The 71,210-nt window shown below is 43.8% G+C and overlaps 3 protein-coding genes across 3 annotated transcripts; 2 read left to right on the top strand and 1 right to left on the bottom strand.

The window, feature by feature from the left end:
* Window positions 1-9,816: 9,816 nt before the first annotated feature.
* On the bottom strand, window positions 9,817-20,898 carry TMEM114 (transmembrane protein 114; the record flags this gene model as incomplete). Its single annotated transcript, XM_079542679.1, has 4 exons — window positions 9,817-10,049; window positions 10,387-10,524; window positions 20,155-20,235; window positions 20,715-20,898. 4 exons carry the CDS (start codon window positions 20,896-20,898, stop codon window positions 9,817-9,819), a joined length of 636 nt encoding a protein of 211 aa, XP_079398805.1.
* A 5,305-nt stretch (window positions 20,899-26,203) lies between these two features.
* On the top strand, window positions 26,204-35,202 carry LOC306952450 (methyltransferase-like protein 22; the record flags this gene model as incomplete). The annotated part of the gene is made up of 10 exons (XM_079543162.1): window positions 26,204-26,333; window positions 28,918-29,262; window positions 29,637-29,677; window positions 29,761-29,905; window positions 30,493-30,564; window positions 31,103-31,156; window positions 31,730-31,810; window positions 32,623-32,725; window positions 33,542-33,710; window positions 35,167-35,202. 10 exons carry the CDS (start codon window positions 26,204-26,206, stop codon window positions 35,200-35,202), a joined length of 1,176 nt encoding a protein of 391 aa, XP_079399288.1.
* Window positions 35,203-47,826: 12,624 nt separating this feature from the next.
* LOC306952234 (methyltransferase-like protein 22) lies at window positions 47,827-56,825 on the top strand (the record flags this gene model as incomplete). Its single annotated transcript, XM_079542903.1, has 10 exons — window positions 47,827-47,956; window positions 50,541-50,885; window positions 51,260-51,300; window positions 51,384-51,528; window positions 52,116-52,187; window positions 52,726-52,779; window positions 53,353-53,433; window positions 54,246-54,348; window positions 55,165-55,333; window positions 56,790-56,825. 10 exons carry the CDS (start codon window positions 47,827-47,829, stop codon window positions 56,823-56,825), a joined length of 1,176 nt encoding a protein of 391 aa, XP_079399029.1.
* Between the last annotated feature and the right edge of the window lie 14,385 nt (window positions 56,826-71,210).

Here is a 71,210-nt window from a genome sequence, read left to right on the forward strand (position 1 = left end):
GCAGGCAGGCAGGCAGGCCTGGGGGCCGGCAGCACCAGGACATTCTGCAGCAGCTGTCCCAGCACCACACTGTCTCTGCCAAGGCTTCTGCTTGGGAGGAGAATCTGGCCCAGCATTTCAGATAGGTGTTTTTCATCTGTTATTTGCAGGAGAGGAAACAGCTGTGGGTCGGTGTACTTCGGGCAGTACAGCAGCAGGGATCATCTTGACCGACGCGTGCTACCAGGAGGAAGAGACGCAGGCATCTGAAGCGACACGTCCCTTAGCAGCACTGGGGTAACACACAAACTGCAGAACAGAAGTTGCAGGCAAAGGTAACGTCATTTTCTCACAGAGTCTGAAGAAGGACAGATATTTTCAGTCCTCTGCCTTCAGTTCTGGACTTTCATTCACTTTTGTGTCCCTTCACTTCTTCGCTCAGCTCAGCAATCTTGAGGCAACTGTTTTGATCACCAAGCTGTGTATGTTTTCTCTTTTATAAATCATCCCTGTCTCAGTAGGATGCAGTGTTACAGCCCAGTCGTTTGCTTCAGGAAAGGGTTTCCTTCCCTCTGGCAGTATGATCTCCTCTCCTCTCATGTTTGTGGATCTGGGCTTATGAAATAAACATTGGTTTAGCAACCTCAGAAACAAAACCTCCTTGTTCTTGTGCTGCATGAAGAATTCTGCCCTGATTTTAGGTCTCTCGAAGGATTAAGATCATGGCTGGAGGCCGCAGGATAATTTTTTTTTTGGAAGTTTCTTCCTTTTCATGACAGAGGACATCCAGCAGCATTCAGATCCAGTGTGCAATGGTGTCACCTACAGCTGGAGTGTAGCTTCTTCATGATCCCAGACACGGCCATTGCCACTGTTTTTTACATGAATTTATGTGCCAGTGGCAACCAAGTTGGGCTGCAGCAGTAGATTTTGGCAAGTACAGCCATTCCTGGTGGGCTGCAAGCATGGCATGGTGTGAAAGCCTACAAAGAGGGAAGTGTTGATTTTACTGTGTTCTGTGCTACAGAGGGTCCCCCAAGGGCCCTACTTACTTGTTTTCTGTTAAGTTTATGTGTCTCTTCTAATGTTAATTCCCCTCAAAGTCTCTCATGTTTTGTTTTATTCTCAGTTTTATCCTTTTCCTTTCTGCATTCTACAGGAATTATCCTTGTTGGCAGCTTCATTTCTCATCCAAATGGTTTTGTATGAAGCTATACTGAAAAGGGAGTTGAGATTTCCCATCGCAACCAGACAACATAGCAATTGCAAAAAACTTGAAAAAAAGTCATCTGAGGAACTGGGAATATTTTTAATGGCTAGGAATGGAAGTGCAGTGCTGGTCTGTGTTTGTGACTTGACAGAAGTGTTCACAAAGCTGCCTCAGGAACATCAGGCTTCTAGGACATCATTCAGACCTCTGCTTGTAGCTGCCTTTTTTAGACTTAAAAATCATACCAAGTTCTCAAGCTCTGTATTTCTGCAACTGCTGTGTGACTCTCCAAAACTTCACTTTGACTTAAATGAAAGAAACACCCCAAATCTAAGTGGGTACACATCATATTGCTCTACGGAGACACCTGAGTGTCTCCTAAGTACCAGGAGGTTCCACAATTTGTCACAATTCATGGGGCTTGTGGAGGGCAGGATCTTTGTGTCCCTCCTTAATGGTAATCTTACACCTCCAAGGAGGTGGAGAAAGTCCTTTTGCACATGCAGATGAAAACACAAAGGAGCAATAGCTATGGCCTCCTTTCAGTCCTGAGGAAAGAAAATTGTCCTGACTTCACTCAGCTCCATCTCATGGTTTATAGGACATTTTCTTCCCTTGATTGAAAATGCAAAGATTCCCTGAGTCCTGCTCGCTTTAGCGAATCTTTTCAGTCTTCTGTATGGAACAACAGTGACGTGCAGTGGCTGCTCAGGCAAAGCACAGCAATGTAGGAGCTATCCTGGTAAAATGGCATTTCTGTGACCGGTTAGATGGGTGGCCAGAACGTGACAACAGTTCAGAAATGAATTTGGTGACATTCCAAGTTACGATTGTGTGCATCACAAAACTCTTTTCAAGCATGAATTTGTACTGTATCTTCATTTCTCATGTAACAATGCTATTTAGAGGGTAATCCCATCTTAACCTGATTGCCAAGTTAGTAAAAAATATTTGTATTGACTTGCGCTAGTTGTACAGGTTGCAGCTGACAATGCAGGCTGAAATCTCTGCATATAAAGAAAGAAAATCTGATGAAAATTATTTGATCTCTAAATGAGATCTTGGAGAGGTTTCGTAAAATCGTTTGTTCAGCTGGATGCAGTCGGGTGGGAGCACTGCCATTAGATATGCTGCAATACAGAAAGGGCTGTCAGGCAGCCAGAGGTCACGGAATTAATTTGTGGCTGAGCAAGATTTTGGGGGATGCAGTTGTCATTTCGGAGGTACGTGCTGCTTTCTAAGAGCCTCCAGAGTTTCGTTTCTGGTCGTGTTCTCTACATTCCAAAGGGATTAGGGGCTACAAGGGGATTTGCTGTGTGAGTGGCTCACTCTCTGTGGGAACATTTTCTGAACTCCTTTGGCCAGCCATTCGTACAGGCAAACCCAAGGCAGGGGGGTTAGTCAGAAGGTTAGCTGGTCTCTGGAAACCTGAGGCTCATCTGTGCCAAATTCAGCTCTCTTCCCAGCGGGCGAGTGTGCGGTTCTTCAGGCTTTTTGGAAATAAAATGGCAGAGAGGCAGCTTTAGAAAGAGTGGCTGTGGGAGTTACTGCACCAATGAAATATTGCTCAGGGAAGGATTGATGAGCTCTAGGCTGTGTAGGAAGAGGCCCTTGAAGTTGGAGAGGGCAGTTTGAATTATAGGACAGCTACCCAGTTGTTATGGTGACAGAGCTTTGCCTGGGATCTGCTACGCGGCTGTTGCTGCCAGAAAGGAGAAAAGGACTTCTGGCAAAGAGATGAGCATGCAAGTGAGCCCAAGGCAGACTCTGAAGGGCAGATTGGTGCCCTGGAGGGGCTTGGGAGCAGGTGCTCCGTTTTTCTGATGGCTACGTGTCCTGGAAATAGGTTTCTTTTCTCACACTGTTAGCCTCCTGGCTAACCATTGCTGAGGGCAATAACAAATCCCACTTCTAAGAAGCAGTAGCATCATTACACTCGTGTGACAAGCGTTCCCTGTAGTAAGACAGTGAAGACATTGTGCAGTGCCTGTTTTTGTTGGTCAGCCCATTCAAAAAACCTGTTACTATTCAGCTGGGTTATTAACATCTCTTAATAACTATTGGGTTCATCTGTAGCAAGCCACAGAAATCACACGCAACAGTGTCATATACAATAAGGTTTTGGTGGTCCTTCCACTGGTTATATCATCAACGCCTGCAGGTCAGTGGCAGACAGTCCAGCTCCCTCTTGTTGCTGGGTGCCTCCAGACTGACATGCATACATGATCGGGGGCTGAATGCTGCAAATAGAGCTTCTCTTTTTAAAATTGCAGTTAATTCAGCAAAATGGAGCTCCTGATTATAAGTCCTGTCTCGGATTTTTGCATGAATTCCAGTAGCAGCCTAAGCAGTGAGTAGCTGAGCATGAGGTGATCCTGTAGGTGAAGTCTTTTCTGAAAGAAAGGCTTGTGAACATTTTGATTTCTACTGACTGAGAGACAACTGTTTCTTTCTTCTTTTGTTTTCATGAAATAATGCACTATTCCTGAGTTTTAAGAGGGAAAATTTTTATGCTGCATGTTGTATTAAAGTAATTTTGGTTTCTTTGCTGACTGAGATAGGCCTGGACCTCTCAGTTCCTTCTTATGCAGAAATGTACCATTTTCTCAGAGGTACCCTGGCCCAAATCAAGGTCCTATTGCATGGGGTGTTTGCCACGGGCAGGAAGGAGTTAGAGCATTGCAGTTAGATGGCTGCAGTTGTTGCCATGCCTGTAATGTGCTGTGATTCCTAAATGGAAAGGCAGGTAGTTGTTATTGCAAGTCCTCCAAAGTTTGTTGCTTCTGTGGATTTTTGCCTGAGAGTTATAAAATTATTTTTATGTGTTTCTTGCATAATTAAATGCTTCACTGTATAATACTAGTCAAGTGGGAGCTGTGGCGATAAAAGGTTTATGATGCCACAGGGTTTTCACGGTGCTGATGCAGCCAGCTCCGAAAGGCTGTAGAAGAGACTCCTCCACAGTGCAATTCAATTCAGTCTCTCTGTATGCTGCAGGCATTACAGACAACATTAACTTATGAATATTTGAGGAGGCCAGGTTGGATGGAGAAATATGCTAGCTGCTCCAGCAGCCAGATGTGTTGTCCAGAAGCATAAGCCAACAGTGAATGCTGCTCGGCTATTGGTAGACAAATACACTTCAGCACCTAGGGAGCAATACAGCGGGAGTGTCCCAGCCTTCCATGACAAGTATTTGCCTTATCCTTGGCAAAAATGAAAGCAGTAAAACAACGAGCCAAAAGCTCTTCAGAGAACTGCCTGTTATCCCTCCAAACCCATGCACAGAGTCCTCCAGCTTGCTTTGCAGTGAGCAGTATAGGCAGACTGTCAAAAGAACTACGACTCTATTTCTTGACTCTTCGCTGGTTATTGACTCTGGATTTAATCCATTAATATAAACCACCATGGGTGTAGGACCAGGCTGCAGTGGAGGTGTGCTGAAGGAATGCGTTTTGATACTCAGGAGTGTTAAGAGATGACTTGAGAGTATAAGTACACACAGTTGTGACAACTTGGCGGATGAACAGGATCTCATTAACTGATGATAATTCTGTTATGAGTTTTACACATAGTAATTTCAATGCCTTGTCCTCAATGGCAATGGAACCTGAAAGGTTCCTCTAAGACCACATACATGTTTTTCCTTAGATGATAGCTTGAGAAACTAGGTCACAAATCACCAGAAATTTCAATCTGTCAGTGCTGCTTTCGTTACAGTAGACATGCATGACATTGCATTGCACTTCCCTTCCCTTGAACACCTGATTCCACCTATCTGCAGACTGTTAACCAACTGCTGTTCATGGAGGAACTAGCCCAAAATGGCATTCATCCAACATAAAAGTCTATAAAGTTGACCCTGCACCACAGCTAATATCTAAGACCAGTACTGCTGCATCTAAACAAAATCTATCTGGGGAGCAGCTGTAACATCTTTCATCTAGGAGTAAAAACCATTCATATGTTTAGAGAATTTTTATTTTTTTTAACCAAAGTGTTAACAGTGCATTTCCTATCATTGGCTGACATTTTAACTTCAGATGGCCATCAGCTGGGAGGTGCATCCTAAGGCAGCGAGCTGCTGGCTTGGGTGCAGCAGTTTCTAGGTGAAATTCAGTGGGCTGTGTAGTACAGGAGGTACGGCCGGCTGAGCATGGTAGTCCCCTCTGCTCTTCAAACTATACAAGGAGTAGTCTGTATGGAAATCCATTATTTCCAAATTCAGTCAACTGCTCAGTGTTGTCACAAGATGTCAGCAGAGACCACTGTTCTGAAATACAGAAAGTCTTCAGTCAGAGCATTCAAGCTCTGTGGAGCTTGCATTTGCTGAGCTGCAAAGCTGCAGCCACTGGGCAGACCGGGAGTGCTGAGGCAAAGGGGACACTGCTGAGCATGGCTGTACTAATTCTAGGGAGGGTTTGATTCTCCAGCACAAAGCCAGAGTGCTCAGTCTGACCTTTTTGGTCCTGAGCTGGGCCAGTATAGGCTGTTAATATGGAAATGACAGATAGGACTAAAAAATCTTGGCAAACTGGTTCACTCTGAGAAGTTTACAAACTGAATCAAAGAAAAGGAAATTAGATTTCTGAGGTAGGCTCCTATGTCTTCAATGAGTTCAGTTTTAATAAGTTGAGATCATTGGTTTTCATTTGCAGAACAGTGCAAAAGAAGGTCATTTGGAGGCCAGGATTACTTGAGACCCCAAGATGCCAATCAAGCTTTGGACAGTCTATGTCTTCAGGATTTCATGGTCCAGTTTTCCTTAACAACTTCAGTCAACCCTGACAGAAAGTAGGAATAAATGTACTTTGCAGCCACCAGAAAGCAATCTGAGTCCAGGGTCTAAGGAAGTGGGCAGACACTGCGAGCCTTGCTGTGGACACCTCAGGGAGGGCTTCTGGGCAGACTGGCTTTGCTGACCAGGAGGGCATGGACAGAGCTTGTCCTGCTAGGTCAGCCTGCCATGGCTCATGATTTAGAAAAAGATGATGAATTATTTGTGTGATGTAACTGTATGGGAACTATTGAGTCACGGCCTGAACCACTGATGGAGCACCTGGGAAAGGAGCCAGTCAGCTGTGGGAGCACAGGTGAAGGCAATTCAGCTGTGTGACTGGAAGGAGTGGAGCCTGGCTGCACCTCTCTTAGACATCATTTAAGGGCTGACTGGGCCCTCCTATAATTTTCTGATATAGGTGAGCAATCTTCTTCCTTTTCTTTATAGCACCTTTCTGTCGTGCCAGTCCTTCTGTCATCACACCTTTGTTGTAATGCCTTTCCCATCATGTTGATCTGTCCAGTTGCTACAATAACAAAGTCAGTTGGAACTGTAGGCTTTGGATCAGTGATCAACAGATGGAGCTATCTGAACTGAAGCTGTGTCTCAGCTGATATTCTCCCTCTGGAAGTCATGGAAGCAGGCACAGAGACATCCAAGATGCTCTGCAGCATCCAGCTCAGTAACAGACCCAGGCTGTGGTTGCAGGTCCTGTATTAGTTTCACCAGCATCTTCTCTGAAGCTCTTGACTATGTGACATTTTCCTACCTCCAAGAATTTCTGTCACTTCCCCTCTTCTTCTCTACCATCCCTTGAGCTAGCCTTCAAATCAGAAGCCAGTATTGGCCAGTAGCTGTGTACACTCTACTGCTTCAAACTACTGCTCTGCTTTGCTCAGTGTGTTTATTTTTCTTCACTTTAAATATGTCCAAATACCTGTGAGTTCGCAGTACTGGAAGCAGTCAGTCTCCTCATCTCAGCAATGAATTCTGGGAAAATAAGTGAAGAACTGTGTGCCAAACATCAGTTTCATTCTAAGTAGAAGCTTGATGAGATCACTTGTATTGAATTACATGCAGTCCTTTCCAAAATGTTTTATCTTTTGAGCATAATTAAATTTGTTTAAGGCTTATTTGACTATTCAAAACAATACTTTTATTTCTATTCAGATGGAATTTCTGAGAAATTCAGGGACTGAAGAAAAATTCGGGAGCAGAAAATACTCTTTATTGCCATTATGCTAGATATTGTAGGAAGGCAGAATGTGAAATCTAGGAATGTCATGGAAATGAGAATTGCTTTAATTCAATAACATATACGTTGGCTTTCTAATTAGGTTGAATTGTGTATTGTAGCTGCATAAGTATCTTATAAATATCTACCACATGCAACACAGGTACGTCAAAAGCATCTTGTGAACTGTCAAATAGATCTGCAGAAGGAGTTAAAAATTATTTCTTAGTTCTTCCACATCTTTTCAAATATTTCCTAGCTCAGAGATGTCATTTTATTTAGTTTTACACAATCCAAAAGCACTGTAAAACAACCTTTGTGATAAACATTCACCAATAACTGGGATGATAGGTTACTATTACAGCTTACAGTAATGTCTGACTGACGTTACACGGGTCATATTACATTAAATAACTTCACCAGCACCAAAACATTGAAGAATTACATCTTACATAATTCATTTAAGCATGTGGAATATTTACTATGAAGGATTTTTCTTTAATCTTCTTATAGAGCTGATTTAGTCAGCTTTAACTTGTAAAATGACTCCATTACACAGTGCCAGCACAAGGCGTCATGGAAAATCAGTGTGGGAGAAATGGGGAAGTAGAAGTGGTACTGGCTATTAGCAGAGCTTCTGCTGCGCAGCCTGGTTGGGATTTCTAACCTTGTTTCATTCTGATAATAAGAAAAAATCTGCCAACCAAGGTTTTAGATTGGGAATCAGAACCTCTGGTTTCATTGGACCTTGGCAGTTTTTCTGCCTCAGTTCTCCATTCAGAGCACTGTAGTAACGCTTCCCTTTATATTCAAAGACTGCAAGCTGGAAGCTCTCTGCCATCGTTTTCCATAAGAAACTTGGTACTGTGGAACTAGGATCGGAGCACAGATGCCCAATTTTTAGCAAAAGGCAGCGATAACATTGTGCCAGTGTTGAACAGAAGTAAGTGATGCCCTTTCTCTCCTGAAGGAAGCACAAGGAACTTGCTCACTGAAAGTGTGCCCATCTGGTGCAGTTCCTGAGTCACAGTCTTGAACCGTAAGATGCAGAAGTTGACCATGATCTGGATCTGTAGTGGAGCTGAGAGTACATTCAGCTCTTTACCCCGGGCCACAGCAGTCAGGAAAAACTTCTTCACTAACTGCAGTGGGCACTGGAGTAAATTTTCTGTTCAATGTTATTACCAACATTTGAATGAAAAAAATAATAAAGAAAATCTAGATTGCTTAGTTCTTAAGATGAAGTTCAGGCATCCCGTGTGCTTGGTTTTACTCAGCAGCTTCCAGCACAAATTAAACACATTCTAGCACAAACGTGTTATTGCTTTTATGAAATTAAAGCGTCAGGTTTGCTAAGTATAAACTGGGAAATGTATCAGTTGCATCTTCTGCATTACAGAATTGAAGAAAAAGCTGATAAAAAGCTGGAAGAGATGGGTAGCATCTATGTGATGGGAGCATCAGACAGATGTGGGCTGGCTGCAGTCTTTTCTTAAAACATCCAGAGAAGCAGCTATAGCTTTCTCTTGAAATACAACACTCACCATTTCACTGCCCTTAAGAGCTTCACAGCCATAGTCAATGCTGTCTGGAGGATAACTAGTGTTAAGTCATTCACAGTTTCTAGGCCTTCATTTTTTGTATTATTTTTTTTTACAGCACCAAAGCTCATTTTTAGAAAATGATTCATTTCTTTGTTTTCAGCCTTTAAGTAATGATTTTTGAATAAATAACGTGAAGCGGTGTTTTACCTGCTTTGGCAGGGGGGTTGGACTCGATGATCTCTGGAGGTCCCTTCCAACCCCTACAATTCTGTGATTGTGATTCCTTAGCCAACACACGTAGCTGGCATAAAGTAGGCTTCTGGAGTTCTCCAGTCTCTCAAACTGTCACATTTTTGTGTGTTGACACAAAGAAATAGTGTGATAGTGATAGAAGAGAGAGAATAGCCTCTTCAGGGAGGCAGAACAGAAAGATCCTATGAATGTGGAAGGTGCACATGGATTGGATGTCCTAGCCATGCTGTAGTGCTGGAGATGATCACTGAATTTCTCCTAATACTGTGAAGTTCTTATTCTGGACCTTTACATTTGATTTTATTTTGAACAACAAAGCCACATTAAATGTGCAGTATTAATGGAATACATGTAGCCTCCATGCTCATTACCTGACTTCAGGTATATAAGCATCATATATCACATGTGATAGAGGCTACCTAGCATACGTATCAGGAGTATCTGAAGGGAAACCAAAAGCAAAGTGGACCATGCAGACTGTTCTGCAGGGTAATCAGGGGTAGCAGAAAGAAGAGAAAGCAAAAAAATTTCTAAATAACGTGTATTGATGCTGCACGAGCTGCCTGCTGAAATTGTTTGCACTGATAGTGCAGCATGATTTCTTCTAAAGTCACAAAGGTTTTCTTGCTGACAACACTAGAAATGTTACTGATTTATCAGAATCTTTGTATTTTGTAGACAATATTGAGGAGTTTATGGCAGCTGGCAAGTTACTCAGTCACAGTCTTGCCATTTTTATTCTCCTTAGTGACCAGACCAAACCAAACCAAGGAATCCACATTTCAGAGTTTTCTGTTGTTGCAATGATACCTGCTGTTCATAACTCCTGCTCACGCTGCCGTTTCAGGCCGACGACTCTTGCTGCCAGGAGAAACACAGCCCCAGTGATCACTTCTGCAACAAAAGAGATCCAGACCAGTGCCAGAGACCAGCCAAACCTGATGTCGATTTCTACCAGGACGTCCTTACTCCTCAGGAGGCAGACAGCTTCTTCAAAGGCAGCAGCTGAATATGCAATGTAGACGCCAATCCCGGTAAGTGTAACCAGAGCTGGGTAAGAAAAACAAATTCGGTCAGTTACAATTTGCTACAGAAAGTAAAAGTCCTCACATAACTCTCTGGGCATCCTTGCCATTCCTTCTTATCTACTCAGGGTAGATTACCATTAAGGCTTCCCCTGCCTCTCAAATCAAGTCAAAATTGTTTTGGGGGAAGGGCGAGAGGAAAATGAACTGTCAGGTCCTGACAGAAGAGACACAAAATGAACAGCTGTGTTATTCTGAAAGCAAAGTCTTGCTCAACATTTTTCTCCAAAAGGTAAAGTGATGTTTTCCAGATATAATCTCTTATTATTTACATCCATTAAGCCAGGAGTTTGATATAGTACCTCCAAAAAGAAAAAGCAGACCAGTCATTAGAAGCAGTAGATATGCCCTGGCAAGAATACTGATAAATCCAGTCATTCCTCCAAAAATCATCAGTATCAGGCTCAGAGGCATCAGAATGACAAACGTCCCATGCATGTCTGAAGAAAAAAATGGAGAGTGTTAGTATTTTAATATTTTACTATCGTGTCACTTGATGCATTAATAATTATTGAGTGCAGATCCCATAATCAGCATCAGAGCCTTATTCTGAGCATTAAGAACAAGAAGCTGAACTATCTCTGTGGCTTTCAGTTTAAATAGGTGGGACACAGTATGGAGGAGAAGGTATCATCAGGTGGGTCCTCCATGGCCTCTGATTCAGAGACTGTGGTGATAAAGGGTATGTCAGCGCAGATGTGTTTAAGCAATAAAACTCTTCTCGGATATCAAGCCCAGCTGGAAAGCAGGTAGTGTGCTGGGTATCTGGTAGTCACTTGCAACCTTAAGTAGTAGTTCTGGCTATCTGAATCGTACGTATGATAGTAAGAGGTATTGTTCAGTTTGGGTGATGGAGTCTACCAAGCACTCTGGTTAAATGCTTTCTGTCTGTCCTATACCCTCTGCCAAACTGATCTACCAAATTGTTGACCTTTTCCTTTGTAGCTGAACAACTACAGGTACATTTTCCCATCCAGCTCTAATTCTATGTCTGTCGTTGTTTTCTACAGCAGCTTCACTAAGTACATTATCCTACACTGGTTGCTTCCTCTCGTATTACATTTTTTACATTAGTTCTTATTGATCCCTGTAATATCTTAATAGCTGTGTAAACAGAGGGTTGTTGTGTATTTTTTCGTATCATGCTGTTTTCTCCTCAATAAACCATCTTTGTCTCTCTTCTTTCTCACATAGCCTATCCACATATTCAACCCAACCTTTTCTAGAATAATAACAAAAACACGAATGCATCAGCTTCTGGTATCTTCTTATTTCTTACTAGGGGTTGAGCAGAGTAAAGAGCAGAGTTACTCAGAATGGAGAACTTACGTTGTGTTTTCTGAATGGCTTTGGGCTTCAGTGCCCCACTTAATTTCCCAAAGGAGCAATGGAACATCAGCTAGTTCCTAAGGAAGATCAGTCAGTTAAGGGATTGGAGTTTGTGTATGGGCCAATCATCAGTTTATTTCTTTATCAGTAACTGTAACTCCCTGCTCAAGTGGATATATACCACTGATATATAGGCTGGTTAAGGATCCAGCTTATCTTCGATATAAGTAGAAAGATAAGATGTACTCATGGGTCAGCATATTGCTTCTGTGCTTTGTTCTTTCAGTAAGTTAGTTCAGTCTGTGTCTTTGCAGCTGTGACTTGTGAATGATACTTGAATACTGCAACACCAATTTTAGTTAGTTGGGTAAGGATTCATTGTTACTGAAGATATTAGTTCCTTGCTACTTTCTTTACAAAGAAGAAAATTCTGCAAATCAATCTTCGGTTCTTCTCTTTCTTGGAAAAAACAATCAATTTAACTTATTCCTCTTTCTCCTCACCTGTATTACTGTAAAGTCACTGAAGCAAGTTGAAGAATGGTGTAAATTAAAAGGGAATCTGTTCTTAGGTTAGTAAAAACAAACATATCTTGGTTCAGCTCTAGAACAGAGCTGCCATTTCAGTGACCTTGAAAGCCTCACAGTGCCTTGTAATGCGTCAAGGACATAGTAAGTGGTTCAGCTCTGAATGATTGAAGAACCTTCTCAGATATTCCCAATGAGCCAGCAAAGTACTTTGAGGGAAAGTATGATCAAACCTAGCAGATATTTTTTTAATGTAAGGAGTTCCAATAGTTTTGACTGTTACTTGTTGTCGTTTAGACATTGCTTTGACCTGAGAAATGGAGAAAAGGAAGTGAAAAGTCCTCTAGTGGATAAAATTTGATGTAATTATCAAGAAAAGAGTAAGAATGGTGCGACTCAGTCCTCAGAGCCAGCATTGCAGGATGTTGAGCCGCATAAGCAAGCTTGCCACTGGGCTTTGTCATTTCCCACCTGTCCCTCACCAATCATGGCTGCTGCTATCAAACCTGAGGACAGTAGCACTAATGGTGTTCCTTTGACTTCCCGTCTGTGCTGTGATTTCAACTGCAGCAGTTAGGACTGTAACCTCAGCTAGGACAAGTGCAGTGAAGATGAGGCTATTCAGAGCACTTTCTTTTGAGCCAAAAGGAGAACAAATCCATACCGTGGTATTATCCTGGGGAGAGTCATAAAGTACATTAATGATCTGTGACAACTGCATGCAGTGGCAGAATAACTGATTTTTTTTTTGCCCTCTGCAGCAAAAATAAGTTTGATATCTCAGTTGAAACCCACAAACCCCACAGATCACCCGCAGCTGTTTAAAAAATCAAATGTTTAACGGGCTGCATCTGGTTAAACAGCACTTGCATCACTTCCAGTATTCCAGTTCAGTACCTAATACTCACTTGTGCTTCTTCTATGCTGTCTGTAACTGCCTGTGAAACTTATTCGAAAATGCTGCCATGGAAACCACTCAGGAATTTGAATTCATGTCATCTGGCATATGATATTATACTATTATATGCCTTGATTAGAGGGAGGGAATTAGTTTATAGAAGGACATGACTTAAAACATCTTTACTGTATTTCTGCCTCCAGTAATCATCTGTGGATAAAAGTTCAAACTTAAATTTTGAGGTAAAACATTTTCTTGGGTTTTTTTAGGTTATGTTGAAATACACAGGTTGTGTATTGTGTAAAGCTTCATTTTGATAAAATTACTGGGGGGGGGGGGGAGCAAGCATTTTGCAAAAGAAAAAGGCCTGTGCACTTTCTGTAGAGCATCATTCGTCTTCCCACTTCTGTTTCTCACGAGCACTTGAGTTCCCTGTTGGTAGAGCTAAAAAGATCCAATACTGTAAAACTGGCAAACATTTAAAAACCACTCCACTTCTATGGACTGAAAATACTCAAATTGCTCAATGCTTCTTCATATAGTTTTAAGCTTATTAGCCAAAGCTGTGACCAAATGTCTGCAAGAGTGACATCTGCAGGGTGTATCCAGATCTGTGAGTTTGGCAGGCACTTCTAAATTATGATTCAGCACAGCTGTTGATGAGCAGTGCGTAACAGATATCTCTGGAATGAACTATAAAAACTGGCTGATATCAAAGCTGACCAGCTGCAGGTCTAGCAGCATTATTACCATCTCCTGTTAATATGCTGGAGCTCCACTGCTTCAAACTAACTTTGGATTTGTTTGCACAGCTTGTGATAGCAAGCAATAGTCATTTCATCAGAAATACTCCAAATGACAGCAGCTCAGAAGACCTTAATTAAAGACCTGTTCATCTTCCTCAGCAGTAACTAAATAGCCAGCAAGAAAGCACTGCATGTAAAGCTACAGTTCAACAGAACGCTGGCAGCAGCGCAGCCAGCAGGGCTGCTCTGGAGAGGTTTGGCAGGGCTCAGGTGGATCAGCACACTTAGAAAGCCTGACAACTGCTCTCTGTGGCTGAACGTGAGTCTTCTGGGCTAGAACACGGGGCACCAAGTCCCATTCAGTAGTGAACGGGTGATGAAGGAGAAGAGCTCGCAAGGTGAGGGTGTCCCAGGAGAATGAGCTGAGCTCTGGATGTTGGGTGTCAGCTTTGTGTTGCTCCCTGGTGACAAGTCTGAGCTAAAGTGAGAAATAAATTGCAGATTGTAGAAATACAGTGATACTGGAGTTGGTACGGGTGAGAGCTGATGGAGCCCTTCAGTGCTAGGAAGAGACAGAATGCTAAACACAAGCAGCATAGCAGGGTTCATGTTCTATTGCTATGATTGTAATGGCATTTGAAAATAAGAACGTTCATCAGAAGCTGTCACTTATTCAGTCTCAGCTGAAGTGATGCTCAGTTGTTTCAGATTTTCAGATTTATATATACCATAATTTACCATAATATCAACTGCAAGCACTAAAAAAATAGTTCACTGAAACCCCTCTGATCTTAATACTGTTGCTCAGAAACAAAACATCTATTTAGGTATACATCTACCACTGCACTGAAGATAGAATTTCTGTGTATATCCTTATTACACATGACCTTTGCAAACTGTCTCTTGCCAGCTGCTCCAGCCCTACCTGGTTCCTTCTGGCAACTTGAAGCCAAAAGAAAAAATTGTCAAGAGCTGTAAACTCCCCAGGTGTGTGCAAAGCTGTATGGAAACTGCTGAGTCCTGGCCTGAACCACTGACTGAGCACCTGGGAAAGGACCTGGTCAGCCCTGGGAGCACAAGTGAAGGCAATTCAGCTGTGTGACCAGAAGGGGTGGAGCCTGGCTGCACCTCTCTTAGACCTCATTTAAGGGCTGACTGCCACTGGAGAAGGTCTCTGGTTGGAGATCCCTCCTTGGTGAAGCTTTCCCCTGCAAACCTGGAATCTTTTGATATAGGTGAGCAATCTTCTTCTCTTCCTTTATAGCATCTTTCTATCATGCTGGTCCTTCTGTGATCACACCTGTATTGTAGCATCTTTCTCATCATATTTGATCTGTCCAGTTGCTACAGATGGCAAGTAAAGAATCAGTATAGATAGCATCCTGTATAGATATTGAACTCAGTGAAGATGAGTTAGGACTTATGAACAGGGCGAAGAGTGGATGCAGCTGGTTGACCACTGGAGGTCCATGCACTGTGAGGAAATCCAGTCTTGTTTTACTATGTTGTTAAACTTATTTTGTTGAGGAAGAAACTGAGGCAGCTGTTACATGATAACACCAGGGGTACTCAGCAACTGCCTCTATGGCTGAGGTTGCTTTCCTACAGGATGCACCAACTTCCCTGCAGGAAGTGCTAACTTGTCTGCTGCCTTGTGGGTCTGAGTAAATTAATGACTGTAAAAAAATACACTGGGGAGAATAATTTCAGCAGCTGTGGATGGGCAGCTGCATGCTCCAGAATTGATTTTTACAAGAAGAGCATTTCCTTTCACTGGAGCGTGAGTGGAAACGTCAGCGGTTAACTGATCTTCACAGGATAGCTCAGGAATGAAGGAGAGCACTAAAAAGTGACTTGTAATGGAAAATCGCTCTCTGGCCATAATAGTCAGCAAAATCTCAGGATCTCCAGCGGTACCTAATGCAGCTTTTTGGTGTTGGGGCAAACTATGCAGCCAGTAATAGCTAGCAGTAGTTTCTCTTGCATTATTTTTGTAACACTCACTCTAGCTCTGCTGTGTAAATGGGTGCAGCTCCAGCTTGGGGTGCAAAGTTAAGAAATGTTCAGAGGAATTATGTGTTGTATACTTTTTCATTTGGTTTCATCTTTGGCCCAAAATGGTCTCTTCTGTAACGCATTACTTGACGGAAACGAATTTGCTTTAATGTGCCAAAAGACTAAAAATCTTTGTGACAGTTTAGTTTAAAAGGATAGGGAGAGAAGTCACACGCACAAATCTCCACCATTTAATGAATGTTACCATGCACTGGAAAAACACTTTGTCACAGCTTTCTTCCATCAGCAGATGGCACAGCAGGTAGCTCAGTGCCTCCAGGAGCAGTCTGTGTTAGCAGGCAGGGGTCATTGCAGCCATAGCAGGCACACAGGAACACACTGAGTTTCCAAAAAGCTGAGTTTGTGTGAGTCCCCAGCTGACTCGTTGCTCTGTTCTTTTGATGGCTGATCTGTCTTACAGGAAGGGCTCAACTTGGAGTAAAATTGGATTCTGATTTAAAATATTTATAAAATTGTCCATTTTGCTCAGATTGCATCTTCATCTAAGCCTGTATGGGTAATTACTGCTTATAATGCCAAGTTTGGTAAAATAAAAATATTTTTACTACAAAATTCCCTAAAAGTAACCTTTCCTTCAGTGAAACTTATTTTTTTAAGAACTGATTTTACAGCAACTCGTGGGAGAAAAAAATTCAATAGATTAAATGCCATTCTTTCTGTACACCCATTTCCTTCTCTCTGAATCTGATCCTGGGATTTTGAATGTTTTATGTTTCTTATCCTGGAAAACAGCAAAGCTGCTCAGAACTCCTGACACTGCTTCCTGTGAGGTCAGCAGCATCCAACTCTTACCGTTCTGTGAGAGCTGGACTTGGCTTCCAGTGACAAACTCCTGCCTGTCTCCTATAGCTGGCACAGGAGAATGCATGGAGGAGAAAGGCATCTGAGCTGCTTCTGCTGACAGATTTCAGTTGTAGCCCTGGTGGTCACCAGCAGACCTTAGTGAGTGTCAAAGTTATGGAAAGTGATGCTCTCGCTGTAATCTGTCCATTTGGCACTGGTAGGAGCAGAAGCAATGCCAGTGTTCCAGTGCTCAGTCAGTTGACTGCTGAATCCCTTTTGATTGGATGTCCCAGCGTGGTAGAAGACTTTGCACCACCAACACACAGATTAAGAGCAACTTGGAGAAAAAAAATGTTGTCTGTAGACACGCAGAAGAAATTAGGGATGTTCACCTGCTTGTGCTTCTGTTGCTGTCTTCTGCGATGTTTTCATTCTGGCTGCCACTGCTGTTCCAGTTGGTGACTGTGGTAGGATTGACTTCTTTCATGTTTTGCTGAATGGGTGACTGGGTTGGCTCTGACTCTGGGATGAGGCAGCTCAGTCATTCTGATTGAGGAATTGTTTGGGGAAGTACTAGGCAGGTTCAAGCACTTTTGCTCAACACAAGAATGTTTCAGGCCTTTCAGATGTGCAAAGCCTGCTGCACCCTGGGCTGCTGTTGTCAAAACCCATGTTTGTAATGAAGTGCCCAGAAGCACAATAGGCTTTTTTGTTTCTGCACAAAATGGACAGGCTTTCATTACACTGAATTAGCAGAGCAGATCCAGAAAAAGGAAATGATAGTTACATTATGAAAGCTTAGTGGCATTTCCCTCAGAAATGTATCTTTTCACAATATTTCATAAAACTGTGTATGGAGCAGAGGAAAATACCTGCAGTAGAAAAACATTTTATAAATGCAGAAATGTCAGAAAAGCAAGTGGTAGGTAGTCTGGTCATATCTTCTTTAAACAGTGGCTGGTGTTTCAAACAAATATATATATATTTGTTTATATAATGTTTATATATATAATCATCCTATGAAGTAATCTGTAGTTTGAAAGCATTTTGTACACTGTGAGGTTGGGGGTGAGAGGGTCTATGTTATGTCATATGTCCAGTTGAAGGGAGGGGTGAGGAAAGAACTGGGAGCTTAATGTACAGAACAAGGCATGCTTGTAGCTGAGCCATGAAAGAAACAGCTCAGAGGTGCTGCAGTGATGTAAAAATACGTTGCACTCTCAGGGTTAACAAGACCTGGTCTGATTGCCTGAGTAATGCTGCTGGTGGAATGGAACTTTAATTTGAATGCCCAATTTTTCTGTTTTGTCTGGAGTTCTATTTGAAGCACGATAAGCCTGCAAGGAAACTGCTGGAGATGAATAGGAGAGATTGGAAATGTGGAGGGAGAGAAAACGAAGGCTTTTCATTCTCTAACGAGGGGTTTGTCCTCTGTCAGCGACCAGCCCTTCTATTTCACTTAGACCCAGCTCTCTGCACGCAGGTACAGACTCTCTCCCATCTTTTTGGCACTCATGTCTATTAACGTCATGCCAGAAAGAGTGTAGGAACACTGAAAAAAGCAGAGCAAGATTACTGATGAGAGACTTAAGTGCCTGCACTAGGAGACAGTGCTTTAAAGCTTTTTGGGAATAACAGGCGAGGAACACGCAATGTTAGCAGAGCTGCTGAAATTCAGTCTGCCAATCAAACAGTGAGAAAAGCAAGCGCACCTCTGGGCAGATTGAGATTAATTCCGTGTGAGTGTTATTCACACTGACATCCACAAATGAACACAGGAAAAAATACAGTTTTTTTAAACTGACTGATGAAGGCAGCGCAGTTAGCTGGATTGTCCTACATAGCAACACATGAAGAAATTGCCTGAATTACCCTAATAACGCTGGAACTGAGGATGCTAGAATTGTCCTACAAAAGCCTAGTTAAAATTTGTTGTCAATTAAGGTTTGCCCAGATCTGCCTAAATACGATCCAGGAACCACAGTCAGAAAAGACTTTAAGAAAAAAATACAAGGCTGAAGTAGAACATCCATACCAAACCAGATGGCACTTTTAGAAATGTCTGTATTTCCTAGAAGTGCAGCTGCTATTGCTGTGCAATCCACTGAAGCTGCATTGAAGCTGTGCGTCTAAAACATCAGAGTTCTTTGCTGGGTATTCTAATCAAATCAACAGGTTCATTTAATTAAAAAGTGCCCTTATATCTCATTTTTAGGCAGGCTATGCCTGTTCATAATAAAGCGTGCAAGCATCTTTGCAAGCTCTGCCTAAGAAACTATAAGTGGTGTTTGATGTGAGAGACAAAATCTCTGAGGCTCTGAAGAGTCTGTATGTGTACTTATGGATCCAATTTTTTCACATATCCGCTCTTTTCTTACCCTGCCTGACTACCAAAGAGGTGTCCTTTGTTTCCAAGCCAACGTCATTTTTATAATAAAGAGCTCTGGAATAGTTTTGATTCTGTTTTAGCAGAGTTCAGCTTTCACTGAGGAGCTGTAATCTAAAACCTCTTTATGTGAGAGGAATTACAGATGTAGCATTTGCAAACACGGACATAATGTTGTCCTGACATTTTAGGCAACTTCTGACCTCACTGGTCGAGGTGCCCGTATGTAAATGTGATTGGTGTGGTTAGGTTTAATCAATTAAATGTTAACTTTGAACTCCTTAAAGGATTCAGCGATGCAGGAGACAATCATTGTTAGTTATCTTCAATCATTGTTAGTTATCTTCACAGTTTTTACCATCATCATGAAGCTAAAGCCCTCTGTCTTAAGGAAGGAAGGTGGAAAAAAATGGCACCTTTCTATTTCCAAGTGCAGAGATGGTCTGTGCTGCTAGGCTCCAACCTGTCAGTGTGTTGGTGGTGATGCTGCTTATTTCTACTTAAACTTCCCAGCAACACAGCCGCACTACATCAGTAGCCCTGGGCTTACTTTGCCACGTTGGCTGCACTGCTGGCTGTGTCGTGGGGTGCTCAGGGAAATGGCTGTTTCTGAGGAAAAGACACAGGATAAGTGTGTGTGTTCTGCTTGTGAGGGGAAAACAATCAGAGAGGATAGGTATACAAAAAAGGAAGCTCATAAACAAGCTCTTGTATGAGCAAAGTGTCATGCTGAATGTGGTGCAAAGAAGCAAATTCATCTTTTACAAGGTGCCCAGAAGGATTTGAAAATGTTCTGAAATATTCTGAAAACATTCTGATTCTGACAAATGAATCTAAAGCAAAAGAACATCAATTGTGCAGTTAGAAACTTCAAGTAATCTTTTGAGCATGATGTTCTTCACAGAGCATTAATGCTTCTTTCAGTTATTGATTTGTTTTCTTAAATTCCTGTACCATAATATTTTTTCAGAGGGATGGATCCCAATGACAAGGTAGATAAGTGACTGACTTAAACATTAATTTAACAGTATGCTTACAAGTTTCCAGGAATTAAACTCTTGTGTGGGAATCTTCAACATTCCTGCCTTTCTTTTATAACAGCTGTGAACCCTCCGTAACCCCCCCCCAGCACAAACGTGCTCTTCTGACAGAAACTGGCTGAACCTGACATCAAGCAGAGGGTTATGCCAGCAGCAATCCCTCTTAAGGACCACATGCAGTGACTGTACAGTGCAGTTCTCACAGCCCCCTCTGAAGCAGCTCTGGGAGCATGAGCGTGGCCCAGGGTGGGGGAAAAGAAGGGAAATAACACAGAAATTACTCACGTAACAGCTGTCGGTGTGAGTCGGTGATGTTTGCATTCTCGTGCCTGAAGGGGTTGATCAACGGGTAGCATTTGCTCCTAACTGATATAGATGGGGAAAAATAAATAGGAAAAACGTTAAGCTAAAGATTATTATCATACATAAGCAATAATATAACAAATACATAATGATATATGTTGCCACGATTTAGGGATACAAAGTGAGCATTGTGTGGTGGCGCATACGCTGTTTCCATCATCGGCAATCACTGGAATGGCTTTAACCCCGCTGTACTTCCTCCCCTTAATTTCCCCTGAGCCAAATGAAAACAGATCTCTTCCTTTCTAAATGTTTAACGCTTATTCAATTGGTCTGAATTAAAAGTTAATGCCGAACTACTTTGCGAGAACAGAAAATCCGCTCTGCTCGTGCCCCCTTGCCCAGCAGCAGGAGTCAGGCGTCGGGCGTCCTCCGTGGGTGGAGGGAGAGCCCGGGTGGGGCGGGCGGCCCCCGGCTACGGACAGCAGAGGGGACGGCATCGGCACGGCGCGGTCCGGGACCCCCCCCGCCGCCCCACTCACGCCGGCAGGTCCGCCAGAGCCCCGAGTGCGAGCTGAGCGCGGCCGTGCCGTTGGCGGCCGTCTCCAGGCGGGAGGCATCGATGATGTACCAGAAGTCCGTCGCGATGGCCACCACGAGGAAGACGAAGCTGGAGGCTCCCACCAGAGCCACGAGCAGCGACAGGACGCTCAGGCTCACCCTCATGCTGCCCGTCGGACCGCGGGAGGAGATGCACGCTGACGGGAAGGGCGGTGCGGGAGAAGGCGATGCCCGTGCCCGCTCGGTGCCGCGCGGTGCCGCTCGGTGCCGGCACGGCGGGTCCCGCTGACGGCGGCACGCAGGCAGCAGCGCGGCTCCCGGGCGGTCCGCACGGGCGCTCCATAGGGAGCCTCGTTCTGCTGCTTGCTTGCTCAGAACTCGTCCCAGACTCCCCAGGGGAACGTTAAGTAACGCCCAGTCGTTAAACGGTCCAGGATAAGCTCAAAGGAAAATATTCCTGGAAAGAGCGTGTTTATTTACACACACCCATCAGCATCACTCCTGCCTGTGTTTTGCTGTGCAACTCCAAACAAGGATGTGCATTGCTGGCGTTTATAATAGTCTTTCCATTCTGGAATACACAACTGAAGATTGAAGATTGAAGAAGCGACTGCATCTTTATTCTGAGCTTTTATTATCTCTTGCCTCCCCCAGGTGTATTTGTAATACATGAAAGTGCTGGTGTCATTCTACAAACTAAGCAGCTGTTGTTATCGGATGACTGAAGCCATACAAGCCTCGCGGAACAAGGTGAAATGTTTCATTAGATTCATTGATCCAGTAATAAGACATAAACGAGCTTTGGGGCACGAATCTTAATTGGGACTCCAAACTTGTCTGTTTTGCAAACTTATTTGGCCCCACAAGCGTCATGCATTGAGCAGATGGTTCATCAGCTCACTTCTCAGGTCTGAGCCAACCACACATCTCAACCAGCCTGCATCGCCCTCCTCCAGTTAATGTCAAGGGAAAGCAAAGGGTGTCACAGAATGAAACAGCAGCACTTAAGCTGTGTAGGTCCAAGTGGCCCCAGAATAATGCTACCACACAGGGTGCACGTCTGTGACATGCATCCCGGACAGTTGTTTTCCCTAAGCTTGGTGCCACAGAGCTCTAGACGTGCTTATTCTTAGGAACATTACTAAATAATTTGTTTTAGTCGTCAGAATATGTGGAGGTCCTTGCAGAATCTGTCTGGCTTAAATTTACAGAAAACAAAAGCTAGACCTGCTAGCTCCTGATCCTTTTATGCCCTGTGATGATAGAAAAACTAATGTCAAGAATATATCAGCTCAAGATTTAATTTCCACATCAGCATAATCTGCAGGCATTCATTCTCATGCTGAGAAGAAAAACAAAATGAACTTCTACAAAGTCGGAAAGCAAAAGAATCCCAGTTCATCAAAACATCTTCATGTATTCATGAGAAAGGGTCCATAATGAAAGGAAGAAGCCAGTGGCACAGGCTGGCTTCACCAGAGATTTAATTACAAATCTACTGAGATCTCTAAAAATAACACAAACTTGGAAGTCACACTGGGGTTTTCAGTGTAGGAAGCGCTTAGATTTTAACGTAGAATTATCTTCGTGGAGAAGGAGCAGTACCCTTTGTGTACAACCTGCTACTCAGATATCACAGATAATTAATAGCCCACAGGGTGCAGCGTAGCAAAATGCAGCATTCTGACCTCAAAGAGCCTAATTTTATATTAAAAATCTCAGAAGAGACTGACCAGCCCCAGAGGTGGGCCGGGGAATGGGAAAGAAGTTGTGGGCAGAAATGAGCAGAATGGATGGATGGAATTTTCTCTTACTTTCTGGAGCATTAATCAGTGTTGAAGTCTTTACTAAAACTTTACGACAGCATTTGGTATAGAGCATGCGAGCATCAAATGCCTTTCTGCAGCTCTTCCCTGTAATCTAGCTTAGAGATCCCAATTTAAAAGACAATGATTTGTGATTGCTACTGAATGCATCAGGGTGCTTCTGTGTTTTATGGATTTGGTATGCTTGAGCATAAGAGAGGGCTTTTCACTCACCTTAAGTTTGCTTTTTTCCTCCTGCTTAAAGAGAATTTGGGTGTGTTTTAAGAACCACCTGACATGTGACATACAGACCTCCCTCAGAAAATATTCTATGTAAATCTGCCTGTGTTGGATGGGAGAAGTCCTGATGGGATGGTGCCAAAGGCATGCAAATTCTTGTACTGAACGATCCCATGGAGAATAATGCTATAATCAGAGAGTGAATGTTTCTGATAAACAACCACAAAATAGTTAATGAAAAAGAAATCACTGTGGGTTTAGCTCTGCACTGCTGTCATTGCCTTGTAATTTGGTTTTCTTGCTGGATGAGGCAAGCTTCCCCTGGGAAGAAGTAGATATTCAAGAAATATGGAAACACAGAAGCTGACAGCTGCACTTGCCCTTTTAAATTATTGTTCATTGACTCCTCATGAACTTTTCAACCTCAAGCAGTGATGTAGGGATTTTCAACCTGCTGACCAGCACCGAGGTGTCATGTGCTTGAATAGCAAAACAAAGTTCTCTGCTGATTTTTCATCTCTATAACAGTCTTTTTATTCATTCCAAGTTCAAAGCACTTTGCATACCAGCAGATGCTAATCATAGTTGTCGTTATTGCAGAAATACACAGGGTGCGATCATAGCGTTACAGTCAGATTTCACCTTTACTTACTGGTACATGCTCTCACTTTTCATTCTGATTTAATGTATCTGTAATAAGAAGAGTAGAATAGCCTGGGCATCCAAGGGCACTGTGGTTAGGGCATTAGGGTAGGAACAAGTAGTTCTAATTTTGTTCCCTGCTGCATGCAAAGAATACTAAGTTGCTTTGGAAAAGCAGTTTAAACAAAGGGACTTGGTGCTGCCTGGACATGCAATTCCTAAAAACCTTAATGCTTTTTTCTCTTATGAAGAAAGTGTAATCTCTATCAGCCAGTTCACAAATGGATTGGGAGGATAAACATTTGTCAGTGTTATAAGATATTAATTCAGTATGGTAATGTGTGGTACTAGATATAAAATTATTAAAAGAATATATGTATTTGTGCCCATAGCACCACTTACTCTGCACTCAACAAGAGCAAAAATTTGGATGCACACACATAAATGTCAATGTGAAAAACAAGATATTAAGCTGCTTTTTATTGTTATACTTAGTTCCTTGGTGATCTCCTGTGGCCTTTCTGATAGCTGCTCTTTTAATCTGAAGCCTAGAAAAATCTTTTTCCTTTGTCTATTTCATTATAATGTGACCCAAAGCTATTGTTTTAAACTACCGTTTTTATTACTGTTACAAAATATATTGCTTTAGTGAGATTTTGGGAATAGGGAATGGGTCAGTAAAATAATAGACCAGCTGCCATAGGCTCTTCAGCTTTCATGATACCTGTTCTAAAGCATCAGATCAGAACGTACCTTGAATTGAATATAATCAGCAGCAAGACTTCTGAGTATCTTTCAACAAAATCCAGTTATTTTCAGTGTCTGTGCTGATTGCAAGGCTAGAACTATGAATGGGGAAATCAATCACATCACTTCTTCAGTGTGCAGTGTACTGTGGAAAAGCTGCATGTCTGTTGGACCGCAATTATACACAACCTGTGAGTTCATTGTGTCCTCTGTACCGTCACCTGAGATGTCTTTATGAGACTGAATCCCCTTTGCACCTCCCTCCAGATATTTATGGACAAGGATGAGATCTGCCTGAGCCTTCTCCAGGCTCAACAGCCTGAGCTCTCTCCATCTCCTCACAGGAGAGGTGCTCCATCCCCCTCAAACCTTCACGGCCCTGTAGTGGACCCTCGCCTTCTTACGATGGTCTCTCTCTGTGGGACCCAGCGCTGGACACAGCACTCCGTACCACCTCACCAGTGCCGAGCAGAGGGGAAGGACCACTGCTCGCTATCTGCTGGCTCCCTAACAACAAAGTGCTTATGAACAGTATATGAACTGACAAGTTGCTTTTTCTGAACCTGCAGAACTTGTAGTTTTCTATTTTTCTGTCCATTGCTGGCTTTTCTGACAGTCACAGTTGCAGTACAGGAAAATGATGGTGTGTCACTTCAGCTGTTCTTACCCAGCAAACAAGCAAAATTCTTCAATTTTCAGCCATGGTATTGCAAGAACCTGTTCAACCAGGAGTATATATTTTTTAAAAATCTTGCTTTTACATTCATAATGAGACGATATCATTTTGCTTCTTGACTTGATGTGACTCAGTTGCACTTAGCTTTAAATATTTTTCACACGCAGTACGTTAAGTTGAAAAAGCTGCTGGAAGATGGCTGCTCTTGGTGAAAGCATAAACGTGCCCGATTTCTTCTGTGATGCCTCGAGGCTGCGCGCCAACTCCAACGGCTGTCCTTCCACATGTCACGCCAAACGAGATGGAATTCATTTGAGTATTTGCTCTAATTTGAATGCTTTTTTGGTGTCAGGGTATTCTTGTTTTATCCCGTGTCTTATGTAGCTCTCATAGGCACATGGCACAGTTTTGGAGAGCGTTATTTGCTTACTGCAGTTGCAGGCGGCCGCAGGCAGGCGGCCATGGAGGCCGTTCGTTCTGACTGACCCAATGGCGGCGGGGAGGGCGGGGCGGGCGCGTCAGCCGCGCGCCGGAAGGAGCCGTGGGCTCCAAGATGGCGGCGCGGTGTGCGTGAGGGCGGGCGGGCGGTGCTGCTCCGGTGCGTGTGAGCCGGAGTGACGTTGCCCTCACGGCTGCGCTGCCCTCGTGTTTTACACGCCTTTCTTAGAATGTCCGGGGAAATAAATGTCGGTTTTTTGTGTCTGTTTCTAGGGGAAATGTTTGCGGCTTAGAACAGAACCGGCGGAGCCGCGGGCACGGGGCAGCGAGGAGGGTTGCTGTTTGTTTCTGTGGAGAAAAATAGAGAACTCAGAGACACGCGGGATACGTTCACCGATTGCTCTTCTGGTGGGGGCACGTGAGAGGAGCCAGGTTTTTCCAGGAAGAGACATTACTTGTACAAAATGTACGGAGCCACGCCGTGTGAGGGAGCCTTCACTGCGCGGCTCTGCGGGTTCTTTGGTTTATCACGGCATGGCTGGTTGCTTTTAACACAACTTAACGAGCAGTGTGCCTTCCTGGAGCGTGTGGTGTTTGTGGTGAACTGTAGCTGTTGGAGCATTGCAAAAGCAACACTGCAGCCCTGTAATTTAGCTGTTGATGTAAGCTGTTTCCTCACACCGCAGGGCAGTGTTACCGAGCTGAAAGCTGTCTGTGTTTGCTTGTAGGTTGGAGACCCCCACGCACAGCCCCGTATCTCATCAGGGCGCAGTGGAGACTGCGTGACTGCAGCTTGCCCGAGGCCTTGGAAGCTGTGCCATGAGGTTGTGCTGAGCAGAGCAGTTCCATGGCAGCTGTGTTTCTCAGTGGGCTGCCTGGCGACAGCGGCTGTCCCCATAGGTGTCCCTCTCACTGACGTACCATGGGAGATGTCACGGAGAAGGAGATGGATAACCTCACGTTCAAAAGTGACACCGTCCTTTCTGACGTGCACTTGCACTGTCCCAACAAAAGTCATCTGATGGTACGATTGAATGCGGTTGGGCAGCCAGGTAATGCATGTTTAGACTGATGGAACTGTGTTTTAATTACAGTCTATTGTATTGTCTTAGTGCTCCTTTGATTGGTTGATAGTAATCATTATGTATTTTACTCTGAGCAGAAGCAGAACTGCTCCTGCTCAGAGGGAAGAGGGCTAACTGGATTCTTCTCATGAAAATAGCTACATAAAACTATTAATATGGATTTGTAGATAGCCCATCTTAGAACAGAAAAAAACAGCTTAAGTTACTTTCTGAGAAGGAGTAACATCAGTATTTGTGCAAGCTTAATTTTATGTGTTTATTCCTTTACCTAGAATCTCAAGACAGCACCTTTGAGGATCATGTTAAGGAGTTAGTTTGTGTCTTGCATATAGACTACAAGTGAGACACCAGCAGCTTTAAATACTGCCACTTGAATTAAGTGCATAAGTAATTCATTTGTTTTTATAAAATCATTAAATGATGATTTACCATCTGTTCCAGAGGAACCCAGCAGCTTTGTTTTCTGTTCTGTTGTTGTATTTTTTTAATTTAAAAAATGGGCTACAACAAATCTGAATATAGCAATGAGCTTGACTGATTTATATAAATGAAAGAATCAAGCCCTTAGTGGAAATGAATTGGCAAATGACTGCCTTTACCAGCTTGTAGGTTTCTATAAGGTTGTCAAGGGAAATGTCCTTGAAGCTGTAAGTAAAATGTGCTTGTAACACTATAATGCAGCGGAAAGCACAGCAATGATAACAGGGTATCAAAGTCACAGGCTGCAGCAAGTGAGGATATGCCCAAATGCATCAGCCGTGGGTACAGAAACAAAGGGAAAAAAAATCTATGTACCCTTGGAAGGCCTCAGGTAGGCAGGGATTTCCAGTGAGATACCCTTGCCTCTACCCTCAGATGAGGTCTGGGAATGGGTGGATCCTGGCTGCTGCCCTTCCATCCACTCCGATACATTGCATGCACCTCAGCTCCCCTGGGTCGGCCCTGCCTTCCCACTAGGTGTTCAGTCACTGTGGTGTCTTAGTGTTAGTTTGATGTGACTCTCCTTGGCACAAAGAACCTTTCAACACAGTAACATGACAGTCTGATTTATGTACTCTGAGTGTCCGTAGTCTTAAGAAATAAATGAATTTCCCATACCAGGGCTGGGTTGTAGTATGACAGCTTCTACTCTAAAAAATCCAGCAATAATCTGCCACCACCACTTTGCTGTTTTTAGAGGATCTCCTGGGGATTTAGTCCTTGCTTATTTGGATCAATTTTCCATTTTGAAATTCTGAGGATCAGAGTGAACTTAGAGAGCAGGGTCCATTTCAACTTGGGATATTCTATGATTCTGTGATATGTTGATTGCATCCTCTAATTCATCAAATCCATTTAATGTGGTTATCATACAAACAGTAGCTGACGTCCTAAATTTCTTGTGCTTGGATAGACAGTGAAGATTGTTGTAAGATCTAGCTGTTATGATCTCTAGAGAAGGACTTCTCATGTTCCCATAGTACACTGTATGTCCAACTTCGGATATCTCTGAAGCAACTGAAATAGAACTCCATAAATTGTGAAACTGTTGAAATCAATAGTGGGCAAACAGTTTAAACAGTTTCCCCTTGGTGGGAGTGAACTCATTTCCAAGAAATTCTTCTTAGATACTGCTGGTGTAGGCTGTTTTCAATAGACATTTTCTTGGCAAAAAAAAAAAAGAAAAGCGTCAGTAAGTCCAACCTAAGCTGACAGGAGGCACACTGCTTATTGTGCTGCCTCTTGCAGCTTTAAGCTGATGGCAAGGTGAGATGTTACTTGAGTCTCAAAAGGGTTTGAAAGTAGAAAAAGAAATTCCTTTTACTTTTTTTTCTGAAACATGTTTGTCTCCGTTAAGATAGAGTTCATTTCCTCATGTTGATATAATTCCTAATTTGTGATATTCGTTCTTCTCTAAACTTAATCGACCTCAACAGAAGATCTGTTAGAGGATGTAAATCTCATCATTTATTTTCCTGATTGCTGAAACAAGTTTCTAAGTAAGGTGAAAATGTAAATTGTGACCGAGTAGATGCCTAGTCAACCAGCAGATGTTGGTGGTGCTTCATTTATCCCTTCTGACAGAATTAGCAGAAATATTTCTTTCTAGCAAGTAGAGCTGTATTCCGAGATACCTGTAACACTTTCACTGCTCTAGATTTTTTGGTATATGAAATGCATATCAAATGTCATGCGAGTGGAGGTTGCATATAGATTCCATTCTTCCCTAGCATTGATCTTAATGGGAACTGCTGAGTCACAGCCTGAACCTCTGATTGATCACCTGAGGGGAGCACTGAGTCAGCCACAGGAGCACAGGTGAAGGCAATCCAGCTGTGCTCCTAGACCTGTTTGAGAGCTGGCTACCAGTGGGGAAGGATCTCTTCTAGAGATCTGCTCTGCTGGAGTTTTTTAAGTGAGCCTAGGATAGGGGTAAAGTTTCTATCTAGTCTCTTTTTATTATCATAATCTGCTTTGCCAAACTCTTGTTTATTTTGTAATTATAACATCTTAATATTCATTGATTATACAATCTTTAACTTTATCCTCCTCCCACTCCATGTTCTTGCAGTGTTCCTGTCGTATTTCAAATTCCTTTGGAACACAGATGATCGGGCCTCTGAGAAATATGCAAGAGAAACTACAACTGAAAGAGAACACCAGTACAGAGGTGGAGATGAACTAACTAACAAGGACGGGAATAATCTGAAATATGAAAAGGAATTGAACAGTGAAGGAATAGAAGCTCTGCTAGATGAGGACGGAGACTTGGAAGTGGTCAGAAGGCCTCAAAGAGCCAGTGACTCAGAGACAGAGGATCTTATGAGGAATAGAGTATATCCTGTAATTCTGATGAGAGGAAAAGAAAATGCATTTGAAGAACAAGAATGCACTTGCAGCAATGTTGTTAAAATAGGTAAATAGTAAGCTTATGTTCAAGGAGAAATTGAATAAATATCTGCTGAAGTAAAACAAAGAAAAACTAAGTTGGTCTTTTAAATGAAAGAGAAATGAGTTGAAGTAGATAATAAGCCATAGTAATACTGTGATACTGTTAAGTGCTTTAAAAACGGCGCTTCTCCAAAAGTGTTTTGGACAGTTGTGTGTCATGGAGAAATGGCTTTCCTTAATTAGAGTGGGGTTTTCATCATTATCCAGCATTACTGTGTAGAATTAATAGTGCTTAGTTCTAGACTTAAAAGGAAAGCATTAATTGTCTTCTCAAATTTGCTATTATGCAACTTGATTTGAACAGTGTTTTGAAACAATATTCTCTTTCCATTTTCACAGAGCATACTATGGCAACCCCCTTAGAAGATGTTGGTAAACAAGTATGTATACTGCTTTGTATTGTCTTGCTGTTTGTGGATTGTGCTTCAGAATTCCTCTGGTTTAACTGCTACTTTCTCCAAAGGTCTGGCGTGCAGCCTTTCTTCTTGCTGATTACATTCTGTTTAAACGGGATACGTTCAGGAGTTGCACAGTGCTGGAGCTTGGAGGTGGCACAGGAATTGCAAGCATTATCATGGGAGTGATTGCTAGCAGAGTTTATTGCACAGGTAAGGCAGTTATTTTTAATGAAATATCGCAAACCAGTACTTTCATTCTGGGATTTTTTCATCACCTGCTCTTTTTTTAGTTGCTAATTTGTTATCAATGCATATAAAATGCATTGGTGTACCTGGTGAACCTGGTGTAGGGAACCTGCTTTGGCAGGGGGGTTGGACTCGACGATCTCTGGAGGTCCCTTCCAACCCCTACAATTCTGTGATTCTGTGAATATGTTGTTGTTTATTGAAAAATGGCAAGCACTTTCATGACAGATTGAAAAAGCAGCAATAATTCCAGGTGCAAGTGTTTTAAAAACCAAATACTTTTCTAGATTAAAATAGATAGTATGGTGATCTTTTATCACCATATGAACATATGATCTTTTACATATGATCTTTTATCATGACATGTGCTTAGTAATGGAGCTTAGTAATGAAAGAAAAAAGCAAGGGTGCTGTGGAAGCAGTCATGAGGGAAGGGAGCTGCTCTGAATTTTAGTTTGAGAGAAGTTGAGACCAATAGTCTGAGAGGTCGGAGGAATGTACAGCACATGTGAAATGTTCTCATTTTGAATACTGTCATTATTTTCTTCCAGATGTTGGTGAAGATCTTTTGGCCATGTGTGAAAAAAATGTTGCATTAAACAAGCACCTGATGGAACCAGGAGGTAAGTGCTGTGCAGACAGTACTCGTGCAGTTGCTTGTCTGTGAATTATAAGAAGTCATTGGCAAGCTGGCTGGCATTTTTACAGGTCAACTCAACTTCTGTTTTGGTTAGAACTGACTCATTTAGAAAGATGCAAGAAATCTGTACGTGTTTCAAAATGGGATAGCTGCTTTTGGAAAGGAGCAAAATATTCAATCTTTCTCTGTTAAGAAGTTAAGCCCAGCTGTGGCTTCTACATTGTTATGTTCATTTCACTGAGGTAATTGTGAGGATCATGGACGTTTAGGTGCCAAGGGTCGTGTAAACAGTGCAAATTGCAGAGGCTGAACTTTGCAACTTGCAAGTGACATGTAGAAGAGAAATTAAGATATTTCTGATGATTAAGTTTGTCTTATTCTCCTTTTGTCAGTGGATGACTGGTTTTGTAAATGATGTCCAGTCTTATTTGTTTCATATATCCTTTTAGTATATCTTATCACATGTTTCAGTACTGACTGAAAGATCATTTGTCACTGTTGGGATCTTTCTACACCCACAGGAGGAGAAATTAAAGTGAAAGAACTGGACTGGCTGAAAGATGAATTCTGCACTGGTAGGTAGCTGTTGCAGTAGTAGGGTTTATGAATCCTGTTTTGCTTTTTAGGCTTTTTATCTGTTAAATATGATGTAATATGATGTAATGGTTCAAAAAGTTGAACAACTATTTAAGGAAGTAAAATCATCCTTACGCTTTCGAAGCTTTTCTTGGGCCTCAGGTGTTTATTCAAAATACTTGACGCTGCCAGATGAACAGGCTTGTTGGTTTTCAGATATTCACAGAAAGCTTCTAGATTTTAGAAAGCGTAACAGGAGGAAGCTTAATCAAAAAATGCATTTGTTTTTAACTGAATCTGTACTCTTGCTGCAGGATAGTAACTGGTAGTAAATTCTTATGTCAAGGGAAGCTTAGTCACATCAATCAGCCCTGAGCAAGAGAGGAAGAGCAAAAGCAAAGGACTGAAGGGAACTTCAGAGAGCAAACGGGGGGAGGCTGTGATTTCCCTTCAGTGAGTTGCTCTGCTTATTGAGTAGCTGATCACTAAATTTAAATTACTAAAGTAATTTTTTTAATCTATCAAACAGTTAAAGGTGTAGTTTAAAAATAAGCTTTCTTCTTTTGTTACAGATCCAGAAGCTCTCTATAGCTGGTCTGAAGAAGAGATTGCAGATTTGCATGACCACTGCACTGTGATAATGGCAGCTGATGGTAGGAAAACATAACCAGCAAGCTTTTAAATCAAAAATGCTCGCTTGAGCATTTTGAGGAACAACTTAACTGCACCTAGTTTGCTTTTGAAATGTGATAGATCAAATCCTTAGCTTAGTTTGTCAAATCTCTGCCTCAAGTGTTCTTGTCTGTATTCTATTTACTGTCTGAATTAGCAATAGAAGAATAAGATACTGAAAAATCTAATAGCCTTTCCTTATTATTTGTAATTGAGTAAATTATTTAAAGTTGCTCATAAGTGATAAAGTTGATTTTCAGAAGAGTTAAGTGTTGTTGTCCTACCCTTATCTTGAATTAGATAACCTTGGTGCAAGTAAAGACAGATAGGTGGCCGCGCTAGTATGCTCCATAGTGTGGGAAGACTTTTAGGTACTGCATGTGTCCTATTGCATCTCTCTGGCTTTTTTTTTTTTTCCCTGTTCTTAATGAAGTGGGGGGGAAAAAAAAAGGAAAGAAAGATGGTATGTGATTTTTTAGCTTTGCAGTAAGGTATTTCCAGCTGAGAGAGATCTTGTTAAAGTTCTGTAAGTTGCCTGGCAGAAGTGATTCCCATCATCATGAGAGAAATCTTTAAGGTTTCTTGTTGTGAAGAGCAGCACTGGATACTGTCGCTGGGTCGGTCATTGCCATTAAATGTGTAATACATGTATACATAATAAACGTGGGGGTTTAGATAAAGTAATGATTTGTTTGGTTATAATAATAGAATTAAAGCTTCTTGTTGTTTCAAGCCTGAGATTTAGTAAATGCTTACATGTAAATGCCATGTGCTCTTCATGTTCTTCCCATAGTGTTCTATGACGATGATCTGACAGATGCCTTCTTCAGAACGCTGTATAGAATCACACATAACTTGAAACATTCTTGCACAGTTTTCCTAGCCATAGAAAAGAGGCAAGTATTACCAACACCCTAACATAAAGACTAGAATCTTACATTCTTTCCTTTCCTTGAGCGAAAGCCCTGATGTGCCTGATGGCCGGATTCTGATTATTCTGTTTCTGGGTTGATCGAAGGCTGCTGTGAATGCCCAGTGCAAGCATTTGTTAAACTTCTGTAATTTTTGTAAGTTCAGAATTTGACCTCCAGAAAAGTGTGGCTTTTGTGATCTTACTTTTGTCATGCATTAGGTAACCTTTGTGCAAATAAAGATTAATAGGTGGCCAGCGTAATGTATTCTGTAATGTCTGACAAAATTTGCTGTGATTTTGAGGTCCTATGCTTATGGAGCAGAGTGAAAGGGCTCAGAATGAGAAAATACACACATCTCCTAGCTCACATCCCCCCCCGGTTGTAATTGCTCTTGTGATTTCTTTCAAGGAATTGTGTGCTTTTGAGTAGCTGTATGTTGAAGTCAGTTCATAAACTAGTATGTAAGTTGATTATGCTTCAAGGTATGTAAGCAATAGCTATTCGTGTGATTTGGTCCAAAGTGTTTGTCCCAGAAACAAAGGCAGTTATTTTGTTGGACCAGAATGTATTAAAATCAATGGAAAGGCTCATCCAAGACTTACTGGGTTTTTGACAGGACAGGACTTTGGATAGGACAAGCTTTCTGGGGCAGCAAGGGGTTATTTTTTTTTTTTTTTTTAATTGTGGAAAGGAATTACTCTGAGAAGACCTAAGTTTCTCATTAGCTGAAGAAAGTTACATAGCTGTTTAAGATGCAGGTATACAAAAAAGGTTTTAATTTAAATATTGTCTTGCCAGGCTGAATTTCACTTTAAGACAGATGGATGTTACGTGTGAAGCCTACAGTCATTTTCGAAGTACTCTGAATGATTTGGAGAACCTTCATGATGGAAAAATGAAATACAGTGTGGAACCCATTAAGCCTGATTTCTGCCAGTTTCTTACTTATGAAAGGATTGAGCAGTTGGTAAGTGGCATTCATTAAAATAAATGGCATCTGTTGGGCTGGCAATCTGAAATTAGTTTTCAGCTGTGTACTGAACATGAAGTAAGAACAGAAGAACAAATGTTATGCTCTTATTTATTTCCATTTAGTTTTCCTTATATTAAAATGATTCTTGTCAGTGCTTACACAGCCCCCACTAAATAGGCATAATGTGTCCTTTTCTATCACAGAACAATTCAGTGGCTTAAATTGTTTCTTAACCTCTGAGGAAAAGAGAGCAATCTCCGGGACTTTGTAAAATAACCATTTTTGTGATTGACTGGAAAATGGACCGGTATCTTCTTCATTTCTTTGAATGTAAAAAAGCTTTCGTTTTATTATTCCCATAATTCCCAATCAGGGTTGAGGTAATAACGTTCTTATATATACATATGGAGAAGTTGACAAGTAGTAAACTTCTGGTGTTTAGAGATGTATCAGATACATTATTTAAATTACATTCCAAGCACTCGTGGTTTCCTCTCTGTTCTGTTTTCCAATTGTCTACTCTTATGAGTGTTACGCAGGCCAGCTAGTAGCTTGTTAGCTTCTGTAGCAATACAAAGTAAGAGACCTTTGGGGAGAACTTGCAAGTCTTGTTCTAGCTTCTGAATCTGCAGTCATGGAGCCAGCGTACTGTTTTGTGTGGTACAGTGTGTATGCATAGTATGGCTATGGGTTTCACAGCGATTTCATGAGATTAATTTGCTTTTCTTAGTGCTGACACCTTCAGGCATAAGATTTCCCATGAATGTTTTGTAATAAGTCCACACATGTATAAGATGAGTTATATCTACAGGTGTGAACGTGTTTTCTACATACCTTTTGTGGAAGGCTGCTGGCCTTTGAAATAGATACATTTTTTTAAATGCAGAAGTCTTCTTGTTGATCATGGAGTACACTGCCAGAATTCCAGATGTTGTGGTGATAGGGATGTAATAATCTGATTACTAATCTTTAAAATAGCAGAAGAACCTTACCCTAAATTACTCTACAAAGACTAAGTGTCTGTTTTTCATCCTTACTCTGCAGTGTATTGAGAAGCGTGTGTATAAGGTATGCATTTGTGAGACCTGGAGTCCTCAATAAATGGGCTATTTTTAAGCTACTTCTTTGCTAGCAATATTGGAAGTGTTTTTCAACATAGACCAAGAAAAAGAGCAAGATTCTCAGTCAAAATCCTGCAGGTTTTGTAGACCAGTGAAATTATTTTTAGAAATTATTTGAATTATACTATTTTTTTATTTAAAAAAAATCATACTGCAGGAATAAAGAACTCAGTTCTCTTGTTCTATCTCAGAGATAATGTGTTGGTTGTTGTGGGAGATGACGTAAATGGATTTTCTGTGAATTAGAGAGTGTGTGCAAGTTGAGCTTTATTGTAATAACAATCTACTGATCTGAGAAAATAACTATATGAATTTTTCCCCTCCTGTAGGAATTGTGGAAGATCATGGCTGATCGGCTAACGTGACAGGGACATGAGAAAATAGAAGATCTTAATCTAACGATAATATTTTGGGTAGTGTTTTATTGAAAAATTTCCTGTTGGATGTGAGTTCTCAGAAACTAACTCCCTGCAGATTTGCCTTACCTCAGCAAGTCTTGTTTTTTTGGCTCTTAGGATGTGGTTTCTTTGCTTCTGTTACGAAACTGGTTAACATTGATCTTCAGAGGGCGTGCTGGCTGAGAAGCTGTGGCAGTGACGCAGAGCTGCACATTCTCTGGGACTGATGACTTAGGCTTTAGTTTCTAACACAGAGGTATTTTGCCTTCATCTGTGTGGCCAATTTGCAGATGTCACACATGTTACTTTCTAGTTTTCTGAACTTGGATACACTTCTCAGTCTTAGCAGAGTTGCACGTTATTTGTATTTATGGACAGCTGTGAAACAGTCTATGGGCAAGCCCTGTTTGTCATTCACAGACTTCCATTTAAGCGATCTGTGTATGAAACCTAGCTCTTCATTTTGGGTTGGTCTTATCTGAATTGTTCTAGCTTAGGGCACCTGTCTCAATGGAAAGGAGGCAAAGTGCATTTAATTGAAGCCTCCTCAAATGTTCCACAGAAATCTTAGAGCTGGGTTGTCCTAGTGGCATTCTAAGCTATTCAGTGCTTGCCAGGCTGAGGATGGGAAGGGGAAGTGATGTATTCCTCCCTCTTAAAACATTGGAGTTCTCAGTGTGTACGTGTGAGGCTGGGAAGACGGTGACCCAGAATGTCTTGCCTCTGCAAATGGGGCTTTCAGCCCCTTAGCTTTTGGATTAAAGTATAACAGATTTATCAGTTCTCTGTGTTATTAATGAAACCAAAAATCATCATGTTTATACTCATTACAAATTCTGTGTGTACTATAGTGTTTATGTTTATTTCACTTGCCATATGTGCACTGTCACTTACATTCTTGTGCCTGCTGGATTCTTTAGCATTGTGAGAATGTCATGATAAAACTGTTCCAGCCTGTGACACGTGGGAGTGTGTGTGTCACATAGAAGAATCTGGTTGTCTTTGTGAAAGTCTGTTTTACGTTTGCTTTAGTTTGGTCCTTTTAGGTCAATTATTTCCTAATGCAGGAGCATTAAGGTGTATTTTGCATCAAGATATATTTTTCTCTATTTTTCATGTTGCGTAATGAGATGAAAGGTCTTTAGAGAACGATGATGGCTTTTTCCTGCGAGTAAAACCAAAGTAAAAATTACATTATGTTGGTATGTATCTGCCTAGATTAACGTAGAACATTTCTCTCACAATTCTCATTTAAACATCAAAGATAAACAAACAAAATCCCTGTATCTTAATCCAGGGATTCCCAACTAGAGTTCTTATTCCTGGTTCGTGCACTGATTTTGACAACACACCACCTCATCTGTCCTGAGAGACCCCCATTCATGATGGAACACTCTAAATGTGCTTTGTGGACATCCTGTGTCTGTTTTTATGGACCTTTCACAGGGGTGGCCCACAGACTAAGTGAAAGATATCTGTGTATACGTTGAAGGGTGCTGATTAATCTGTTGGTTATGGTGGGACCTGAGCACTACTGAAGTGGTGTGGAATAAGGGATGGATATCATACTGTTTTTGGCTGAGATAGAGTTTATTTTCTTCATAGTGGCTTGGACTGTGCTGTGTTTTGAATCTGTGATGAAAATGATGTTGTAACACACCAGTGTTTCAGTTGTTGCTGAGCACTGGTCGTACATCAAGGTCTCTGTTTCTGGTGATGCCCTTGCAGGATGTGGGTGAGGCACAGCCAGGACAGTGAGCCCCAGCTGCCCAGCAGCAGATTCCATACCTCCTGATGTCCTGATCAGGAATAGAAGCTGGAGGACAGATGGAATGGTGGTGTCCTGGAGTTGTGGTGTTTGTCTTCCCAAGTAGCCACTGCTCATGATGGACCCTTGCTGCCCTGGCTCACAGACAGCAGTGATTGGATTCCTTGTGCTTTGCTTGCTTGAACAGCTTCTGCTTTACCTGTTAAATTGTCTTCATCTCAAACCATGGATTGTTCTCACCTTAACTATTCCAGTTCTCTCCCCCATCCCACTTAAGTGGAATAGCCTAGCTGCTCTGTGGGGTGGAGTAGCTGCCAGGGTTAGATTGCCGCAGATGGTTTGTGATGTTATTTACTTGGTGGGTTAACTGAAGAGAACTTCTTTTGAATGTATCTGCAACTTAAGTAGTGATTTTTTTTTTTTTTTTTTTTTTGAAGGTTCAGTAGCAAGAAATGAATTTGAGCTGATGTAAGATAGTCTTGTATAGTTACAGAAACTCATCCAGGCAGGGAGATGCTGTGGATCTGTTCAATGTAGAATTCAAGCATTTACCACAACTGGTTTAAAGTAGCATCTGAAAAAAAAATAACGTTTGTGTCTTTGGCTGACTAACTACAAACATCACTGCTTTTTGGAAGTAAGCGAAAGTAGCATTTCCTCCTAAAGACGTGGGGCTAATCCTGCTGTTGAAGGGAGTCTCAGGGTTCAGTGTCTGAGGCTGTAAGTATAGGCAGCAGTAGATATAGTTGCCTTAAACCAGTTTCAGATCACCCAAGAGAGGAAACAGTCACAATCTGATCATAAAGAAGAATTTTTTTCCCCTTTCTGAGGATCAGGGCTCCCCAAACGTTACAAAGACAGTGATCTGCAAGTAGAGATGCTTCTCTTGCAGCTGCCAGCCCTTAAGTGAGGTTAATGGTCACACAGGTGAATTGCTCACAGCTGTGCTCCCAGGACTGGCTACACCCCTTCACCAGCTGCTCCATCAGGCCATGACCCAGCCCTTCCCATACCGAGGTGTAAAGGTCAGCTTGTACATTTGGGTATGACACTTATGACAGATGGTAAGGAATAGCCAGAAACAGGCAGTAACTAGGAACAGGAGAGTTGCAAAGAGCCTTAAAATGCCCTACCTTTGCAGTGTTAGTGAGAGAGAAGCGCGGACTGACCTGCCAGAGAACTGGTAAGGGTATCACCACCTCAGTGTTGTCTGGAATCATGCTGTACGTGGGTCGTGCTCAGCACGTAAGTTTACATCTTCAGCAGTCCGTTGTCTGTTAGGGTTAGAAATAGGAAATAGTTTAATTTTAGTGTGCAAATCATAATTGGAAATCTAGCTAGTGCCTGAAATGATAATATTTCTAGCACGTTGTCTGTGTTTATATGATCAGGAAGGTGTTTTTTTTTCCTAATAAGGCATGATCTTGAAAATAACGTGCTTGTGGGGTGGTGCATCTGAATTTTGCACAATTTGTCATGAAGTGCAGTTTCTTGGCAGCACAAGAAACTGTCCCAGCTGATCCCTCGGGACCTTGTTGAGCAGATCACCACTCTGCTGCTCCGGGGCTGGAGAGCTGCTGATTGAGGAGCTGCGTGGGAAGCCCAGCGCAGCCGTGTCCAGGTGTGGATCGGGCTGCGGGACCTGCAGGCTGGCAGGTGTATGCCAACATCATCTATTCTCTTAGCTCTCAAAGCAGAATCATATTTATCTAAGAACCTTGACGAGTGTTTGCACCGCTTATTATTTAGGCATAGGTAAACATCGTGCATTTTTTGCGGTAAAACGTTCCAGCGCTTTATTATCCTTGGTGATTAAAAACCGCTTTGTTAGCAAAGCTGCTGTCTTTCTTGCAGCGTTGGGACTGCCGCGCTTTTGTTGTTGTAACAAATCACGAGAGGTGTCGGAGTTCTGCCCCCCGGTACGTGCAAGCGTAGCACCGCTTCGGCTGCTGCCCGCGGCGTTGAGGCCGTGACGCGGCCCGTCCCGCCGCTGCGCCCAGCCGCTCACCGAGGGCCGTCCGGGGCTCCGCCCACATCGCGAGGCCGCGCCTCCCCGCGCCGCGGGGCCGAGTCCGAGCCGCGCGCCTCCGTCGGCGTCGCCAATCGGCTGCGGTGCGCGCGGTCGGCCGGGCAGCGGCGCGGAGGGGAGCGAGAGCGGGGCTCGGCGGCACCCGGAGCGCGGCGGGCGGAGGAGGCGCGGCCCCGCGGGTGGCGGTGAGCGGCGGGGGGGCGGCGGCGAGGAGCCCGGCGGGAAGCGGGCGCGTATCGCGGGCTGCGCGGTGCGGCGGTGCGGCGGTGCGGGGCCCGGGCCGAGCCGCAGCGGCGCGGTGTGCGGCACGTGTCCCGGCGGTGCGCTCCGAGCGGCGCCGCGGCTCGGCCGGGGCTGTGCCGCTGCACGTCGGCCTTTGCGGCGGTGACCGTCCTGCGTGCCTAGCGCTGCGAAGGGAACGATGCGCGAAGATGCCGGGCTGCGGTGGGGGGATGTCCCAGTAATTCTGTAATAGGTACTGGACGTTTCGGGCTCACCGCGGCTGACCTGTGCCCCGCGGTCCAATGGCCAGAGCTCCCGGCTGGGTTCGGGCGGTGCGGGATGGAGGTGGGAGAGGGTGAGCGCCTGAGAGCCTTGCCATGAGGAAATTGCCTTGCGGATGTGTTACGGTCGGGTTATCGTCTTGTGAACCGCATCGAGGGTGCTTTTTGCAGCCTCAGCTGTATCTCATCCCTCTGTAAGTCAGCTGCTCCCCGTGTCAGGCGCTTGGGGGGGGGGGAGACGGCGGATCCAGTTCTGCCACAGCTGTGATTTTGTACCTGTTTCAATTCAGATACAAATTGAGGTTGCCTTCCTTTCTTAACCCAAATGGAAACAGCTTGTGGAAAAAGGCCGTTGAATGCATGAATACCATATTGTCCATTGTTTACTTAAAGAAATGAAAGCTATTGCATCTTAAAATTTGCCTGTATTTGCCACATGCCGGAAAACCATTGAAAAGATGAATGAAGTTATGTGAGTCTCCTCGCATGGGATGTGTTTGCTTAGTGTTGTTTTCCAATACCATTTGATCTGTTCTTGTACATTGCATGTTGTCAGTCTGTGCATCTTTTTGCTCCAGCAAGTTTCCTACAAGTGCTTCAGTGTTTTTCAGGCAGAATGCTGAAAGTGCATGGAGAATGGAAGCATCTTATTGCTTCCGAAAGAATCAGTAATAGAAAAGGGTTGGATTTTATAGCTCCTGTCAGGAGGGCACCTACAACTGTATGCAGGAAGGTGAGAAATTATAGATAGGCAGTGCCAAAATGCCACATTGGGCTCTGCAGCTTCAAGGCCATTGGCACACAGCATGGATAATTGCTACTCTGGCCTCTCACTTGTGGAAGGATGAATATGCTTGAACATTGATGGAACAGACTGATTTTTGAAGAGGCCAAAAGCGCCCAACCTGATCAGTCAAATTCCTGCTCTTTAAGAGCAGGAGAGATTGGTGTAGGTTGAAGCAAACCAACTGAAGTATATCTCTGTCCTCTGTTTCTGTATTTCATGATCTGTTGTATCAAACCACAGTCCTTCTTCCTGAAATGATGGCTGTGGGCCAGGAAGACAGGGAAGATGGTATTTTCTTTGCCAGATGGTATTTGTGCAAAAATAACAGTATTCTGGGGGGTTTTCCAAAGGATTTAAAGTGTGTAAAACAACGTTGTCTTAAGCAGTTTCTGTGTCCTTGAATTACCTTGTTTATCTTTCCTTACGCAAAAAGACTCCACTGTACCTTTCCCCTCTCTCCAGGAGCAAGATGCTGGAAATTCAGCAGAAGGTCAGGTGAGAACTTTCCAAGGCTGTCTTGCCTTCCTGGCACACCTTTGGCAGGTGGCAGAGGAGGTTGCCTCTTGCTGTCCAGTGGGTGTGTGTATCTGCAGCAGAAGGAACACCTTCAGAGTGGGGTTTTTGACTTCCAAGGACGTGGTACTGCTGCTTTGCAGTTACGGACTGGTACTCAGCAGGACTGAGGGCAGATCTCAAACAGTAGGGCTGCCATAGAATTCAGATGCCTAAGCTTTTTTATAGACTTTATTTTTTGTATGATGGAAGACTGCAGTGATTGTAAGCGTATGTCTGTTATGTATGATGAGTGGGATGATGAAGCAATGAGTAGAACAGTTCTGTTTGCTTCCTTGGTGAGTTTCTCATGCAGATTTTATAACTCTGAAATGTAGCTTGGCACTGGCAGGGAACAGAGCTCTTTGAGGTGTGTTCATCTCCTTACGACTCATATGAAACTCACAGCTTAGAAATTAAATTCTAATTCTGCTTTTGTTTGGGGGTGGGTCAAAGCAGTACATCATGCTGGAGGTTCCTTATAAAAAGCCAGCACCCCCTTCTGGGTGGCACAAATGCAGTGCTGCTGTTGTAGTTGCCCAGCTGTAATTCTGAGAGCAAAGCTACTTCTAAATGATGTCCTCAGCATGCCTCAACTCCCAAGTCTGGCACGTTTTTGGGGAGATTACATCCCTAGCAAGATCTGAGGTGGGAAATTGGCTGGGTAGTAATAAAGACTGAGTAGGCATTCCTGGAGCAGTTCTTACCTGGCACCTGCTCAGATGTGTCAGCAGTATGGAGTGTGGTCAGGAGAGCATCACTGGGGCATGGCCCTCTGAGCAGGGGATTCCTTAGCTGCCAGTAGTTGCTGTTGTGGAAAAAGCCTGCTTGAGCTTTCCTGGTTCACAGAGCATTCTTGCTCTTCGCTGACTCCCTAATGAGGTTTTTCTCTGAGTCAGCAGAGAGGTTTGGATTCGGGTTCCTGGCTCCGAACCCTTTCTCCACTCTCTGCTGCCAGTTCAGATTTAGAGCTGCATCTGCTGTGTGAGTGTGGGTGCTGGGGTCACGGTGAGCATCTCCCCCTCGTTTCATTTTGTCTATGCAGCTGTTGGGTAGAAGATCTGCTCTTGTGGAAAGGGGATGGAGGAGAGCATACAGAGAAGCACTGTGCTGCTGGCTGATAGCCCAGAGTATGCAGGTGATGAACTTGTAGGGATGGTGGTGTTATGGATTCTCACCATGAGGTTTTCTTTTCTGGTTGCTTTTTTTGTTTGCAGAGTTTCTCTTTTTTTCTTCCTTCCCCTTGTGACCTTGGACTAGTCACTAGTATCTCACAGAACAAAACAACGGGTGTCAGGAGAAGAAATAAATTAGTAATGATGTTTTCATAACTTCATTTCTTATGCTTGGCTCAGTTTTCAATATCCAGCTTCCACCTGTGAGCCTCCTAGCAGGCCAAGCACGAGGCAGCAAGTTTCTCAAGGAAGTCTGTACCCTGGTGCTGGAGACTCTCATGCTGACTTTTTAAGCCTGTAATTACGGTACAAATTTATCTCTCTTTCCCTCCTCTTCCTACCCAACCACTGAACAGCCTTGCAGGTGTTCTCACCCAGGCCATGCCTCCTGCCCTTCCAGCTCTGCTCTTTCTGAATGAAGCAGTGCAAGCGTAGAGGCCTGCAGAAACCCTGAGGGGAGCAGAGGGAGCAAGAAAAAATAAGCTTGTGGGGAACAATAATACCCTTCATTTGTATAGCATCAAGCTCAGTGTTGATTAATCACTCGGAACATCACAGCAGTGTGCCAACTTTGAGTTCTGTTTTAGCAAAGAAGAGTGGATGTGGAGATTCTTGGCAGCACCCCCTGATGGCAAACACAACTGCAATCAGCTCCTGTATTTTAAATTGGTCTGAAAATAATACAAGAATGTGAATAAGTGGTGCAAATAACAGTAGTTAACTATTTTAAACAAGTTTGGTGTAGTTCATTAGCAGTAATATTTTTTGTTTTAATAATGCATCCTCTGAATCTGGTCTGCCAGCCTCTATTTGTGTCGGATGCCAATAATGGGAACGAGCCATCCTGTTGTCATCTCTCTTTCTGCTGCTTGCATTCCCCAGGTGCTCAGCTGACACTAGTCTTGTGATGTACACCAAAAATATAAAATTAGAATAAATTTTGAACAGCCTGCTGTATAAATCTAATGATAGGAATGGTGCCTCACTGGGAATTAGAGAATACTTCAGATTAAAAAGCTAGTTAGAAATCCAGCTGCTCTTGCAAGCAGTCAGTGCTATGGGCAGACTGGAGGCCATGACTTCCGAGGCCTTGACTGATTTCCTGGCTGCAGGCAAGACATACTGCTCGCTCCCTCGTGGCAGTGCTCCCAGGCAGCAGGCACAGGGATGCATTTACTTCTGTGCTTTGTGTTGCTTCCCACCTCTGTGTGTGTTCATCCCAGCACCAGTGTAAAGCAAGCCTTGTTGGTTTTGCTCTGTGGCTGTTGCTGCAATGCAGCTTCTTGGAAAGGGAAATAGGATTACAGAAGCAGGGTGTGCTGGTGGAGGTAGGAAAGGAGAGGTAAGTGTGGCTGTGGTAAATCCCACAGTAGTCCTTGCTTGCATTCTGGCTTCACCAGATAACAGAACTAGGTGGAGAAAATGTTTGGTTTGGTGCACAGTTTGGTCAGCAGCTATTGGAGGGGCTGATGTAGCTGCTGTAATGTGGTGCTTCTGCTGTGGCAGCTGAAGAAAAACATGAGAAAAGCCAGAGGAGGGAGTGGTGGCGGATGGAGACCATGAGGAGCGGAGCTGGGGGTCGGTTTGGGATTTTGCAGGACCTTCTGATGTGATCTGTAGATTCCCAGTGTTCATTTGCACACAGAAGTTTGAGCATTGTGTGATTGTGAATGAGGGTTTGTTCTTTGCTTCTCTGTCATCTTTGGCATGGTGCAACTCTGTTAAAAATGATACAAGGAAGGAGTGAGGATAGTGCGGTGAATGCCTTTCAGATCCAGTATACCTTAAATCATCGTCAAAAAAAAAAAAAGGGGGGAAAAAAAGCCTTTCTTTGTCTGTTCTTCTTCCGTTGGTAATTCTGGAATTCGTGAGCTAATTCTGTAACAAGTATAACAACCCAATGAACTTCTGGTGGCTCGGGGTCTTGAGGTCCTTAGAGGTTGCCCTTTTTAGTTTTCCTTGCTTAACGCTTCTCTTTGCTGTATGCTGATAAATTAATCCAGTTCGTATAAAAGGTAAGAGAATTTTTCTAAGCAAACCTATGGTTGATTGAGTGGTGCTATATGTAAGCCAAAGGATTTCATTTGAGGAATACGTATCTTGCTCAAGCTCACTGGCTACGCTTCTCCCCTCCCCCCCCCCTATCTGGAGCCCAAAAATAATTGTAAAAAACATCCCAGGAAATTGAGCCATGGAGTGTATTGAAAGTAATACTGTGTTTGTGTCTCTCTTCCCTAAAGAGCTTTGGAAACTGCCCAAGTGTTTTGGAAACTGAGTCCTGAACATCAGGCAATTATAGGACTTCTGAATAGTACAAACTCTTTGTAACTGTACTGAATTCCTCTGTTGCTTTCCTTTCTCTTGTCCTGAATGTAAGTTCTCTATTTAATGTGAATTCAAGTCATCTGCAATCTCAGACCTTGAGATCCTTCCTGAGTCTTCTGGCAGCCTTTGTTGTGCAGGGGGACTCGGGCCTGGTGCTGGCTGTCCTGTTGTGCTGTGCTCTCTGTATCACGAGGCTGATAATTGCTATTTCTGGATACTGAATTTTTCTCAGATATTGGAGCTGTTTGTGCTGCTTTGTTTTTCCTTAGCAGTTGAAGCAGATCTTTCTCAAGTGTGAGGCAGTGATGGAGGAAGGTTGTGGAGTTGCTTTGGGGAGAACGTGCCATCATTTGCAGAGAAAATCAGTGCATCCTGCATGCTAACTGTGCTTTTGCTTGGTCTGGTGGACCAGTTTAGCCTGATTCCCATTTTGCCTTGCATCATCATACTTCTCAGAAAATGTGCATAGTATTCATGTGTAGAAATCTGCATCGCTTTGGAAAAGCATAGTTTTGAGCAGGAATTCTGCTAAACAGAAGATTCTTTTCTAACAATAGAAGACTGTAATGAGTCTTCCGTGGAAAAGTGCGTATCAGTGCAGATTGTAAAGTTACGGTGGGTGGTTGGCAGTGTCCTTTCCAATGAGGAACAAGTTGAATAGATCTTGCAGTCAGTGTTCTCTTGATTAAATCAAATGGAAGTCAGTGGCTTTCTTGTTGCAATCCACAATTCTGTGCACTGTGCATGTTTTAGACTCCTCAAGTAAGTGGTTAGCAGTTGCGATTGCTGGAAATCACTGACCTTGGGGTGCTTGGGGCTCCAGCCTTCACCATGCAGCAGGACCAGCATGAGTTGTTGCCTCCCCATCTGTGCACCTGGCCTCTCAGGGAGGGTAAGGAGGGGCTGAAAGCAGCCATGGAGCACTTGGTTGTGAGCTGTGTCTGTTGGGCACAGCACTGGGTGGTGCAGGGCAGCTCTCAGCAGAGGCACGGGCATGTCTGTGTCTTCCCAGAATGCTCAGGAGCTGTGATGCTGATCATTCACTATATAGGTGGTGCTAATAAACTGCGAATGCGGTGCATTTCCTTTGAATACTACCTATTATATGTAGTCTGTAGTACCTGCTGCTTTCTTCAGCCCCTTCTCCTTGGCTTTGCAGTGTGTCCCTGTGTTCCCATCTGTCTGAGTGGGCTTGCTGTGCTGTGACAGATGAGCTGGTTAGCAGGTTTGCTTCAGAAGCAGTTTGTTTTGCTGTTTGGCACCTGGCAAGGGCCGGTTTCAATATGTCAGTTTTAGGTCTGGTGGCAGAGCATGGGGTAACTGTAAAGTTCAAAAAAGCAGTCTGTGTAGGTAAGTAGGTAGCAGGTTTGAAGTTATGAAGTAGGGGAGGGATCAGCTTCAGTCTTTAATTTTAGTTCACACCCACAGCTTTTTACTTGTGGTATCTGTCTTATAAAAGACTCGTTGCAGCAGCAGGGCCAGCCTGTCTGTCCCCACATGTCATAGCATCCCTATCAGCAGCAGCGTGCCAGCAGAGTGTGTTGGCACTGCAGAGCCATAGGGAGCAGCAGGGTGACAGCATGCTGCGTACCCCATGGTGGGGCAGGCACTGTGTCTGTCAGCGTGCGTGTTGTCTGTGTCTGGGTAATGTTGTGATGGGGAGAGACTGCATGGCATCTGCTCCCCCTGAACGACTCTGTCCCTCGCTGTTCACAAATTATCACAGCATTCTAGCCAAGTGAGTGCTGCTGCTGTTTGCTGAGGAGGTAGTGGAGCCGGGTGTGCTGCTGTGAGTGCAGTGCAGACCCATGTTGCTGGTAGGCTCTGTGAATGGCTGCGATCTCGGCTGCTCCCCGTGCACATCCCTGTGTCTCCTTCACATGCTCAGGCCCCATCCCTGCAGTGTGCTGTGTGTGTGCTGAGTTGGGGGCAGGACTGTAGCCTTGTTTCATTCCATGCAGCAGTGTCAGCTGTGGGCAGAACCAGCCCAGCAGAGCCTGTATGAGACACTGCATATCCTGACAGCTATGGGGTCTGGAGCCCCGGGATCAGCAGCGCAGCATGGTGTGGGCCGGGGACGTGGCTGAGTTGTTTTAATATCCTGATTACTGAAGTGGGTAAGTCACCATCTCGCTTGTAACGATTACGGGTTTCTGCTGTGATTTTCACCCATCGGTTGCCACAGCAACAGTGCAGCAGCTCAGCTGTCACACAGATTTAAAACCGAAGCGGCTCAGCCTCTCCCTGTGTTCTGGCACATCTCCTCTGTGCCCCCCAGTGCCATGGCAACCCTGTGGGGGGCCCTATATTTCCCCTTTTCCCTCCACCCCAGCACCGCAGCTGCCCTGCCCAGCGGGGCCCCAGCCTGCAGGGATGCTGCTGTGCTGGGGCTGCTTTTGTTCCCGTTAATGTCAGCATCGCTTGTACTTTCCATCTCAAGGAGGTGGTGTGATGGTGCCCGCTGGCTTTTGTGCTCCCTGCATCTGAGGGAAACAAGCAGAGGTTATTTTGTGGTAGTTGTGTTGCCTGGCGTTATCCTGGGGATGTTTGCAAACTGGAGCGAAACGAAGGGTTTTAAAGAGAAAATCTGTTCTTCAGCTTCCACGGTTCTGGAAGACTGAGAGGCCGTTTCAGCTTGTGATGCAGGCAGGCTCACGTCTCTGTAAGCTGTTTTCAGAATCCCGTGGAGAAGCATTCAGATGAAGTGAGGCGGGTGCAGCTGCGCAGCAGAGGCGCGGGGGTGCAGTGGCAGCCAGGTGTGCCGGCGCACTCTCCAGAACTCACGGCATCCCCTGGTGCACTCAGGGCCCCTGTGTGATGCCTGTTCCTGCTGCTGACAGCCGCAGGCGGGTGCTGCAGGGAGCTGACGGCAGCAGCGTGGCTCCTGACTGCAGCCCACTTTAAAGCAAAGGGAAGAGCGGCTTCCTGAGCCGGCAAGCTGGCTGCCGCGAGCTGGCACACGAGAGTGTAAGTGCCTTTGGTGTGTGCTGTGCGGCGGGGCTTAGCGCGGGCTGCGTTTGGTGCCCCGCACACGGTGCTGGTTTGTCTGCGTGCAGGTGTGTGCCACGTTCAGGTGTGCCTCACGAATGTGCTTGTTGTGCTGCTGTGTGCTTGTTGTGCTGGGTTCCTTGTCAAAGAACCCTTCTGCGTCCATCTGCTGCTGTGTTCATCCGGAGTGGCGGTCACCTTGAGGAGCCGGAGCTCTGGCTCCCAGTTCAGGCATCCTGCTCACTGTGCTGCTGGCTTCTTCACAGTCAGTGACTGCCTCGGCAAGCAGAATAAATGGTGTTTACTGTTCATTGGATGCTGTTTTTGTGACCTTGAGGAGGCTGAGGTGGGATGCTGAGGAGTAAAACCTCAGAAGGAATACCGCTGGGTTTCCTTGAAGGAAGCTGCACCTCAGTGTAATTTGGAACGCTTGGATTTTTCCACAACCCTCTCACTGACGTACCATGGGAGATGTCACGGAGAAGGAGATGGATAACCTCACGTTCAAAAGTGACACCGTCCTTTCTGACGTGCACTTGCACTGTCCCAACAAAAGTCATCTGATGGTACGATTGAATGCGGTTGGGCAGCCAGGTAATGCATGTTTAGACTGATGGAACTGTGTTTTAATTACAGTCTATTGTATTGTCTTAGTGCTCCTTTGATTGGTTGATAGTAATCATTATGTATTTTACTCTGAGCAGAAGCAGAACTGCTCCTGCTCAGAGGGAAGAGGGCTAACTGGATTCTTCTCATGAAAATAGCTACATAAAACTATTAATATGGATTTGTAGATAGCCCATCTTAGAACAGAAAAAAACAGCTTAAGTTACTTTCTGAGAAGGAGTAACATCAGTATTTGTGCAAGCTTAATTTTATGTGTTTATTCCTTTACCTAGAATCTCAAGACAGCACCTTTGAGGATCATGTTAAGGAGTTAGTTTGTGTCTTGCATATAGACTACAAGTGAGACACCAGCAGCTTTAAATACTGCCACTTGAATTAAGTGCATAAGTAATTCATTTGTTTTTATAAAATCATTAAATGATGATTTACCATCTGTTCCAGAGGAACCCAGCAGCTTTGTTTTCTGTTCTGTTGTTGTATTTTTTTAATTTAAAAAATGGGCTACAACAAATCTGAATATAGCAATGAGCTTGACTGATTTATATAAATGAAAGAATCAAGCCCTTAGTGGAAATGAATTGGCAAATGACTGCCTTTACCAGCTTGTAGGTTTCTATAAGGTTGTCAAGGGAAATGTCCTTGAAGCTGTAAGTAAAATGTGCTTGTAACACTATAATGCAGCGGAAAGCACAGCAATGATAACAGGGTATCAAAGTCACAGGCTGCAGCAAGTGAGGATATGCCCAAATGCATCAGCCGTGGGTACAGAAACAAAGGGAAAAAAAATCTATGTACCCTTGGAAGGCCTCAGGTAGGCAGGGATTTCCAGTGAGATACCCTTGCCTCTACCCTCAGATGAGGTCTGGGAATGGGTGGATCCTGGCTGCTGCCCTTCCATCCACTCCGATACATTGCATGCACCTCAGCTCCCCTGGGTCGGCCCTGCCTTCCCACTAGGTGTTCAGTCACTGTGGTGTCTTAGTGTTAGTTTGATGTGACTCTCCTTGGCACAAAGAACCTTTCAACACAGTAACATGACAGTCTGATTTATGTACTCTGAGTGTCCGTAGTCTTAAGAAATAAATGAATTTCCCATACCAGGGCTGGGTTGTAGTATGACAGCTTCTACTCTAAAAAATCCAGCAATAATCTGCCACCACCACTTTGCTGTTTTTAGAGGATCTCCTGGGGATTTAGTCCTTGCTTATTTGGATCAATTTTCCATTTTGAAATTCTGAGGATCAGAGTGAACTTAGAGAGCAGGGTCCATTTCAACTTGGGATATTCTATGATTCTGTGATATGTTGATTGCATCCTCTAATTCATCAAATCCATTTAATGTGGTTATCATACAAACAGTAGCTGACGTCCTAAATTTCTTGTGCTTGGATAGACAGTGAAGATTGTTGTAAGATCTAGCTGTTATGATCTCTAGAGAAGGACTTCTCATGTTCCCATAGTACACTGTATGTCCAACTTCGGATATCTCTGAAGCAACTGAAATAGAACTCCATAAATTGTGAAACTGTTGAAATCAATAGTGGGCAAACAGTTTAAACAGTTTCCCCTTGGTGGGAGTGAACTCATTTCCAAGAAATTCTTCTTAGATACTGCTGGTGTAGGCTGTTTTCAATAGACATTTTCTTGGCAAAAAAAAAAAAGAAAAGCGTCAGTAAGTCCAACCTAAGCTGACAGGAGGCACACTGCTTATTGTGCTGCCTCTTGCAGCTTTAAGCTGATGGCAAGGTGAGATGTTACTTGAGTCTCAAAAGGGTTTGAAAGTAGAAAAAGAAATTCCTTTTACTTTTTTTTCTGAAACATGTTTGTCTCCGTTAAGATAGAGTTCATTTCCTCATGTTGATATAATTCCTAATTTGTGATATTCGTTCTTCTCTAAACTTAATCGACCTCAACAGAAGATCTGTTAGAGGATGTAAATCTCATCATTTATTTTCCTGATTGCTGAAACAAGTTTCTAAGTAAGGTGAAAATGTAAATTGTGACCGAGTAGATGCCTAGTCAACCAGCAGATGTTGGTGGTGCTTCATTTATCCCTTCTGACAGAATTAGCAGAAATATTTCTTTCTAGCAAGTAGAGCTGTATTCCGAGATACCTGTAACACTTTCACTGCTCTAGATTTTTTGGTATATGAAATGCATATCAAATGTCATGCGAGTGGAGGTTGCATATAGATTCCATTCTTCCCTAGCATTGATCTTAATGGGAACTGCTGAGTCACAGCCTGAACCTCTGATTGATCACCTGAGGGGAGCACTGAGTCAGCCACAGGAGCACAGGTGAAGGCAATCCAGCTGTGCTCCTAGACCTGTTTGAGAGCTGGCTACCAGTGGGGAAGGATCTCTTCTAGAGATCTGCTCTGCTGGAGTTTTTTAAGTGAGCCTAGGATAGGGGTAAAGTTTCTATCTAGTCTCTTTTTATTATCATAATCTGCTTTGCCAAACTCTTGTTTATTTTGTAATTATAACATCTTAATATTCATTGATTATACAATCTTTAACTTTATCCTCCTCCCACTCCATGTTCTTGCAGTGTTCCTGTCGTATTTCAAATTCCTTTGGAACACAGATGATCGGGCCTCTGAGAAATATGCAAGAGAAACTACAACTGAAAGAGAACACCAGTACAGAGGTGGAGATGAACTAACTAACAAGGACGGGAATAATCTGAAATATGAAAAGGAATTGAACAGTGAAGGAATAGAAGCTCTGCTAGATGAGGACGGAGACTTGGAAGTGGTCAGAAGGCCTCAAAGAGCCAGTGACTCAGAGACAGAGGATCTTATGAGGAATAGAGTATATCCTGTAATTCTGATGAGAGGAAAAGAAAATGCATTTGAAGAACAAGAATGCACTTGCAGCAATGTTGTTAAAATAGGTAAATAGTAAGCTTATGTTCAAGGAGAAATTGAATAAATATCTGCTGAAGTAAAACAAAGAAAAACTAAGTTGGTCTTTTAAATGAAAGAGAAATGAGTTGAAGTAGATAATAAGCCATAGTAATACTGTGATACTGTTAAGTGCTTTAAAAACGGCGCTTCTCCAAAAGTGTTTTGGACAGTTGTGTGTCATGGAGAAATGGCTTTCCTTAATTAGAGTGGGGTTTTCATCATTATCCAGCATTACTGTGTAGAATTAATAGTGCTTAGTTCTAGACTTAAAAGGAAAGCATTAATTGTCTTCTCAAATTTGCTATTATGCAACTTGATTTGAACAGTGTTTTGAAACAATATTCTCTTTCCATTTTCACAGAGCATACTATGGCAACCCCCTTAGAAGATGTTGGTAAACAAGTATGTATACTGCTTTGTATTGTCTTGCTGTTTGTGGATTGTGCTTCAGAATTCCTCTGGTTTAACTGCTACTTTCTCCAAAGGTCTGGCGTGCAGCCTTTCTTCTTGCTGATTACATTCTGTTTAAACGGGATACGTTCAGGAGTTGCACAGTGCTGGAGCTTGGAGGTGGCACAGGAATTGCAAGCATTATCATGGGAGTGATTGCTAGCAGAGTTTATTGCACAGGTAAGGCAGTTATTTTTAATGAAATATCGCAAACCAGTACTTTCATTCTGGGATTTTTTCATCACCTGCTCTTTTTTTAGTTGCTAATTTGTTATCAATGCATATAAAATGCATTGGTGTACCTGGTGAACCTGGTGTAGGGAACCTGCTTTGGCAGGGGGGTTGGACTCGACGATCTCTGGAGGTCCCTTCCAACCCCTACAATTCTGTGATTCTGTGAATATGTTGTTGTTTATTGAAAAATGGCAAGCACTTTCATGACAGATTGAAAAAGCAGCAATAATTCCAGGTGCAAGTGTTTTAAAAACCAAATACTTTTCTAGATTAAAATAGATAGTATGGTGATCTTTTATCACCATATGAACATATGATCTTTTACATATGATCTTTTATCATGACATGTGCTTAGTAATGGAGCTTAGTAATGAAAGAAAAAAGCAAGGGTGCTGTGGAAGCAGTCATGAGGGAAGGGAGCTGCTCTGAATTTTAGTTTGAGAGAAGTTGAGACCAATAGTCTGAGAGGTCGGAGGAATGTACAGCACATGTGAAATGTTCTCATTTTGAATACTGTCATTATTTTCTTCCAGATGTTGGTGAAGATCTTTTGGCCATGTGTGAAAAAAATGTTGCATTAAACAAGCACCTGATGGAACCAGGAGGTAAGTGCTGTGCAGACAGTACTCGTGCAGTTGCTTGTCTGTGAATTATAAGAAGTCATTGGCAAGCTGGCTGGCATTTTTACAGGTCAACTCAACTTCTGTTTTGGTTAGAACTGACTCATTTAGAAAGATGCAAGAAATCTGTACGTGTTTCAAAATGGGATAGCTGCTTTTGGAAAGGAGCAAAATATTCAATCTTTCTCTGTTAAGAAGTTAAGCCCAGCTGTGGCTTCTACATTGTTATGTTCATTTCACTGAGGTAATTGTGAGGATCATGGACGTTTAGGTGCCAAGGGTCGTGTAAACAGTGCAAATTGCAGAGGCTGAACTTTGCAACTTGCAAGTGACATGTAGAAGAGAAATTAAGATATTTCTGATGATTAAGTTTGTCTTATTCTCCTTTTGTCAGTGGATGACTGGTTTTGTAAATGATGTCCAGTCTTATTTGTTTCATATATCCTTTTAGTATATCTTATCACATGTTTCAGTACTGACTGAAAGATCATTTGTCACTGTTGGGATCTTTCTACACCCACAGGAGGAGAAATTAAAGTGAAAGAACTGGACTGGCTGAAAGATGAATTCTGCACTGGTAGGTAGCTGTTGCAGTAGTAGGGTTTATGAATCCTGTTTTGCTTTTTAGGCTTTTTATCTGTTAAATATGATGTAATATGATGTAATGGTTCAAAAAGTTGAACAACTATTTAAGGAAGTAAAATCATCCTTACGCTTTCGAAGCTTTTCTTGGGCCTCAGGTGTTTATTCAAAATACTTGACGCTGCCAGATGAACAGGCTTGTTGGTTTTCAGATATTCACAGAAAGCTTCTAGATTTTAGAAAGCGTAACAGGAGGAAGCTTAATCAAAAAATGCATTTGTTTTTAACTGAATCTGTACTCTTGCTGCAGGATAGTAACTGGTAGTAAATTCTTATGTCAAGGGAAGCTTAGTCACATCAATCAGCCCTGAGCAAGAGAGGAAGAGCAAAAGCAAAGGACTGAAGGGAACTTCAGAGAGCAAACGGGGGGAGGCTGTGATTTCCCTTCAGTGAGTTGCTCTGCTTATTGAGTAGCTGATCACTAAATTTAAATTACTAAAGTAATTTTTTTAATCTATCAAACAGTTAAAGGTGTAGTTTAAAAATAAGCTTTCTTCTTTTGTTACAGATCCAGAAGCTCTCTATAGCTGGTCTGAAGAAGAGATTGCAGATTTGCATGACCACTGCACTGTGATAATGGCAGCTGATGGTAGGAAAACATAACCAGCAAGCTTTTAAATCAAAAATGCTCGCTTGAGCATTTTGAGGAACAACTTAACTGCACCTAGTTTGCTTTTGAAATGTGATAGATCAAATCCTTAGCTTAGTTTGTCAAATCTCTGCCTCAAGTGTTCTTGTCTGTATTCTATTTACTGTCTGAATTAGCAATAGAAGAATAAGATACTGAAAAATCTAATAGCCTTTCCTTATTATTTGTAATTGAGTAAATTATTTAAAGTTGCTCATAAGTGATAAAGTTGATTTTCAGAAGAGTTAAGTGTTGTTGTCCTACCCTTATCTTGAATTAGATAACCTTGGTGCAAGTAAAGACAGATAGGTGGCCGCGCTAGTATGCTCCATAGTGTGGGAAGACTTTTAGGTACTGCATGTGTCCTATTGCATCTCTCTGGCTTTTTTTTTTTTTCCCTGTTCTTAATGAAGTGGGGGGGAAAAAAAAAGGAAAGAAAGATGGTATGTGATTTTTTAGCTTTGCAGTAAGGTATTTCCAGCTGAGAGAGATCTTGTTAAAGTTCTGTAAGTTGCCTGGCAGAAGTGATTCCCATCATCATGAGAGAAATCTTTAAGGTTTCTTGTTGTGAAGAGCAGCACTGGATACTGTCGCTGGGTCGGTCATTGCCATTAAATGTGTAATACATGTATACATAATAAACGTGGGGGTTTAGATAAAGTAATGATTTGTTTGGTTATAATAATAGAATTAAAGCTTCTTGTTGTTTCAAGCCTGAGATTTAGTAAATGCTTACATGTAAATGCCATGTGCTCTTCATGTTCTTCCCATAGTGTTCTATGACGATGATCTGACAGATGCCTTCTTCAGAACGCTGTATAGAATCACACATAACTTGAAACATTCTTGCACAGTTTTCCTAGCCATAGAAAAGAGGCAAGTATTACCAACACCCTAACATAAAGACTAGAATCTTACATTCTTTCCTTTCCTTGAGCGAAAGCCCTGATGTGCCTGATGGCCGGATTCTGATTATTCTGTTTCTGGGTTGATCGAAGGCTGCTGTGAATGCCCAGTGCAAGCATTTGTTAAACTTCTGTAATTTTTGTAAGTTCAGAATTTGACCTCCAGAAAAGTGTGGCTTTTGTGATCTTACTTTTGTCATGCATTAGGTAACCTTTGTGCAAATAAAGATTAATAGGTGGCCAGCGTAATGTATTCTGTAATGTCTGACAAAATTTGCTGTGATTTTGAGGTCCTATGCTTATGGAGCAGAGTGAAAGGGCTCAGAATGAGAAAATACACACATCTCCTAGCTCACATCCCCCCCCGGTTGTAATTGCTCTTGTGATTTCTTTCAAGGAATTGTGTGCTTTTGAGTAGCTGTATGTTGAAGTCAGTTCATAAACTAGTATGTAAGTTGATTATGCTTCAAGGTATGTAAGCAATAGCTATTCGTGTGATTTGGTCCAAAGTGTTTGTCCCAGAAACAAAGGCAGTTATTTTGTTGGACCAGAATGTATTAAAATCAATGGAAAGGCTCATCCAAGACTTACTGGGTTTTTGACAGGACAGGACTTTGGATAGGACAAGCTTTCTGGGGCAGCAAGGGGTTATTTTTTTTTTTTTTTTTAATTGTGGAAAGGAATTACTCTGAGAAGACCTAAGTTTCTCATTAGCTGAAGAAAGTTACATAGCTGTTTAAGATGCAGGTATACAAAAAAGGTTTTAATTTAAATATTGTCTTGCCAGGCTGAATTTCACTTTAAGACAGATGGATGTTACGTGTGAAGCCTACAGTCATTTTCGAAGTACTCTGAATGATTTGGAGAACCTTCATGATGGAAAAATGAAATACAGTGTGGAACCCATTAAGCCTGATTTCTGCCAGTTTCTTACTTATGAAAGGATTGAGCAGTTGGTAAGTGGCATTCATTAAAATAAATGGCATCTGTTGGGCTGGCAATCTGAAATTAGTTTTCAGCTGTGTACTGAACATGAAGTAAGAACAGAAGAACAAATGTTATGCTCTTATTTATTTCCATTTAGTTTTCCTTATATTAAAATGATTCTTGTCAGTGCTTACACAGCCCCCACTAAATAGGCATAATGTGTCCTTTTCTATCACAGAACAATTCAGTGGCTTAAATTGTTTCTTAACCTCTGAGGAAAAGAGAGCAATCTCCGGGACTTTGTAAAATAACCATTTTTGTGATTGACTGGAAAATGGACCGGTATCTTCTTCATTTCTTTGAATGTAAAAAAGCTTTCGTTTTATTATTCCCATAATTCCCAATCAGGGTTGAGGTAATAACGTTCTTATATATACATATGGAGAAGTTGACAAGTAGTAAACTTCTGGTGTTTAGAGATGTATCAGATACATTATTTAAATTACATTCCAAGCACTCGTGGTTTCCTCTCTGTTCTGTTTTCCAATTGTCTACTCTTATGAGTGTTACGCAGGCCAGCTAGTAGCTTGTTAGCTTCTGTAGCAATACAAAGTAAGAGACCTTTGGGGAGAACTTGCAAGTCTTGTTCTAGCTTCTGAATCTGCAGTCATGGAGCCAGCGTACTGTTTTGTGTGGTACAGTGTGTATGCATAGTATGGCTATGGGTTTCACAGCGATTTCATGAGATTAATTTGCTTTTCTTAGTGCTGACACCTTCAGGCATAAGATTTCCCATGAATGTTTTGTAATAAGTCCACACATGTATAAGATGAGTTATATCTACAGGTGTGAACGTGTTTTCTACATACCTTTTGTGGAAGGCTGCTGGCCTTTGAAATAGATACATTTTTTTAAATGCAGAAGTCTTCTTGTTGATCATGGAGTACACTGCCAGAATTCCAGATGTTGTGGTGATAGGGATGTAATAATCTGATTACTAATCTTTAAAATAGCAGAAGAACCTTACCCTAAATTACTCTACAAAGACTAAGTGTCTGTTTTTCATCCTTACTCTGCAGTGTATTGAGAAGCGTGTGTATAAGGTATGCATTTGTGAGACCTGGAGTCCTCAATAAATGGGCTATTTTTAAGCTACTTCTTTGCTAGCAATATTGGAAGTGTTTTTCAACATAGACCAAGAAAAAGAGCAAGATTCTCAGTCAAAATCCTGCAGGTTTTGTAGACCAGTGAAATTATTTTTAGAAATTATTTGAATTATACTATTTTTTTATTTAAAAAAAATCATACTGCAGGAATAAAGAACTCAGTTCTCTTGTTCTATCTCAGAGATAATGTGTTGGTTGTTGTGGGAGATGACGTAAATGGATTTTCTGTGAATTAGAGAGTGTGTGCAAGTTGAGCTTTATTGTAATAACAATCTACTGATCTGAGAAAATAACTATATGAATTTTTCCCCTCCTGTAGGAATTGTGGAAGATCATGGCTGATCGGCTAACGTGACAGGGACATGAGAAAATAGAAGATCTTAATCTAACGATAATATTTTGGGTAGTGTTTTATTGAAAAATTTCCTGTTGGATGTGAGTTCTCAGAAACTAACTCCCTGCAGATTTGCCTTACCTCAGCAAGTCTTGTTTTTTTGGCTCTTAGGATGTGGTTTCTTTGCTTCTGTTACGAAACTGGTTAACATTGATCTTCAGAGGGCGTGCTGGCTGAGAAGCTGTGGCAGTGACGCAGAGCTGCACATTCTCTGGGACTGATGACTTAGGCTTTAGTTTCTAACACAGAGGTATTTTGCCTTCATCTGTGTGGCCAATTTGCAGATGTCACACATGTTACTTTCTAGTTTTCTGAACTTGGATACACTTCTCAGTCTTAGCAGAGTTGCACGTTATTTGTATTTATGGACAGCTGTGAAACAGTCTATGGGCAAGCCCTGTTTGTCATTCACAGACTTCCATTTAAGCGATCTGTGTATGAAACCTAGCTCTTCATTTTGGGTTGGTCTTATCTGAATTGTTCTAGCTTAGGGCACCTGTCTCAATGGAAAGGAGGCAAAGTGCATTTAATTGAAGCCTCCTCAAATGTTCCACAGAAATCTTAGAGCTGGGTTGTCCTAGTGGCATTCTAAGCTATTCAGTGCTTGCCAGGCTGAGGATGGGAAGGGGAAGTGATGTATTCCTCCCTCTTAAAACATTGGAGTTCTCAGTGTGTACGTGTGAGGCTGGGAAGACGGTGACCCAGAATGTCTTGCCTCTGCAAATGGGGCTTTCAGCCCCTTAGCTTTTGGATTAAAGTATAACAGATTTATCAGTTCTCTGTGTTATTAATGAAACCAAAAATCATCATGTTTATACTCATTACAAATTCTGTGTGTACTATAGTGTTTATGTTTATTTCACTTGCCATATGTGCACTGTCACTTACATTCTTGTGCCTGCTGGATTCTTTAGCATTGTGAGAATGTCATGATAAAACTGTTCCAGCCTGTGACACGTGGGAGTGTGTGTGTCACATAGAAGAATCTGGTTGTCTTTGTGAAAGTCTGTTTTACGTTTGCTTTAGTTTGGTCCTTTTAGGTCAATTATTTCCTAATGCAGGAGCATTAAGGTGTATTTTGCATCAAGATATATTTTTCTCTATTTTTCATGTTGCGTAATGAGATGAAAGGTCTTTAGAGAACGATGATGGCTTTTTCCTGCGAGTAAAACCAAAGTAAAAATTACATTATGTTGGTATGTATCTGCCTAGATTAACGTAGAACATTTCTCTCACAATTCTCATTTAAACATCAAAGATAAACAAACAAAATCCCTGTATCTTAATCCAGGGATTCCCAACTAGAGTTCTTATTCCTGGTTCGTGCACTGATTTTGACAACACACCACCTCATCTGTCCTGAGAGACCCCCATTCATGATGGAACACTCTAAATGTGCTTTGTGGACATCCTGTGTCTGTTTTTATGGACCTTTCACAGGGGTGGCCCACAGACTAAGTGAAAGATATCTGTGTATACGTTGAAGGGTGCTGATTAATCTGTTGGTTATGGTGGGACCTGAGCACTACTGAAGTGGTGTGGAATAAGGGATGGATATCATACTGTTTTTGGCTGAGATAGAGTTTATTTTCTTCATAGTGGCTTGGACTGTGCTGTGTTTTGAATCTGTGATGAAAATGATGTTGTAACACACCAGTGTTTCAGTTGTTGCTGAGCACTGGTCGTACATCAAGGTCTCTGTTTCTGGTGATGCCCTTGCAGGATGTGGGTGAGGCACAGCCAGGACAGTGAGCCCCAGCTGCCCAGCAGCAGATTCCATACCTCCTGATGTCCTGATCAGGAATAGAAGCTGGAGGACAGATGGAATGGTGGTGTCCTGGAGTTGTGGTGTTTGTCTTCCCAAGTAGCCACTGCTCATGATGGACCCTTGCTGCCCTGGCTCACAGACAGCAGTGATTGGATTCCTTGTGCTTTGCTTGCTTGAACAGCTTCTGCTTTACCTGTTAAATTGTCTTCATCTCAAACCATGGATTGTTCTCACCTTAACTATTCCAGTTCTCTCCCCCATCCCACTTAAGTGGAATAGCCTAGCTGCTCTGTGGGGTGGAGTAGCTGCCAGGGTTAGATTGCCGCAGATGGTTTGTGATGTTATTTACTTGGTGGGTTAACTGAAGAGAACTTCTTTTGAATGTATCTGCAACTTAAGTAGTGATTTTTTTTTTTTTTTTTTTTTTGAAGGTTCAGTAGCAAGAAATGAATTTGAGCTGATGTAAGATAGTCTTGTATAGTTACAGAAACTCATCCAGGCAGGGAGATGCTGTGGATCTGTTCAATGTAGAATTCAAGCATTTACCACAACTGGTTTAAAGTAGCATCTGAAAAAAAAATAACGTTTGTGTCTTTGGCTGACTAACTACAAACATCACTGCTTTTTGGAAGTAAGCGAAAGTAGCATTTCCTCCTAAAGACGTGGGGCTAATCCTGCTGTTGAAGGGAGTCTCAGGGTTCAGTGTCTGAGGCTGTAAGTATAGGCAGCAGTAGATATAGTTGCCTTAAACCAGTTTCAGATCACCCAAGAGAGGAAACAGTCACAATCTGATCATAAAGAAGAATTTTTTTCCCCTTTCTGAGGATCAGGGCTCCCCAAACGTTACAAAGACAGTGATCTGCAAGTAGAGATGCTTCTCTTGCAGCTGCCAGCCCTTAAGTGAGGTTAATGGTCACACAGGTGAATTGCTCACAGCTGTGCTCCCAGGACTGGCTACACCCCTTCACCAGCTGCTCCATCAGGCCATGACCCAGCCCTTCCCATACCGAGGTGTAAAGGTCAGCTTGTACATTTGGGTATGACACTTATGACAGATGGTAAGGAATAGCCAGAAACAGGCAGTAACTAGGAACAGGAGAGTTGCAAAGAGCCTTAAAATGCCCTACCTTTGCAGTGTTAGTGAGAGAGAAGCGCGGACTGACCTGCCAGAGAACTGGTAAGGGTATCACCACCTCAGTGTTGTCTGGAATCATGCTGTACGTGGGTCGTGCTCAGCACGTAAGTTTACATCTTCAGCAGTCCGTTGTCTGTTAGGGTTAGAAATAGGAAATAGTTTAATTTTAGTGTGCAAATCATAATTGGAAATCTAGCTAGTGCCTGAAATGATAATATTTCTAGCACGTTGTCTGTGTTTATATGATCAGGAAGGTGTTTTTTTTTCCTAATAAGGCATGATCTTGAAAATAACGTGCTTGTGGGGTGGTGCATCTGAATTTTGCACAATTTGTCATGAAGTGCAGTTTCTTGGCAGCACAAGAAACTGTCCCAGCTGATCCCTCGGGACCTTGTTGAGCAGATCACCACTCTGCTGCTCCGGGGCTGGAGAGCTGCTGATTGAGGAGCTGCGTGGGAAGCCCAGCGCAGCCGTGTCCAGGTGTGGATCGGGCTGCGGGACCTGCAGGCTGGCAGGTGTATGCCAACATCATCTATTCTCTTAGCTCTCAAAGCAGAATCATATTTATCTAAGAACCTTGACGAGTGTTTGCACCGCTTATTATTTAGGCATAGGTAAACATCGTGCATTTTTTGCGGTAAAACGTTCCAGCGCTTTATTATCCTTGGTGATTAAAAACCGCTTTGTTAGCAAAGCTGCTGTCTTTCTTGCAGCGTTGGGACTGCCGCGCTTTTGTTGTTGTAACAAATCACGAGAGGTGTCGGAGTTCTGCCCCCCGGTACGTGCAAGCGTAGCACCGCTTCGGCTGCTGCCCGCGGCGTTGAGGCCGTGACGCGGCCCGTCCCGCCGCTGCGCCCAGCCGCTCACCGAGGGCCGTCCGGGGCTCCGCCCACATCGCGAGGCCGCGCCTCCCCGCGCCGCGGGGCCGAGTCCGAGCCGCGCGCCTCCGTCGGCGTCGCCAATCGGCTGCGGTGCGCGCGGTCGGCCGGGCAGCGGCGCGGAGGGGAGCGAGAGCGGGGCTCGGCGGCACCCGGAGCGCGGCGGGCGGAGGAGGCGCGGCCCCGCGGGTGGCGGTGAGCGGCGGGGGGGCGGCGGCGAGGAGCCCGGCGGGAAGCGGGCGCGTATCGCGGGCTGCGCGGTGCGGCGGTGCGGCGGTGCGGGGCCCGGGCCGAGCCGCAGCGGCGCGGTGTGCGGCACGTGTCCCGGCGGTGCGCTCCGAGCGGCGCCGCGGCTCGGCCGGGGCTGTGCCGCTGCACGTCGGCCTTTGCGGCGGTGACCGTCCTGCGTGCCTAGCGCTGCGAAGGGAACGATGCGCGAAGATGCCGGGCTGCGGTGGGGGGATGTCCCAGTAATTCTGTAATAGGTACTGGACGTTTCGGGCTCACCGCGGCTGACCTGTGCCCCGCGGTCCAATGGCCAGAGCTCCCGGCTGGGTTCGGGCGGTGCGGGATGGAGGTGGGAGAGGGTGAGCGCCTGAGAGCCTTGCCATGAGGAAATTGCCTTGCGGATGTGTTACGGTCGGGTTATCGTCTTGTGAACCGCATCGAGGGTGCTTTTTGCAGCCTCAGCTGTATCTCATCCCTCTGTAAGTCAGCTGCTCCCCGTGTCAGGCGCTTGGGGGGGGGGGAGACGGCGGATCCAGTTCTGCCACAGCTGTGATTTTGTACCTGTTTCAATTCAGATACAAATTGAGGTTGCCTTCCTTTCTTAACCCAAATGGAAACAGCTTGTGGAAAAAGGCCGTTGAATGCATGAATACCATATTGTCCATTGTTTACTTAAAGAAATGAAAGCTATTGCATCTTAAAATTTGCCTGTATTTGCCACATGCCGGAAAACCATTGAAAAGATGAATGAAGTTATGTGAGTCTCCTCGCATGGGATGTGTTTGCTTAGTGTTGTTTTCCAATACCATTTGATCTGTTCTTGTACATTGCATGTTGTCAGTCTGTGCATCTTTTTGCTCCAGCAAGTTTCCTACAAGTGCTTCAGTGTTTTTCAGGCAGAATGCTGAAAGTGCATGGAGAATGGAAGCATCTTATTGCTTCCGAAAGAATCAGTAATAGAAAAGGGTTGGATTTTATAGCTCCTGTCAGGAGGGCACCTACAACTGTATGCAGGAAGGTGAGAAATTATAGATAGGCAGTGCCAAAATGCCACATTGGGCTCTGCAGCTTCAAGGCCATTGGCACACAGCATGGATAATTGCTACTCTGGCCTCTCACTTGTGGAAGGATGAATATGCTTGAACATTGATGGAACAGACTGATTTTTGAAGAGGCCAAAAGCGCCCAACCTGATCAGTCAAATTCCTGCTCTTTAAGAGCAGGAGAGATTGGTGTAGGTTGAAGCAAACCAACTGAAGTATATCTCTGTCCTCTGTTTCTGTATTTCATGATCTGTTGTATCAAACCACAGTCCTTCTTCCTGAAATGATGGCTGTGGGCCAGGAAGACAGGGAAGATGGTATTTTCTTTGCCAGATGGTATTTGTGCAAAAATAACAGTATTCTGGGGGGTTTTCCAAAGGATTTAAAGTGTGTAAAACAACGTTGTCTTAAGCAGTTTCTGTGTCCTTGAATTACCTTGTTTATCTTTCCTTACGCAAAAAGACTCCACTGTACCTTTCCCCTCTCTCCAGGAGCAAGATGCTGGAAATTCAGCAGAAGGTCAGGTGAGAACTTTCCAAGGCTGTCTTGCCTTCCTGGCACACCTTTGGCAGGTGGCAGAGGAGGTTGCCTCTTGCTGTCCAGTGGGTGTGTGTATCTGCAGCAGAAGGAACACCTTCAGAGTGGGGTTTTTGACTTCCAAGGACGTGGTACTGCTGCTTTGCAGTTACGGACTGGTACTCAGCAGGACTGAGGGCAGATCTCAAACAGTAGGGCTGCCATAGAATTCAGATGCCTAAGCTTTTTTATAGACTTTATTTTTTGTATGATGGAAGACTGCAGTGATTGTAAGCGTATGTCTGTTATGTATGATGAGTGGGATGATGAAGCAATGAGTAGAACAGTTCTGTTTGCTTCCTTGGTGAGTTTCTCATGCAGATTTTATAACTCTGAAATGTAGCTTGGCACTGGCAGGGAACAGAGCTCTTTGAGGTGTGTTCATCTCCTTACGACTCATATGAAACTCACAGCTTAGAAATTAAATTCTAATTCTGCTTTTGTTTGGGGGTGGGTCAAAGCAGTACATCATGCTGGAGGTTCCTTATAAAAAGCCAGCACCCCCTTCTGGGTGGCACAAATGCAGTGCTGCTGTTGTAGTTGCCCAGCTGTAATTCTGAGAGCAAAGCTACTTCTAAATGATGTCCTCAGCATGCCTCAACTCCCAAGTCTGGCACGTTTTTGGGGAGATTACATCCCTAGCAAGATCTGAGGTGGGAAATTGGCTGGGTAGTAATAAAGACTGAGTAGGCATTCCTGGAGCAGTTCTTACCTGGCACCTGCTCAGATGTGTCAGCAGTATGGAGTGTGGTCAGGAGAGCATCACTGGGGCATGGCCCTCTGAGCAGGGGATTCCTTAGCTGCCAGTAGTTGCTGTTGTGGAAAAAGCCTGCTTGAGCTTTCCTGGTTCACAGAGCATTCTTGCTCTTCGCTGACTCCCTAATGAGGTTTTTCTCTGAGTCAGCAGAGAGGTTTGGATTCGGGTTCCTGGCTCCGAACCCTTTCTCCACTCTCTGCTGCCAGTTCAGATTTAGAGCTGCATCTGCTGTGTGAGTGTGGGTGCTGGGGTCACGGTGAGCATCTCCCCCTCGTTTCATTTTGTCTATGCAGCTGTTGGGTAGAAGATCTGCTCTTGTGGAAAGGGGATGGAGGAGAGCATACAGAGAAGCACTGTGCTGCTGGCTGATAGCCCAGAGTATGCAGGTGATGAACTTGTAGGGATGGTGGTGTTATGGATTCTCACCATGAGGTTTTCTTTTCTGGTTGCTTTTTTTGTTTGCAGAGTTTCTCTTTTTTTCTTCCTTCCCCTTGTGACCTTGGACTAGTCACTAGTATCTCACAGAACAAAACAACGGGTGTCAGGAGAAGAAATAAATTAGTAATGATGTTTTCATAACTTCATTTCTTATGCTTGGCTCAGTTTTCAATATCCAGCTTCCACCTGTGAGCCTCCTAGCAGGCCAAGCACGAGGCAGCAAGTTTCTCAAGGAAGTCTGTACCCTGGTGCTGGAGACTCTCATGCTGACTTTTTAAGCCTGTAATTACGGTACAAATTTATCTCTCTTTCCCTCCTCTTCCTACCCAACCACTGAACAGCCTTGCAGGTGTTCTCACCCAGGCCATGCCTCCTGCCCTTCCAGCTCTGCTCTTTCTGAATGAAGCAGTGCAAGCGTAGAGGCCTGCAGAAACCCTGAGGGGAGCAGAGGGAGCAAGAAAAAATAAGCTTGTGGGGAACAATAATACCCTTCATTTGTATAGCATCAAGCTCAGTGTTGATTAATCACTCGGAACATCACAGCAGTGTGCCAACTTTGAGTTCTGTTTTAGCAAAGAAGAGTGGATGTGGAGATTCTTGGCAGCACCCCCTGATGGCAAACACAACTGCAATCAGCTCCTGTATTTTAAATTGGTCTGAAAATAATACAAGAATGTGAATAAGTGGTGCAAATAACAGTAGTTAACTATTTTAAACAAGTTTGGTGTAGTTCATTAGCAGTAATATTTTTTGTTTTAATAATGCATCCTCTGAATCTGGTCTGCCAGCCTCTATTTGTGTCGGATGCCAATAATGGGAACGAGCCATCCTGTTGTCATCTCTCTTTCTGCTGCTTGCATTCCCCAGGTGCTCAGCTGACACTAGTCTTGTGATGTACACCAAAAATATAAAATTAGAATAAATTTTGAACAGCCTGCTGTATAAATCTAATGATAGGAATGGTGCCTCACTGGGAATTAGAGAATACTTCAGATTAAAAAGCTAGTTAGAAATCCAGCTGCTCTTGCAAGCAGTCAGTGCTATGGGCAGACTGGAGGCCATGACTTCCGAGGCCTTGACTGATTTCCTGGCTGCAGGCAAGACATACTGCTCGCTCCCTCGTGGCAGTGCTCCCAGGCAGCAGGCACAGGGATGCATTTACTTCTGTGCTTTGTGTTGCTTCCCACCTCTGTGTGTGTTCATCCCAGCACCAGTGTAAAGCAAGCCTTGTTGGTTTTGCTCTGTGGCTGTTGCTGCAATGCAGCTTCTTGGAAAGGGAAATAGGATTACAGAAGCAGGGTGTGCTGGTGGAGGTAGGAAAGGAGAGGTAAGTGTGGCTGTGGTAAATCCCACAGTAGTCCTTGCTTGCATTCTGGCTTCACCAGATAACAGAACTAGGTGGAGAAAATGTTTGGTTTGGTGCACAGTTTGGTCAGCAGCTATTGGAGGGGCTGATGTAGCTGCTGTAATGTGGTGCTTCTGCTGTGGCAGCTGAAGAAAAACATGAGAAAAGCCAGAGGAGGGAGTGGTGGCGGATGGAGACCATGAGGAGCGGAGCTGGGGGTCGGTTTGGGATTTTGCAGGACCTTCTGATGTGATCTGTAGATTCCCAGTGTTCATTTGCACACAGAAGTTTGAGCATTGTGTGATTGTGAATGAGGGTTTGTTCTTTGCTTCTCTGTCATCTTTGGCATGGTGCAACTCTGTTAAAAATGATACAAGGAAGGAGTGAGGATAGTGCGGTGAATGCCTTTCAGATCCAGTATACCTTAAATCATCGTCAAAAAAAAAAAAAGGGGGGAAAAAAAGCCTTTCTTTGTCTGTTCTTCTTCCGTTGGTAATTCTGGAATTCGTGAGCTAATTCTGTAACAAGTATAACAACCCAATGAACTTCTGGTGGCTCGGGGTCTTGAGGTCCTTAGAGGTTGCCCTTTTTAGTTTTCCTTGCTTAACGCTTCTCTTTGCTGTATGCTGATAAATTAATCCAGTTCGTATAAAAGGTAAGAGAATTTTTCTAAGCAAACCTATGGTTGATTGAGTGGTGCTATATGTAAGCCAAAGGATTTCATTTGAGGAATACGTATCTTGCTCAAGCTCACTGGCTACGCTTCTCCCCTCCCCCCCCCCTATCTGGAGCCCAAAAATAATTGTAAAAAACATCCCAGGAAATTGAGCCATGGAGTGTATTGAAAGTAATACTGTGTTTGTGTCTCTCTTCCCTAAAGAGCTTTGGAAACTGCCCAAGTGTTTTGGAAACTGAGTCCTGAACATCAGGCAATTATAGGACTTCTGAATAGTACAAACTCTTTGTAACTGTACTGAATTCCTCTGTTGCTTTCCTTTCTCTTGTCCTGAATGTAAGTTCTCTATTTAATGTGAATTCAAGTCATCTGCAATCTCAGACCTTGAGATCCTTCCTGAGTCTTCTGGCAGCCTTTGTTGTGCAGGGGGACTCGGGCCTGGTGCTGGCTGTCCTGTTGTGCTGTGCTCTCTGTATCACGAGGCTGATAATTGCTATTTCTGGATACTGAATTTTTCTCAGATATTGGAGCTGTTTGTGCTGCTTTGTTTTTCCTTAGCAGTTGAAGCAGATCTTTCTCAAGTGTGAGGCAGTGATGGAGGAAGGTTGTGGAGTTGCTTTGGGGAGAACGTGCCATCATTTGCAGAGAAAATCAGTGCATCCTGCATGCTAACTGTGCTTTTGCTTGGTCTGGTGGACCAGTTTAGCCTGATTCCCATTTTGCCTTGCATCATCATACTTCTCAGAAAATGTGCATAGTATTCATGTGTAGAAATCTGCATCGCTTTGGAAAAGCATAGTTTTGAGCAGGAATTCTGCTAAACAGAAGATTCTTTTCTAACAATAGAAGACTGTAATGAGTCTTCCGTGGAAAAGTGCGTATCAGTGCAGATTGTAAAGTTACGGTGGGTGGTTGGCAGTGTCCTTTCCAATGAGGAACAAGTTGAATAGATCTTGCAGTCAGTGTTCTCTTGATTAAATCAAATGGAAGTCAGTGGCTTTCTTGTTGCAATCCACAATTCTGTGCACTGTGCATGTTTTAGACTCCTCAAGTAAGTGGTTAGCAGTTGCGATTGCTGGAAATCACTGACCTTGGGGTGCTTGGGGCTCCAGCCTTCACCATGCAGCAGGACCAGCATGAGTTGTTGCCTCCCCATCTGTGCACCTGGCCTCTCAGGGAGGGTAAGGAGGGGCTGAAAGCAGCCATGGAGCACTTGGTTGTGAGCTGTGTCTGTTGGGCACAGCACTGGGTGGTGCAGGGCAGCTCTCAGCAGAGGCACGGGCATGTCTGTGTCTTCCCAGAATGCTCAGGAGCTGTGATGCTGATCATTCACTATATAGGTGGTGCTAATAAACTGCGAATGCGGTGCATTTCCTTTGAATACTACCTATTATATGTAGTCTGTAGTACCTGCTGCTTTCTTCAGCCCCTTCTCCTTGGCTTTGCAGTGTGTCCCTGTGTTCCCATCTGTCTGAGTGGGCTTGCTGTGCTGTGACAGATGAGCTGGTTAGCAGGTTTGCTTCAGAAGCAGTTTGTTTTGCTGTTTGGCACCTGGCAAGGGCCGGTTTCAATATGTCAGTTTTAGGTCTGGTGGCAGAGCATGGGGTAACTGTAAAGTTCAAAAAAGCAGTCTGTGTAGGTAAGTAGGTAGCAGGTTTGAAGTTATGAAGTAGGGGAGGGATCAGCTTCAGTCTTTAATTTTAGTTCACACCCACAGCTTTTTACTTGTGGTATCTGTCTTATAAAAGACTCGTTGCAGCAGCAGGGCCAGCCTGTCTGTCCCCACATGTCATAGCATCCCTATCAGCAGCAGCGTGCCAGCAGAGTGTGTTGGCACTGCAGAGCCATAGGGAGCAGCAGGGTGACAGCATGCTGCGTACCCCATGGTGGGGCAGGCACTGTGTCTGTCAGCGTGCGTGTTGTCTGTGTCTGGGTAATGTTGTGATGGGGAGAGACTGCATGGCATCTGCTCCCCCTGAACGACTCTGTCCCTCGCTGTTCACAAATTATCACAGCATTCTAGCCAAGTGAGTGCTGCTGCTGTTTGCTGAGGAGGTAGTGGAGCCGGGTGTGCTGCTGTGAGTGCAGTGCAGACCCATGTTGCTGGTAGGCTCTGTGAATGGCTGCGATCTCGGCTGCTCCCCGTGCACATCCCTGTGTCTCCTTCACATGCTCAGGCCCCATCCCTGCAGTGTGCTGTGTGTGTGCTGAGTTGGGGGCAGGACTGTAGCCTTGTTTCATTCCATGCAGCAGTGTCAGCTGTGGGCAGAACCAGCCCAGCAGAGCCTGTATGAGACACTGCATATCCTGACAGCTATGGGGTCTGGAGCCCCGGGATCAGCAGCGCAGCATGGTGTGGGCCGGGGACGTGGCTGAGTTGTTTTAATATCCTGATTACTGAAGTGGGTAAGTCACCATCTCGCTTGTAACGATTACGGGTTTCTGCTGTGATTTTCACCCATCGGTTGCCACAGCAACAGTGCAGCAGCTCAGCTGTCACACAGATTTAAAACCGAAGCGGCTCAGCCTCTCCCTGTGTTCTGGCACATCTCCTCTGTGCCCCCCAGTGCCATGGCAACCCTGTGGGGGGCCCTATATTTCCCCTTTTCCCTCCACCCCAGCACCGCAGCTGCCCTGCCCAGCGGGGCCCCAGCCTGCAGGGATGCTGCTGTGCTGGGGCTGCTTTTGTTCCCGTTAATGTCAGCATCGCTTGTACTTTCCATCTCAAGGAGGTGGTGTGATGGTGCCCGCTGGCTTTTGTGCTCCCTGCATCTGAGGGAAACAAGCAGAGGTTATTTTGTGGTAGTTGTGTTGCCTGGCGTTATCCTGGGGATGTTTGCAAACTGGAGCGAAACGAAGGGTTTTAAAGAGAAAATCTGTTCTTCAGCTTCCACGGTTCTGGAAGACTGAGAGGCCGTTTCAGCTTGTGATGCAGGCAGGCTCACGTCTCTGTAAGCTGTTTTCAGAATCCCGTGGAGAAGCATTCAGATGAAGTGAGGCGGGTGCAGCTGCGCAGCAGAGGCGCGGGGGTGCAGTGGCAGCCAGGTGTGCCGGCGCACTCTCCAGAACTCACGGCATCCCCTGGTGCACTCAGGGCCCCTGTGTGATGCCTGTTCCTGCTGCTGACAGCCGCAGGCGGGTGCTGCAGGGAGCTGACGGCAGCAGCGTGGCTCCTGACTGCAGCCCACTTTAAAGCAAAGGGAAGAGCGGCTTCCTGAGCCGGCAAGCTGGCTGCCGCGAGCTGGCACACGAGAGTGTAAGTGCCTTTGGTGTGTGCTGTGCGGCGGGGCTTAGCGCGGGCTGCGTTTGGTGCCCCGCACACGGTGCTGGTTTGTCTGCGTGCAGGTGTGTGCCACGTTCAGGTGTGCCTCACGAATGTGCTTGTTGTGCTGCTGTGTGCTTGTTGTGCTGGGTTCCTTGTCAAAGAACCCTTCTGCGTCCATCTGCTGCTGTGTTCATCCGGAGTGGCGGTCACCTTGAGGAGCCGGAGCTCTGGCTCCCAGTTCAGGCATCCTGCTCACTGTGCTGCTGGCTTCTTCACAGTCAGTGACTGCCTCGGCAAGCAGAATAAATGGTGTTTACTGTTCATTGGATGCTGTTTTTGTGACCTTGAGGAGGCTGAGGTGGGATGCTGAGGAGTAAAACCTCAGAAGGAATACCGCTGGGTTTCCTTGAAGGAAGCTGCACCTCAGTGTAATTTGGAACGCTTGGATTTTTCCACAACCACAGAATGCTTGTGGAACAACTTATCTGCAAAGCTCATCTGTATTGTAATGTCACTTGGTTAACCCTCTGGGAACCAGACTGTGTTTTGGTGGAGATGTCCGGAGGTTAACAGACAGGTCTGTTTATCTTGTTGCCACCTTCCTTTAAAATGATGTGTTCACAGTACTGAGCTTGAAGAGAGGCTGCTATGGGCAGCTCACAGGTAAAGATACCCTGAAATAAAGTGCATGTTTTGCTATGGGAAGTGATAAAAAATGAGGAACTAAAAGTGAAGATAACATTAACAGTTGGGCTAATGTTAACTTAATTGTGCTGAGTTTTACACTTGCACACCAACTTCTAACACTGATTTGTGCCAGTTATGTAGGTGTCTTTACCTATGGCTCTGGAACTTGCCTAATTTTTGTTAGGTGCTTTCAAGATCCTGTTTGTTCTTTTCCTGAGACAGTGCTGGGTAGGTCTAGGTGCTGTACCTCAGGTGCTGCAATAGTGCTTACAGCAAAGATGAGCTGCTGGAAGCTTTTGTGGGTCACCTGAGTCCTTGTGTCACAATGGCAGCTTTTCCATCCAGTTTTACTCTCTGGAATATGGGGGTCTTCTGTTGGTCCAATGTTTCTTGGAGGGAAGATGATGTAAGACAAGGGCAGAAAGGTTTTAAAAAGTGTGTCAGTGTCCAACCCCCATGCTTAGAAGCCATCTGAGGAGGAGAACCCAAGTGCATGAGGACAGGACTTCTTTCTGTGGGTGAGTTTGCCAGCAGATCTGCAGGCTCCTGTTGTAGCTTCTGTGCTGAGTCAGCTGTGACCAAGTGCTGGCCTGATTACATGGGTACTGCTGTATCACAGCTTTCAGTCTGTAGACATATTTTTGTCTTGTGTGTTGCATCTTGCTTTGGGCTTTCACTGCTGTTTCCAAAACAGACTGAGTGCTGGCTGATGCGGTGAGAGAAAGTAGCTGTGCTGCTTTATAAGCCTATAATAAGCCCATTTATTAGGGATGACTTGTGCTGCTCTGTGCAGAATTTACTGCTTTGTTCAAGAGGTGAAAGACAAAACCAGTCTTCACGTTTCAGATTGGAACAGCAATGGGAGTGTTTGATCCTGTTGGTGTCAATAAATAAATAAGCAACCATGAATAACAGACACTTGAGTTTTACTTGTAACTATGACAACTGTGTCCTTGACGACTTAAGTACAATCACAGGGTTTCCAATTACATCCTGTTCTACACAAAGCCGCTGCTGTTATTAAAGGAATCAATGGCAAAAGCAACTGTGTCAGCTCCGTGAGCTGACGTTCACCCGTTTTGGTGGTCGATGCCCTCATCCATTTGCACATCACTGCCTTGGTTGGTTGGTGGTGCTGCTCAGTGGAAGTTGCCTTGGCAGGCTGTGCTCTGCAAGGCTGCTCTTGTCAGCCATTGGCAGAAGTCATTTTGGTTACGGCATCTTGGGCTGCTGTGTGTCAGTGTGGGCTGGGCTTTGGAGGACGGGGCTGTGGGCCCATTGGTGACAAAGCCGCACAAGGAGCGAGTGGGATGAGCGCTGCACTGGGTGCTGTGCTTCCAGAAGTTGGGGGTTTCAGCTCGGTTCTGTGCTTTGCCTAAATAAGCACTGCACAGAAGGTCTAATGCTAGCCTTATGTGGGCACCAGATGTAAGTTTCCATGTAATTACTTCTTAGGAGGACTTAGAGCCTTAGCTCTAGTTATCACTAGGAATACCTGGCGATAGTCTAGCAAATCTCTCTTGTAAATGCTGTTGCAAGCTAGTGCAAAA

The sequence above is a fragment of the Tetrao urogallus genome, assembly GCF_951394365.1.
Source record: "Tetrao urogallus genome assembly, chromosome: 15".
Taxonomy (NCBI): domain Eukaryota; kingdom Metazoa; phylum Chordata; class Aves; order Galliformes; family Phasianidae; genus Tetrao; species Tetrao urogallus.